Source organism: Urocitellus parryii, chromosome 1 (genome assembly GCF_045843805.1).
Source record: "Urocitellus parryii isolate mUroPar1 chromosome 1, mUroPar1.hap1, whole genome shotgun sequence".
Classification (NCBI taxonomy): domain Eukaryota; kingdom Metazoa; phylum Chordata; class Mammalia; order Rodentia; family Sciuridae; genus Urocitellus; species Urocitellus parryii.
Genome location: NC_135531.1, coordinates 216913338 through 216985426, shown reverse-complemented (window position 1 = coordinate 216985426; position 72089 = coordinate 216913338). Strand labels below are relative to the sequence as shown.

Genomic DNA, 72089 nt, shown 5'->3' with positions numbered 1-72089 from the left:
GTAATAATCAATGAATATAAACTAATCTTAGTAAAGATAGTGCTTTTAAATTGCATATTGCTCAGTATATAATTTTTCTTCTAGTACCAATCAATGTAGGAAGGGCGATGAATTACTTCAACATCAAGGATAATACTACATGAATGAACTAAATGGTGGTCATAGTAGGCTCAATTGGATTTAAGATGAATAAACAATTTCAATAAATTGAATTAATTAGTTTGGGCTTAAGTGTGCAAGCAGTTCATTTTCTGAAATCATGTACAATAACTTGTTCAAAAAGTGCTGGTGTATAATTGCCTGAAGTCAGAGGATAAAAAAGAGGAAAAGCTGAAAATCCATTATGCTCGTGTTAACAGTCTAACTAAACTAATTAACTGCTATTTGAATTTTCACACTTCAATTTCATGATATTGCCTCAAACCTATGAGCCTCAAAAGCAACAAACAAACAAACAAACAAAAAAAAAACATTTGAAATAGAACAATACTAAATATACTGCAAAATATACTGTTTGTGAAAGTCATCTACCCTTATTTTCTCTACCTTCATGTGTTTTTATGGCTTGATATCACTTTTTCATATATCACCTCTGTATAAAATTATGTACTAATCAGTTGTGTGCACAAAAATAACCTAACAAAATATTTTCTATACAGCTATCAACTGATCCTAATTGTAATGTACATACTACTTTTAATTTAGTGCCTAAACTGGAAAAACTTTAAAAATCTGAAAATTAAAATTTTAAAATACTTTAATTAAAAATTTTAAATCAAATACCCATACCCAGACTTCCATATTTGTTATAAAATATTATAAAGGTCTAAAAGGCTTTCATTAGTTTCTATCTATCTTTGACTACATTAAACTGTAAATTAGAGCTAGTATCAATTTATCCACACTTTCACTAATTGGGATCTTTTGTACTTGATTTTAAAGAAAAGACATATGAAAGAAATGTGTAATTATTTAAGAAGTTATAGGGGGTGGAGTTGTGGCTCAGTGGTAGAGCTGTTACCTAGCATATGTGAGGTGCTGGGTTTGATTCTCAGCACCACATAAAAAAATATATATATATATAAAAATAAAGATATTGTGTCCATCTATAGCTAAAAATATTGAAAAAAAGAAGTTATAGCTATATAAAAAGAAAAATGACCAATAACCAAGAAAAATTAAAAGCAAAATTGTCATATTAACTATATGTAACCTCAAATATTTGACTCTTTTGTCGTACAAAAATAAAAAAGTTGCTTAATATAGTTTAATCAGAATTTAATCTGGTATAATCAGAATTTTGCATTTTCCATATATATTATGATATCACTGTAATATATTGAAAGTACTCTCAAAAGCTTCATAATTTTTGTTACCATAATAATGTCAAGATACCAATGGTAACTTTGAGAATTTGAAAAGCATATTGTATCTTGAAATACAAATAACATGATCTTCCATATCATTATAACAAAATGCAGTTTATTATATAATATATCATAATACTTTCTTCTGGAAGGTATTGTGATATTGTTCAACAATTAGTTTTATGAAGAGGCATTTTATTGAGATTTACTTTATATATTTAGTTTAGATCAAATTTATAAGAACAGAGGATATTAGTAGAAATAATATCTTAAATTTCAAAAAGTATACTTGCATTAAAATTATTATATAGCATTTATATTGTGTGTAAAAATATCTTCATAAAACATATAACTTTTACATCATTGCTCTATGGTTTCTGAAGCACTTTTAAAAACACACAAAATCTACCCATACAGTTGTCATATTGCCATTAATAATTTTTTTTTTCTTTTTTGGTACTAGAGATCAGACCCAAGGGTGGCACATGCTGGGTATATACTTTACACCTAGCTACCACCTCCACGGACCAAATTCATAGTTTTATTTTGTACATGTACAAATATTTAACAACAAATTCCACTATTAAGTATGATTAAGCACCAATTTTTAAAAGTTGTTTCTTGATGAGTTTTCATCCATATTTCATGATCAATTTAAATTAATAATCAGTTTTAAAAAGAGATTTGTAAACCACACATCATGCTCTATTCAAAATCCATATCTGTTACTAGTTAGTGTCATGTTTATGAACTGAAATCTTTGAGAATGTTCAGACCTAATACTTGCATTGCTCCCCATATTTTACATGCTCTGGTGTATAGATTGTCTGGCTAATTTCTACAGTTGAGTTCTGACTGTGAAGTGGCATTGAAGTTCAGTAGGACAGATTTTCTGTATGCATTCATGACTGGTTGTACAATTGGTGAGAACACATAGTTTAATGAATTCACTACTTTGTGAAACTATTTGCTTTGTTGTATTTGAGGGTTATGGATGACACCCCTCATCACAGGTGACTTTCTTGCATGTATGTTATTTATTATGAGATGGTGTATGGAAGAATCAAAGCAAATCCAAATGTTCACAGATCCCCACCTTCCTTCATCCCTCCCAGCAAGCAGAGGATGGGACTCTAAATGTGTGGAAAAGAATCACTTTGTAGTTCAGCCACCCTGTTAGATCTATGAAAGAATGTTTAAATTCTGTTCTTATTAATACATAGATTTTGAATCCTAATTAATATTATTAGGAAAGCAAAATTCATCAAATTAAGAGTCATACTTTCCAAACCCAGAAATTCTCATATATTTTGGGAGAAATTATATGGTTAAATATAACTTTAAAGAAAAGACATATTTAAAAAATTATGTTCCTTGTCATTTATAAAACCATTTTTATAAAGCTGTTCTTGTTATCACCATCTAGTTCTTCTGATTCTTCAAGATATAATCTTAGGTAATACAATTTTTTTAGAATTTTGACATCTCTTTTTTTTTTCTTTTTTTAGATGTAAACAGGAAAGTAACCAACAATATGAAGGAGAATGCTTTAGAGTTTCGAAATAAGAGCCACTCCATGGAGTTCAAACTAATTAATCCCTTTCCTGTATTTGTTCTTCTAGTGTTAACAGGCTGAAAAAACAGGCACTGTCTTCTTTACCTCAGAATTGAAACCTATAGCATATGAACAACCTTGTAATAGCAGCAGGCCCAAGTAATACAGTATTAATTAGGCAGAACAATATTCACAAATAACATTTTGAAGGTCTAAAAGTAAGAGCACTCAATCAATATTAAAGGGATGTTAATCTTGAAATTCCACATACATGTTAAAAATGATGTTGAATCAAATAGGATAATATTCCCGTGGTTAGGAAGAGAAGAAGAAATTCTTTCATACATATTGGGGCAGGCCTCAAATGGCTGCAGTAGTCTCTGGTGGACTATGATATGTCTTTTTGTGTATTCAGGGCTGGGAACTGGCTATGTTATGGTTAGTCAAGGCCAGAAACAGTCTAATTTGGAGTATATACTCAAGGTCATAAACATTGACTTGTGAGCATGTGCCCCCTTATGTAACTTGTTGGCAGTGTGCCTTCTTTGTTTGGCCTGCCTATAAAGAAGGCCTATGGAAAAGACTCTGGAGCTAATGGGGGCAAAATGCAACTGGCTGGGGTTGCATCTTCTTCCACCTGCTGGAACCTCGAATCTGTTTCTTGGGTCAGAGTCCCTGCATGACAAGACATCTCCAAAAATACAAAAATAGGAGCATATTTTGCACTAAATTAAGAACACTTGTAAATTAGGAAAAGATAGAAAGTGAGACAGGTATTGTTACCAGAAAACAGAAAGCACAAATTAAAGTGGTAACACTCTACCTATGGTAATGTGCTACTACATATGAAATCAACTATATAGTTTCTCTACCACATGATCTCACAATTCCATTCATAATTGTCTCCTAGGATACGTACCCCAAAAAAGGGTATGTACTCCAAACAAACTCTTGCTTAGGTTCACATAGGGATACGGAAATAGTGCTTGCTTCAACTGTGTGTGCTGAAGTGTGGGGTGGAGGGGAGCCAGAAGCAACCTAAAACCCATCAAAAAGGGATTCTGATTTTAAAAGTACAACCAATTGCCCTACAGCTAAACTCTTAATTAAATAAGTAAATGTGTGGATGCACTTAATGAAACACTATGCAGCAGTCAATAGCAATAGACTTGAAGTACATAAAAAAAAGAAAAAAAAACATAAAACAGGGATTAATAAAGAAACACACACACACACACACACTTCAGAAAAGCAAAACATAAATACAACAGTATAAAGTCCTAATATATCTCACACAAATTTTTAAGAACTTTTACATACCTTACAAATTTACCATCTTATAAGTGTGCATGACTATTGGGAATCACAAACAGAAAAAAAGTCATTGGGACAAAGAAGAAATAAAACAAAATATAGTTAGACATTGCAGAAATGGAAGATGATAATGTTTTCATACTTAGAATTTTAACTTGGTCTTTTGTGCCTGAGGTTATAAAAGAAAAAGAAAATTAAGTAGGAGGAAGAGAGAAAGTAGAAGAAAGAAAAAGGGGGTCCAATAAATGTGTCAATCTTATTCTTCGTAGATTGTTAAGGATGTTATTTTAAGGTAAGCTTTTAAAGCAAAAATGAAGACAGCTTTCCCAGAACACCCACTGACACCTGTGCGTTAGAGGATGGGGTGATTCAAGCTACTTCTTGCTTTCAGCAAAGGTGGTTCTGCTGGTTCTCATTCGTCATATGCTCCTCACACACATTCTGGTAATAAGAGTCTCAGATTGTATTAATTCAGAAATTGTTTTTCTGATAAAGCTACTTGTGTGATGACATGCCCATGTGACTTCAAATACATTTGGTGAACTATTAGAATCTTAAAAGAGTACTTTGGGTATATTGAGCTTGATTAGAAAAAGTACAACTGATTGCCCTACAGCTAAACTCTTTATTAATCTGTACCATGCAATTTCTAGTTTGAAATTCATAGGCATTTAGAAAATTAATCCTTCACAGAGAGAGGATAATTCAGGTGGTGAACTTAGTAGAAGGAAGGCCTTTTGGGTATTTACTTTGGACACATTATCCCCAGCAGACCTGAATCAAGAGCACTCTGAACCATTTGCTGCAAAAATCCTTTCAGCTAGTCAAGTTCAGACATTGAACTTATGGTGAATGCATAAATCTTACATTTACATAGTCTTTTGCATTTCAGAGTCCTAAAGTGCTTTACATTGTACATCTGATTTAAGTGGCCAGAAGTATAAAATCTCAGGGGTGAGGTGCAAAGCAACCTTGATGCCCCTTGCCACACCAAAAACCCACTCATTCTTCCTCTGTGGTAGAAATCAGTGTTGACGAGATAATTTTTCACAGAGAAGCCCATTGTGTATCACAAGCATAAGATGACAGGAAAATTTTCTGCCAGCCAGATATAAGAAACTTGAAGTTGGTGATTTCAGCTCAATTATCAGGGATGTTTCCTGGCATAAATATTAAAGTGAAAAATTTATTTTTGATCATAAATACATAAAAAATCTTATTTCTGTAGAAAAACAATGGAATGATTAAATTCATATTAAATTATATTATATAATGATAATATAGTACTTACATATAATTCAAAGGAACAAAAACAAGATGCTGAAGGCATCCCAAAACCAGCATCCATCCAGCTGAAAACATTATTCAAAGGTGATTATCCCCCAGATTTTTCAAAGTGAGTAGAAACATGTACATCTTGGAACTCAGTGTTGAACAGTATAATGTATTTGTATACTACATGTGTTTATGTATATATGTACACATTTATACTTTCAGAATACACCACAATATAAAGATGCATGTTCTTCATACATACTCAAGTGTAAGTATATGTAGATTATACACACACCAAAGGAGGCCCCATATAAAACTGAAGCATAATACAAATGATACTTAAATTTAATAAGCACACACATATCTTTATCTTATCTTTGCAAATTATCTTCAGTTGTATAAAGAAAAAATAATGTTTCTATCAGGCAAATTTTAAAAAATAAGTTTTGCTTATTATATTACCCCTATCCACACTGATACTGTCATCATCTCTCCTTCCTCCATATTTTATTTAGTATTGTGGCTGAAGTTAATCATGAACAGACTGATTTTTGTGTGTGTTTGTTATTTTTGTTTTGTTTTGTTTTGGTTGATGATTACATTGTTCATGAAGATGCTGGCAAATCTAAACTGTCTGAAGCTAGGGAAAGTGACAGTGTATGGAATGTTTCCTTTCTCTCATTGCTTTTTTAAGAAAAAAATAATTGGAGCTCATAAACAACAATAATTCTTAGTAAGAGCCTATATTGGGAAATGTGTGTCAGTGCAACTAATAATCTGAGCAGAGTTAGGCAATTGATTGACATTAGCTAAATATATAACATCAAGACGCATCTGTGTATTGACTATTTACTGTTTAGTTTTTTGACTCCCAGTCTTCAGCTAAGTTTACATTTGTTCATATTTACCTGTAGGATGAATGGTGTTGATTCATTTCTGCTAATGAGGTGATAGCTAAGTATGACAAGCTTACCACCCTGCCAATCTTCATGTCTCACACTTGATTTCATGATACTTTCTTACTCTTTATTTTAAAATAAAATAATATGGTCTACTATTGATATGGTCTGTGAATTTCATAAATAGGTATCCCAGGAAAAGGTCAGTTTTCGAAATAAGTAGATTATCGGGATGTTGCACATCTGTGGCCAATTCTGAGCCGATTTTTATAACTTTTCAGCCATAGTCACTGTTCTATGCTGCCAGGTTTGTAAACATCTTTAAATAATGAAGTGGGTGAGAGGGGTGGGGAATAGTGATATTATAGCATCCTGATTGACAGGCACACAGCATTATTACCTTTTGTTCCTGATTATTTTTTAAAAATGCAGAACTTGTTAATTTTCTTAGCACATACAGAAGAACAAAAGAAATGATTTAAATGTCTATTACCACCTATTATCTGGGACTCCATTAAGGAGGCACTGGTCAGCTTGGCTTCATTTGTCCTCTAGACTCTGCAGAGATGTGAGGCCAGGCCAATTGGGGTTAAAGCAGGCAGGGAACTGATACAGCTGGGGATCATTAAGAGTGATCAAGGGTCAGCCAGGAGAAAAAGTCAGCTGAAACAAGGCGGAGAGCTCTTCCAGGCAGAACAGCAGAGTAATGTGCATTCAGGAAACAGCCTAACCCCATCCAGAGAACTTTGTTGATTTAATGAGAATTTGTTTAAAATTCCAGGGTAGGAGCAGCTTGGTCAGCTTTGATGCAAAAATTGGCAGAGGAAAACGATTGTTAATTTTCAAAAGTAATATTACTGGAGCATTTAAGAAATGTTAGAAAATGTATGTCATGGTTTCAAAAGAGTTGTGATATCCACATGACTCCTTGCGGATAAAATATTGTCACCTCTCCTTCAACTGTTACTACATAGACTGTGGATTTTAGAGTCTGCTTACTTATGCACTTTTAAATTTTTTGGCTTTCCTTCAGTCTCTGTCTCATTTTTCTACTGCCTCTCTGTACTTCCTGGATGACTTTCCAAATAAATTATTTGCACTGAAATCCTTGTCTTACACTCTATTTGTTGGAACTATATCAAGACACACAAATCCTAGTAATTATTTAAATCAACCCTTACTTCACAGAGATATTTTGAAGATCATATTTGATAATTGATGCAAAAAAGCCTCGTTAATAGTAACATGATACAAGAGGAAGTTACTCAATTTCCTTCACTAAAAATATAAATTTTAATGACCCCCAAACATACCTTTATATCTATTTTATTACATAGTAAAATTTATAAAATCAGAAGACAAGTTTAATAAATATCTATGGGGAAATGAAAGAATAAGTTGATTCTGGTACTTACTTGGCCACTTGAAATATTTTGAGAGTTGAAGGCATTTGTGGTCCTGTGGACCTGTATTTATGAAGAGTGCAGCTTGTTTTCTGTGGTTCCTTATGCAGGAGGGGCATGACACAGAACAGGGTAAAGGGAGGCAACTCAGTGGGAAATGTTTAGTAAAGTTAAATTCTCACCTGCACCGATCCTTGGCTACAAAATTGTAACCTCAAAGAAGACAAAAAAAAAAAAAAAAAATTCTAAGTTCCTAGCAGTCCAAATATTTTCCAAGGATCAGTTAAGACCAAGTAAGATGATGAAGGAAGAGATGAACTTAACTTGGCCTGCAAGTTTGTTGTTTTCCATGTAGCCCTAACAGTTTCATTTCTTCTAGAATTTGGCTGTTTAGCACAGCTATCTTCAGACCCTACACATGAGCATCACCTGACAGCTTAATAGAAGTGGAAGTTCTTGAGTCCCAGTCTAGACCTATTGAACCAGGAGCCCTGGACTTAGGGACTCAGTCAGGTGTGTTTGAATACACACTAAAGTCTTAGAAATACTCTGATCTCTGGATGAATTGAGAAAGCCCCCCAGTTTAGTGACAAGAGTACTAGAAGTCATTAATTCTCTGGAAATTCTTTTGGACTAAATCTTTTCTCTTTGTATCCATGGAGCATCTAACATTGTGTATCTGAGTTATGTTATCCAAGCATCCCAGGCCAAAAGAAAAACACATCCAGGATATATTTGAATAGATCATTGGGAAATCAGGTCATAAATAACTCAGTGAAGTCAAGACACAGCAGTAGTTTATGTCTGTCTCTCAAGGCAGAAAAAAAGTGAGTTAGCAGTGGGAAAGAATATGTCTTTCCCAAATATAAGAGAGTAAAGGGATGATGGCTTTCTAGTGCTGTCTCTAAAGGAAAGAAGGGCCTTTTGATGTACACCTTCCCCCTGCCCCAATCCATTGCAATGATTTCCATTGTATAGTCTTAAAAAGAATATCACTGGTTCTTGATCTTGGTAAAAATCCTGAGTGACCACTGTTTATGGCAACATCTAAGATTCTTACTAAAAACTGTCCCTCAGATAAGCAATCCTCTATTATATTTGGAAAGAACAGGTAAGCTAGATATATTTTTATTTACTATCATGTTTTACTACTTGATAGTTTGTTTAATTTAGCATTTCCATTGCCAATTTTATTATCATGTACTGACTGGGGTATTGAACTGGGACTATTGTAACATCTAAGATCTTCACATTGATGTTGAAAATTGAAGTCAATATAAACAAAAAAAGTGGAAATAATTAAAGGACTTGAAAACCTAAGGATTTGAAATCTCAGGTTTATAGAAAAAAAAATCACTAGCAGTTCATCTTGTCCTAAGACAAGAAAATACACAATGACTTTAAGTTGCAATAGGAAAGATATAGGTCAACTAAGATGACTTTCTCAGACTAGGTTAACAATGGAATTCATCATGATTATTGCAACAGGATTTCTTCAGTGGAGACCTGTGTAGTGGCTTGAGAGAAGGAAGTGTAAGCATTTTCATTCCTAGTTAAGGTAGGGGAATATTATTGCCACTCTTAACAAATGGCAAGGTTTTATGGGAAGTGACCAGTTCAATTTCACAAACTTCAACTTCAAATATATGAATGATAAAAGGTATTTAAAACCTATAATCTAGGAGGTCCTAGAGCCAGAGGGCTACAATTTAATCTAAACTGATTTTTCATCCTAAATTTGATTACTGTAATTCTACCTTTTCCAAACCATTAATGTTTGAATTCTTTCCCTTTGAAAATGTTTCCATTTTAAAAATAGATTATTAAATTTTGTAAAACTGTTGCTGAACAGCAAAGAAATTGTTTAGGTTCTAATTAGTTTCTTTATCAAAACATATTCTCTATGTGAGGGAAAATTGGTAGTATATATGTCTGAGATAAAAATATACAATGTCCATTGGCATTCAAATTCATGTAAGTTTTAAACCCAATAGAAAATAGAAAATATTGTTTTTATTCTTCAACTTACTTTTCATATAAGAAATGAATAGTTTAATAAATTAATCACAAATTTGTTTCAGAGGAAAAATATTTGAAATTTGTTATATTTTAAGTGGAAAAATAATATTTCATACATTTTAGTGATTCCAATACAGCTAAAACTTCACATGGATATCTGGATAGGTGGTAGAAGGAAAAGGTTTTCATATAAATACATGCACACTCATATTTTAAGTTTCTTAATATTTCCAAAACAAAATTCTTCAAGAAAATAATTTCAGGACATGAATGATGTAGATGAAATTTTTTAGGCTTGATAAATGATGGAATGACAGAGAAATCTTGGTTATAGATGTTATTAAATCCTTGACTTTAGTGGGAATCAGTCCTGTTTTATGTAACCAATTAGAAAAGTATAGTTTAAAACCCCAATGCTTAATCCTTTAAAAAAAAATTGGACTTCAAACTGATGAACTCATAAACTTGTTTTCTGTAGTTGTAAGAGTTAATGAGAGGAAGGATTACATGTCAGTTCTGATAGCGAGGATTTGAGCATGTCCACAATTATCTTTGCATTATTTTATTAATATTTGCACATCTGTTAAATAACATTCACAGCACAACTATATAAATCCGTTAAATAGATAAATGTTTTGATTATCTTTTATTGTTTATTTTTCATCTTCAGGGATTCATTACATTGACTATACCTTTCAAACCATAATCTACAGCTTAATTAAGCCTTGCAGTTATAAATTTTGAGCCAACATATTAAGAGAGAAGTTATTGCTTTTGGGGGTACAATATTACTAATGAATGTTTTGCTCTGCAACATCACTGCTGGTGTAAAATTCTAAGCCTGTCCAAAAGAAACTGTCTTTGATTTCACTATTCAGAGATCATAAGTCAACTTTTTATGTACTATATGCTTCTCAGGAATAAAATGCAAACCCATTGATGGCGGAGTAAATTTCACAGCTTGTAGAAAAGACACATATCATTGTAATGTGTGAAATTTTAATCAAAAATCTTATGAAGGAGGACGGTAAACTGACTGCTATAATTAATGTGTTCTGACACAGAGATTTAGCTGGCACATTTGTGGACTGTACTGTGCAATGTTAACTGTTCCATTGCTCAAGGACTGTCAAGAGTTTGAGGAGTTCTGACGTTCTGATTTCGACACTCAACACACTTTCCTCGCGCATCAGTTATGTCATGATTTGCAATGTAAAGTCATTTCTTCCATGTCTTTTCTATTAATATTTACTTAGGTGTCATGGATGTCTGCTGATAGTATATGTATCTTCCTTTTAAAAGGCATATCATTTAATATTAAATCTTATAGGCATTGCATTAAAAATTGGAACACTTTGTTTTGTTGTTTTCCTGCTATTTAAATTATATTCAATGTCTTAAAGGTAAAACTAATTGAGATAAGGAAGAAGCTGCGACTAGATCTTCTTATAGCATACATCAAAATAAAATATTTCCATATACTGCTACCTATATCTCAAAATTAAATAATACATACTGGGTCTCATAAACAAATTAATTCTCCACTTGGTAAACAAGTTCTCATTTTAGAAAGGACATTTGGTCTATATTTATAATTTGAAAATAACGACAAATTCATGAACTATTTGTGAAACTCGGCTAAAACATTTTCTAAAAGAGCTTTCGTGCCAAACACTGGTTAGATAGTGGCTCTATATTTCAAAGAGATTCTTCTGAAAATTATTGTAGATTTGGCTCCTGGCTCTGCTGTGTCAATCTACTTGCAGAGATCTAGTGCAAACTCTCTCAGAACACTGCCAGTGTGGTTGTGCAGTAGACAAAAGACATACCTGAAAGGGGAAGACAGATATGCCACTTAAATTAAATAGGAAATGAATTGGCCAGCAAGTTGGCATGTCTGCTGAGACAAATCATGGACAACATGTCTCTCAACAACAAAACTTATTTGTTTTCTCTTGCCAACAGATTCATCACTGCCCAGGCAAAACAGGCAAAATACATTAGTGTCATGGTAAACTGATAAAGAGAAGTGCCTCAATCTAGCATCCTCAATGGCGAAAGTCTTAGGGCAGTATTGATCTGTGTTATATAAATCTTGTTTTCTGTCTGCAGAAGTGAATCAGGAATGACCCGTAAGGTTAACAAACATTGTAATGTCTTTCAGCTGGGGCAGATGCCTGTGAGCTCCACACATTGTATTTGGTCAAGTTCCATCTTGTCATTTTACCGCCAAGAAGCTTAACTAATTGCTGGCAATCATAAGAGTGTTTGACGGAAGGAGAGAATTCCTACAATTTTTACCCCCTTTCCATCCTTTCCTTCTTTCTTTTTTTTCCCCTAGGGTCTTAACAAGCACTCAAAGCCAAGTAGCGGAAAACAATCAACAATGAATTAGTCAGCAGGAGTCTTCACTTAGTTGAAAGTTTATGTAATTGGCATGTCATGTTCCTACATTGCCAAGAACGGACCTGATTAAGCTGATGCACTTTGTTTCAGTAAAGTTTGACAAAGGAACCTTCGCATCCTTTTGAGTTGCATGTCAGGGTATGTGCTTAATATAATTTTCTTCTGTTCATAAGGAAGCCAGGGGCTAAATGTGAACTCTGTAAACTGATGAAATAAAATTTTCATCAAACTAAGGCTGGACAAAGTCAATATTGTGGGGAAATGGGGAGAGAATACTTGTATCAAACATAATCATCAAGGAAAAGAAAATTCATTAGCAAAGCACAATTAGCTACTGCAATCTGTTTTGCTTTATAAATACAACACTCACAAAGGAATGACAAATTCAGTCCTATTTTATTATGGGTGGTTCTATTTATCTAGTATGCTTTCTCCACATTCAGTGTCTTATGCTTTTATCATAAAAATAATATTGCTGTAACCTTAAGAAATTTTTACAATGGAAGTTCTTTCTAGATGTTAATCAGCCATCAAATCTGGTGGGCTAACTTTCACAATACTTTATTAGACTATGTGTGATGAAGTTTGCCCTTATTTGGAAAGTCAGCATTAATGGTGAAAAAAAAAATGCCTAAAATTAGAAGATACCAAAAAGCTTCTGATGTTTTATTTGTATTTGCCTCACATTCATGTCCCCTTGTCATAACTCAAAATCAAATGATAGATTGGAACTTGGCTTAAATTATTAAAGCTTAAAGAGAGCAGTTGCTGAAGGGATTGTCCACGCATCTGTTACGTCATAGTCGACAGCATAACAACAAGATTCAGGGAACTGATGGAGTTTCTTTCTTCTCCCCTTTGTCATAGAAAGGTCAAGCTAGTTTTCAACATTTTTATGTATGTCGTTCTCAATATAGCAACAGAATCTCTTATGGAAAACAATGTAAGTAAATGTCTTCAGGATGCTACCAGTCACCTGATCAAAAGCCAATGTTGAAAAACACTTCTAATGACTGTCTCTTATGCATCAGTGCACCTACTAATGAGCTGCCAGAAAAGGCTTTGTAAAGCTTTGCTAAGATAGAGCAGGAATGTGAGAAGCCTGAGATATAACTTCCCTGCTGTGATCCCTGCCTTTCTACTAACAGGGAGCCTAGACTTGGAGCTGCTAATGAGCATGCTGGAGAGAGTGTCCAAACCAATGCAGGCTGGAGACAATTCACCTGTCTGCTTTCAGATCCAGAGTATGATGTATGACAGTAAGACACTCGGTAGTAGCTTTTCTTTAAATAATTTAAGTATTTATTGATTTTTCCTCTCTATCACCATATTTTTATTTAGCCCTTGCATTTTATTTTCTTTTGGTGATTTCTAGCACTATCAGAGAAAAAAAGAAAGGAATGAAAATTACTCCTTCTTTCATCTTACTCTGCTACCCACATATATACAAGAAATTAATGTCATTATGTCATATCATAGCAATATGGAATGCCTAATTAATTTTTCTTTAGGGAAAAGAATATGTGGCTTTCAGAGCTGATATTTACAAAATGAAGTAGTTGAAATGAATAGCTTTTTAAAAGCCAACAAAGCTGCTTATTTGAATTAAAGAAACTCAAAATAAGGCATAAATTTTGACAATTATAACAATGTAAATGGCATAAGTTAAAGACCTTTCTCCCCCTAGCAATGCCTTGTTCAATGTCTTTATCCATACGCAAACCCAGTAGGGCCTTTAGAGAGAACGCTTACTTAACTTGGTTTGTGGAAATTCCGGCCTATAAATGAAATAGTTAACTGCAGGATACCTTTCAAGTTCAATGCTAAGCTGTTCACATTACACATTTTGATGCTATGCTTCTTTTGAGTTTTCCTAGAGGCAATTTTACTAGTTAAATTTTTTTTTAGTCCAACAAAATTACAGAATGCAAACTGTGTAATTTTACCAATTTGCAATGCCACAGTTATCCTAGAAAGAGAATCAACATCTCCATCCATTAATTACAATCCTGACTATCTTCTAGCCTCCCAGGAGGCAGCCTGTGCAGTTCACATGGGCTAGTGCTATCTGTTCCTTCCAGTTGCCAATGTTCCTATTTTCCACAGCTCACCCTTGCTTTTTCTCAAGTTGATACAACATGCCATGGGAAATCGCAGGCTCCGTGGCAACTGGGGAGATAAGAATGCTGTGTGCCTCAGCAGCCCCTTTCATCCAAGGATCTCCAAAGAGCTTTATAAAAATCTATTTTTTTAATCCTCTGGATACCCCCACAAGATAGGTATTAGCCTGACTTCACAGCTAGCAGAGCTAAAATCAGGGAGCATCTACCGGCATCTCAGCCCCTGAACACTTCTTGGTGTTGAATATGGTACAAAGAGAGAGCTTGAATTCTGAACTTAATTCTGACAATGTGCATGATTTCTGCCAGGAAATCTATGAGCCCCCCTCCCCCTTTGAAAAAAATCAAGATGCATATAAATATATTTCTTAAAAAGTAAAGACCAGACAGAAGTATGAACCATATAATCAGTATTAAGTTAAAAAAAAAAAAAAACATTGTAATAAGCCTGATTTGGGACTTTGTCACCAAAATAACCTCACATTCTCAAAGTTTTTACTCTAAAGTACCATACTTTCATTCTAAGTTTGATAAACTGTTTGCTACAATTAGAGGAAATGGGGATTAGTAAATTTTTTTGAGCAAATAATTCTATAGTTACACAAGTTATAAAAATTAATTTTCTGTTCTTAATAAATTGAGGTTTTAAGAGGAAAGAGAAAAATACAAATGATAGGGATACCATGAATAAAAACTGCTGGTAAAAAGTTGACAATTCCATGATTTATAGTGGTAAAATATTGAGGAAAAAATCTCTATTTATGAAACTGTTTGTGGCATTTTAAAATTATAAATTTACATATAATAGTAAGACAAATATCAGGGCTTAATGAGAGACCTGTGCCCATTACATATAATATTGCCTTTGTCCTATGTTATGCTAATATTTCATGTGTAAAATTTGTTTGAATATGAACTTTTATCTTTCAATTTCAGCTATTTATCAAAGTGCTCATTAAGTTTCCTTTAAACTTTCTCTTATTTTAGCACAATACTACTACTTTGTTGCTTGGTGGCTACATATTTCAGAACCAAAATAATTATCTAATGAGTAAATTATCAAATCAAAACTATAATAAAACCTGAGTTTCTTTTCTCTTCGTTTTCCTCAGCTCCTGAACTCATACAGAAATGCAAGTACAGCATAATGTTATCTTAACCTGCAGCAGATAAGCTGTATTCTTCTTTAAGCAAGGGAATTTCCTGACAGTGAGTCAGGCTGTTCCGAGGAGATGTTCACTCTTTGAGCCACTAGGGTCCCATTATATAAATGTTGCATTAACTAGTACCATACTCCTCGTTTAAATTCTTAGATTTTTCACTTCTATCAGTAAAATATTTAAGCAAGCATACTCAATATGTTTATATATATATATATATATATATATATATATATATATATATATATATACTATATTCAGAATAAACTCTAAAATAGACATGGAAGAGAATGTTAAGAAGGATGAGAGAAGATAAAGAACATATTAATATTTTCTTTTCTTATTAATTAGGCAAAACATGTATTGTTTTCACTAATGATGCCAATTATAATATTTCAGGGAACACAAATGACTATCATTTCTTATTTTTGGAATTCTTTGTAAAATTCTTGGTGGTCTAACAATTCCAAAAACTGGCATTAGATTCATTTTATATCAATACTTGTTTTTAATTGTTACCATAGCTAGAAATAACTCACAAAGTTATTATTAAAGAAGTGCATTTATGAAATTATTAAACTGATTTTGCAATTCATGCCAAAATATGTAAATATTTTCATATGAACATTGCTAGTGAATTTTTATGACCAATACCAATTATTTTTGTGTTTAGTTGCGCTGAGTAGAATTTTAATATTTTTGACAAATAAGTTCAACATTGCTAAATATTGTTCAATATATTTTAAAGCAATTTATAGAATTCTTTAAATTTTAAAGAACTTTTAGGGCTGGGGTTGTGGCTCAGCAATAGAACCTAGGCCCTGGGTTCAATCCTAAGCACCACCTAAAAATAAATAAATAAAATAAAGGTATTGTGTTCAACTACAACTAAAAAAATATTTTTTAAAAAAGAACTTTTAAAACTACTCTTTTTAGAGTACACAAAGATAAATCTTTGTAATAGATACATACATCCCTTTGTATATAGAAATCCAGAATAATAAAATCATTTCCAAATATCTATTTTTAAAATTCATTTTCATTGTTTTCTTAAGATAAAGTTTTTATCATTAATAAAAATAGGTTTTTTAAAAAACGTTATGAGTGGGTTTACTCTTTGAGAAAATCTTCCAACTAGTTATACCACCATTTGTTATAACAGAAAAGATCAAAAATAGAACTCTTATGATTACATAAGAACACACTATCTTCTAAAAACTTTTATTCCAAGGGAACTACTAAAGATTTTAATGATATTTTTCATGTTATTCAAAATTACTGTAAAGATTTTACTTTTTTAAAAAATCATGGGGCTGGAACTATGGCTCAGCGGTAGCGCACTTGCCTGATCCATGTGAGGAACAAGGTTTGATTCTCAGCACCATATATAAATAAATTTAAGAAAATAAAGGTCTATCAACAACTAAATTTTTTTTTAAAATCATGCTTCTATGAAAGTTATATTTAATCTTACAATATTGGCACTGAGATTTGTTATAATGTGCTAAGAGCTAACAACTGTGTAAGGCCATCTCTGTCAACAACACTGTGAAACCCTGTTCTTCTTCCCTGAAGATGGTGCTAAGAGTACACAGTAATGACCTGCCTACCTGTGGATCTCTATTAGAGCATGATTTCTTTACAGTAGATTATAATAGATCTCACTGAAGGGCTGGTATTTGCCCATGTCCTAGTAGAATGACTTGTACATTTTAGAGACTATCATTCCAGACAGCAATAGGATGGGGTGAGGATAAGTAGGTGTTGAGGTTAAGCACGTGAATAAGACACTGCTCATAGTCTAAGAATTTACAAAATCATAGAGACTTAACTATTGTATTAAAAATTAAATTTTATAAGTAAGTGTGGAATGACTAACCAAATATCTTAGTGTGTAAGGCCAGTCTAATACCAATTTCTTTACATTGTTTTTTTGTGACTACTGATATTTTATTCAGCTGTTTTACTGCTAGGGCCAAAACACCTAACAAGAACAATCAGAGAAGGAAAAGTTTATTTTGGGCTAATAGCTTCAAAGGTCTCAGTCCATAGAAGGGCAGCTCCATTCCCTACAGGTAAAGCAGAACATCATGGCAGAAGAGAGGTGGAAGAAAGCTGCTCCAAGATATGGCACTAAGAAGCAGAAAGTGAGCTCCCCTCACCACATGCAAAATATAAATACCAATACACCTCAAGGACCCACGTAAGGCAGCCACACCCTACCTGCATAAGTTACCACCCAGATAATCCCTATCAGGTGATTAATGCATTGATTAGGTTAGAACTATCATAATACAACCATTTCATCTCTACATTTTATTGCATTGTTTCACACATGAGCTTTTGGGGGACATCTCATATCCAAACTATAACATCTGATAATACAATTTGTCTGCAAGTAACTAATAATTTATTTTAAAAAATTAAAAAGCTGATTCATCCAAAACACTATGGCAACTAATATATAACTCTAAAAATATGTCAATCTTATATAATATATATTTGTTTCCATTTTATTGTTGACCATACTCTTGAGATTAAATATTCAACTTACATTTTTCCAACTTCTTTTCATTTGCTATTATATCCTAAATAATTGTGTTTTGTTCTTATCTTTCGCCATTCAGACTGCTATAAACATCCATTGCCTGGGTGACTTATAAGTAACAGAAAATTTATTTTTCACAGTTCTGGAGGCTGAAAAGTCTAAATCAAGGTGCCACATAATTCTGTGTATGGTGAGAGCCTCCTTTTTTTTGGATGCAAAGACAGCTATTCTCCAGGAGTGCCCACACATGATGGAAGAGGAGAGGGAGCTCTTCAGTCTAGCTCTTTAGTCTATTTCATAAGGGAACTATACCATTCATGGGTCTCCTCCATTGGGACCAAGTTACCTGACAACTCAATTATTCTAAATACTTTCCCATTGGAGATGATGAATATGAATTTTGAGGTAACACAAATATTCAGCCAATAGCAGATCTTTCATTTAAGTTAAATAGCATGAGTTCCCAAAGGCTAAATAACAAGGGAGCATATACTAAAATGAAATACAGTTAACTTAGCTACTTCCTTTTTCTTCTTGATTGTGATTTTATAGTGCAAATTATGAATAGAGCTATTATTCTAGGGAAACTAAACGTGTGAGTGTGTATGTGTGCACATGTGTACACGTTTAATCTTTCTTAAGTAAGAAACTTACACTTTAAAAACATTTTATGTGAAAATATCTAATAGTGAAATCAATTGTTTAATCCTTATTATACTCTATGAATAGTATATACAGGCTATCTCTCGGCATATGGAATGCTTATTATGGATTTTTTATGCTACATCATGCAGAAAACAAAAATTGAATTTGCAAAGGAACAGTGAACTATCAATGTATAATACTGCAGTTGATGCATAGAAAATTGCATAAGAGTGGCAGCTATCTTCCATATGGCTGTTATGGGCTTGAAATATGTCGTGTGTGTGTGTGTGTGTGTGTGTGTGTGTGTGTGTGTATGTGTGTATAAAATTGTACTGAAAATATATTTGAAAGTACTGAAAGACCTTAAATGAACAGGGAATTTTCTTTCAACTCCTCACTCCTAAATTCCATTGGATGACTTTCACTTTTTATCCTTCTGAATTTCTCCATGACACTGAAAAATGTGTTTTCAATTCTATTTCTTTATCTGTCAACCATAAATCACTACCATTGGTTTCTCATTAAGGATGATAAAGAATTCTGCTCTTTAATAACTTTTCCTAAATTTCTGCAAAGCTTGTGAACTATATTTTTATCTTTAAATATATCTTTAATTTTTAGTTCTTAAAAATTATATATCATAATCTCTTATTTCTAGATTCATAACTTTGGTGTTTTATATAATTCATCTATGTATGACAAGACATCAACACTTTCTCTACCTCTTCCAACTGTAGTTCATTGCATCATTAGTTCTATATTGCTAATTCTATTATCTATTTTATGCAGCATAATTTATACTATGTTATACTTGTTTTATGCAATATATAAATATAATTTGTAATTATATGCAGTATAACAATTACTGCATATATAATATGTAATAAATATATACTATATTCTATTTATACTTGTATTGCAAATTTAGCTGTATCTAATTTGTATATAGATTAATTCTGAAAATTGTTAGTGAATAGTATTTGAAATATTAATTGTAAAATAATCAGGTTTGTGGAGCACAGAATAGAGCATATACTAATTGACCATGTAGAAAAGCAAGTGCAATTTTTTTCAATCAATTCTACTTCTCTAAAAGAGGGATAATCTAAATGTCAAAGTTAAATACCTTCCTTACACTCAATCAATGACCTCAGATTTTGGGGCTATGACTTTTTTGGATAAGTAGAGTTCTCATTACATTTCGACTCATTAAAATTTGGGACATATAGTTTTTATTCAACCAGATTCATAATGAAATTTGGAGAAACTACTTTCTTCAGAAATCTTTCCCAAATAAGATGAATGCAATTTTAGGTATTAATAATTTCTTATTATATTTCATTTTATTTTCTATGAAAACAATTTTTTTAAAGAAAAAGTTACGTAGTAAATTTCTGAGGCTTTTCATATTTAGAAATATAATGTGTTGTATTTCATTTTGTACCCACAACAGGTGTGCTGAATCTTGCTCATTGCAGCTTACAATTGCTAACACTTTACCTTTTCATCCCAATTCTGTGACCTCACTTTGGAAACCTGAAATTGCCTGGGGTAGAAGTATTCTTCCATAGAAATTAAATATATATATATATATATATATATATATATATATATATATATATATATATATTACAAATTAGGTAAGCACTTTTGTTTTTGTCTTAACTGGAGAAGAGGTAGTTATACTTTTATTGGTATAACACTACACTCATCTGACTGGGTATAAAATTCTAGATTAAAAATTACTTTCACTATTAGTTAGATATCCTGGAAAATATAATTTTAGTGGTCATTTAATGTTCTTTTCCCCCTATTTTCTTCTCCTCTCTGTCTTTGGAATGACTTTGACTACTTTTTACTCTAATGGACTGTCAACTCCATGAAGGCATATGCACTACCTTGAAAAATCCATGAGAATATTATGTGGCATGTTGTAGCCCCTCCATATATATTTGATTAATAGGTGCTTCAAATTCTGTTAGAAAAATTAACTCTGATATGTTAAGCTCCTGTGTCTCTACTTTTTGTTCAAGTGTTCAATCTCTTTGATGTTTTATTCTAAGTTTAGGGAGGTTTTTCAGTAAATTCTGTTCTTTCTACTGTTTTATCTTGCTGTTATTTCATCAAATCAGTTTCAGATATAGTTTTTGTTCTCTGACTGCAGCATGTGTTCCTATCTCTTCAAAAGCACCTTTGGAATTCTTTCAGTATACTTATTCTTCTCTAAATATTTTCTGATTCCTCTATAAGATTTTACATTCTTTCATTTCTGTCCTATTAATATACTATTAATTTTCCCTATGTCTTGTGACTCTTGTGGTAAGATTTTATGAATATGTGAATAATTAATTAACATGGGTAGTTCATATGGATTTATTTTGTTATTACTGGCCCCACATCTTATTTAAGAAGACTGACAAAAGACCTATGTATATAGACAACATTTATTTAATAGGAAGGTTTCCATTAGGTCTAACAAAAAAATTCCACATATACATATCCATACAAATACATATGTATGTTTAGTCAGCTTTTTCACTGCTGTGACCAAACGACCTGACAAGAACAATTTTAGAGGAGGAAAAGTTTATTTGGGAGTTCATGGTTTCAAAGGTATCAGTCCATATTCTGCCAGCTCCGTTCCTCTGGGCTCAAGTGAGACAAAACATTATGGGAGAAGAGTATGGTAGAGGGAAGTGGCTTAAAATATCACACCAGGAAGCAGAGAGAGAGCTCTGTCAAAAAGGACAAAATATATATCCCAAAGGCACACTTGCAATTACCTGCCTCCTGTAGCCACACCCTATCTACTTACTTACCACCCAGTTAATCCTTATCAGTCACTGATTAGGTTAAGGCTTTCAAAACCCAATCATTTCACCTCTAAACCCTCTTGCATTGTCTCATGTATGAGTTTTTGGGCTTACCTCACATCTAAACCCTAACAGTGTGTATTTGTTTTAAAATATACATATAGTATATACTTTATGTATTTTAAAATATATTTATTTATTATACATTTTAAAATATGTATATTTAAAATTAATATTTACATTTACTGTATATATTTTAAATTACTTATTCACATATTTGATTCTAAATGTATTTACACTTGTGAACTTCTACAAAATCATATTTTTGTCCTCTTCTTTTATTTATTTATTTTTTAGTTGTAGGTGCACACAATACCTTTATTTTATTTTATTTTTTTTATGTGGTGCTGGGGATTGAACCCAGTCTTCTTCTTATAACTTGCTAGGCAAATGCTCTACCACTGAGCTACAACCCCAACCCCTGTCCTCTTCTTCTTTGGCCAGAGTGAATCTCACACTTGGAGAAACCTGTCCAAGTTTGTCCAACAGGAGAAACACATTGGTATTATATTCAATATAATATCAACATTCTATGTATTTTATTTAGAGATATGACATTAGGCTCCCACATAGAAAAATGAAGGAATCAATTAATTTAATCTAATTAATTAATTTTTTCGGGGGGGGGGGTCCCAGGGATTGAACTCAGGAGCACTCCACCAATGACCACATCCCCAGCCCTATTTTGTATTTTATTTATAGACAGGATCTAATTGAGTTGCTTAACACCTCGCTTTTGCTGAGCCTGGCTTTGAACTCACGATCTTCTTGTCTCAGCCTCTAAAGAATCAATGAATTTTAAACACAGTACATTAAATTTAATAATCAAAGCTATTTCCTTAGTCTATTATGGACATTTAAATAACCATAATTGCTGACTCAGTTATGGCAAAAGAGAACTTAAGTAAAATCTCTAGGTTATTCTTGATTTTCTATTTTATTTAGACACAAATAAAAGGAGTTACTGGCTGTTAATATGTTTTATTGGACCTCTTTTTAGAGTTCCTGGAACTTTCCCTCTATTAGTAAATATTCTTAGCTTGAATGTAACTATGACAAATGATCATTGACATATCTGTGCATTTCCAGTAATTGAGTAGTCAGTCTATAATTCCACAATCTATAGACTTGTTGTGCTATAACAATCTAATTATATTAATGCCATTCATTTACATTGCCATCTTATTGTGATGTCTCATTGGCTTCTGGAAAAAGATGTAAGTCAATTACTTAATCCACACAGTATGTACACAGTGGTCTCCTCCATTGTTGCCACTATCAGGTTTGTATAATTTTAAGTCTGTTTCTAAGAGATCTGAATCTTTAGATTCAAAGAAATTGATTCTTTGATACTAGGTTGATCAACCTTGGTTAGCTATCATTTTTAACTTTAACAAATTTTTTCACATATGAAATGAATTGAGTTAAATATTTATTTTGTGTAGATTCTAGCTTTAAATTGTTATGACTATAGGGATAAAATATGGAAACACAGTTAATAAAATATATGTTAACACAATAGAAATAAAGATATGTAATTTGGATATATTTATATATGCATTTATGTGTATGTACACATATGTACACTATATACACTATAAGAAAACACTGGGTTAGTGGTAAAGTTTTATATTTAAAAACATTCTAACTAATACATATGTAAAACTTTCTTGAACCATTCTTCAATTTTGGCAAAAATTTAATCATTTTTCAATATATTACTATTTAACATATTATATGCCAAAAAATGATTAATAAAAGTTGAAATCAGCTAGTAATTTCATTAAGTTAAGTGAAATAGGAAGTCAGTGGCACAAGAGGTGAAAAGTAAATGCCTCTTTCATGTTCTCATTTAACTCATAAATAATGCAATTAGAGCTTTGTCTTAAATGTTTATTGAGACCATGCTCTCTCATTGAGAACTTTCAGACTTTGCTCTCCTAGTGCTTAAATGTTCAATTTCATTAAAATCGTTTTGGCATGAGTAATAAAATATAAATATTTTACAGAATCCAAGCTCTAAGAAGGGACTTTGAAACAGTTGGTGTATTTCTTAAAGTAGTTCCCTCCAAATTAATTTAAATTGGCTCTGGAATGAGCACTGAAAATTTGCTTAAGGACCATAAGAAAAAGGTAATTATAAATGGCAGAGCATCCGACTTAGGGGAGCTGTCTGGTGGGGTGCTTGGTGTTCATCCAAGTTTTCTCTAACAACTTTATTAATTATCTGGAAGAAGAAATAAACAGCATGTTAATTAAATTTGCAGCTGATAATAATTGGAAAATGTTGCCAACTCCAATGCAAAGAAAAAAAATAAAGAAAAGGAAAAGAAAGAAAATAATTAATGAAAAGTAAGAGAACTATGTTGTCAGAAATACAAGGAAGCAAGAATGAAATGATAAATATGATAGATAAAAATAACAGAATAAAAGGAAGAATACCAATAATAAATCTGGGGGAAGAATACTTTAAAAATAAGGTTATGTAGAATGTAAGATTTAACAAATAAATATTGTATTTTCAAATGTGGTAGAAAATGTTCATACCATCTGCAAATATATGGGTCACCAATGAGTTATATACATGGATGAAGCGCTAACACAAAAGATTCATAAAGCCTGGTTGGTTGAGTTTGGGAGATATTGTTGCAATGAGGAGGGAGGCTTAGAGTATTGTTTACCAAATTGAATCGTGCGTAGGTTTCCTTTAACCTGGTCTTCATTTGCACAATCTATTATATCTTCTACTCCATCGTTGCCTATTCTTCAAGACAAATAATGGGGACTTTTTAAAGCTTCAAAATTAGCTAATTTTTGAATGACAACTGTATTTTGTGGCATTTTTCAGGCATACTGTCAGAGTTCTTTGCTCACAAAGAGTAGTTTCTATAACATGCTCAAGCCTAAATAGCCAGATAATAGAAAAGAACAAAGAGAAAATAGCAGGAAAAGAAAAACCTACAAGGACAAGTTTAAATCAAGTTCCTTTTTTTTTTCTAACTCCCCATAATTTGTTGTTCTCCTAGTCAAACTATCCATATTACAGGGAGATTTCACAGATAAACTCCTGTAGTTGTCTAAAATAATGCTTTATACTACCTACCACACTACATTTTAATATTTGTCTATCTTCACAATATAGAGGCGCCTATAGTGATAGAAGGAGCATCTTGAACATCTTTGTGAATTTTAGCATCTAGAGTCATGCCTGATGTCTAATAAATGCTCATGTAAACTAAACTAATTGAATAGGTTCTATGGTGCTTCATCTCTTGTTTATTAGTTCTATGACATTAAGCAAATAGTTACTTCTCTTACTCTCAGATTTCTTATTCCCAAAATAGAGAAAATATTGTCTTATTCTATATGTATGTGTGTTTATATATATAAATAAAATAGTACCTGTCTCATAAAATTCTAACTTTCCCTTCCTTCTTTTCTTTCTTCCTTCTTTTTTTACTGCCTTCCCTCCTTCCTTCCTTCCAAGAATCTTAAGAAAAAATAATCTACATAGAGATTTTGCCCCCTAAAATAAATGGAGTTAATAAAAGTGATTTAAATTTTAAAATTTTAATTTTTAAAACCATAGATGCTGTTGAGAAAATTGGGCTTAGTTATATTAAATAGCTATTGTGGCCCTATATTTTCCTCATACAAAGTTTTGCCTTGAAACTTGATTCTTTCTTTTTAGATTTTGTCCAAATTCTATGTTCAACTTTATATGCATTATAAGTAGCTGTTAAATGACTTACCTTGACTTCTCATAATGATAATATGTGAAAAGATCTTATGATTTATGTATTTGGGAATTTTAAGACAATTATTACTTAGAACACTATGTGACCACTCCATAAAAATACACATCACCATAAAATAACTGCATATGGAGTATTTAATCTTGAACTTCTAAAGATGAAAAGTGAAAGTAGTTACAATAATCATTATTTTCAATTTTATGTAGTTAAGTGGTTTTACACAAAAAAATTAGCCTTCCAAATGACATAGTTATAATGTGTTAATGGTAGCATAACGTGTTATTACATTATGCAACATAATTTCATGGATATTATGTATGGCATTTTAGAAACTCATGTACTTACAGTTATTAGAAGATACTCAATTTTTTCAGATCATATTCTTCTTAACCCTATTACCTAATGTAATCTTAGAGTAGTTTCTCTGTATTTTGATCAGAGGTCTTTGTGTGGACTGTATAACCTATTTTCTAACAGTATATCTTATAGTTCCTCGATTTCTTCCTTATCATTTTTTGTCTTATCTTTATTTCCAAATGAATATTTAGAGTGTTGTCTTAAAGGAAATCCAAAGTCAAGAATTAATTATGATCCAAAGCACCTATTTTAAAAGAAAAAAATGTTTAAAATCTGGTTATTAATGTAATAAATTTGGATGGATTTGGATATTCCTTTAATCATCATTAGCACCAAAAATAGTGCTTTACTCCCCACTATTTATTCACTTCTCTAATTACAAATCATTGTTTCTCAGATGCTCACCAGGTATAGCCTTCACCTGCTGTGTACCTGCTTTTTGTGAAACTATACACACTATGTTTAAGAATAAAGTCCTTTCCTTCAAACAGACCTGGATTCACTTTATAGATTTAACACTACATTTTTGTATTAATCAAGATAAATTAATATCCCCTAAACTCACTTTCTTTACACATAAATAAAATTTACTAATTATTATTCCAAACTAATTTTTAAGGGTCCATTGAAATAAGAGAGGTAAAATGTCTGGCATATGGTAATTCAGTACATGGTAGCAGATGCTATTATTCTAATTAATAATTCTATATTAGGAGGTTTTAGCTGTACAAAACTAAACAATGAGAATATAGCTTTAGGAACTAGGACGTAAAATGATCACACAAATTAAAAATTCTTTGCTCCGAAGAAGTGCCATCTACCACTCATTAAATCAATAAAAAACTTAGAACACAGATTAGTGTGTGCTATAGGTTAATGTCCACCAAACATTGACATGTTAGAGATTTAGATCTCAGGGTGGTGAATTTTTACGACTATAGTAAATGTTTATGTGTGATACTGTGATAGAGTTTTGTGTTCTATTCACAAGACCCCAGAACCTGTCATCCAGCATGCTACAGTCAATTCTGCAAGAGATAAATGGACATATGGAAAGTGGTTAGACAAGAACCAACATGTTTTGAAATAGCAAGTTAAAAGAAGAAAGGCAATGGTTTGCCATGCCCTCTTTTTCCTGTTTCTGAAATCCTAGAAGTTGAAATGAAGCCTTCACCAGATGAGTTCCATGAATGCCACAATGAGCTGAACTCTTCAAGATAAGCAATTCCCAGAGCAACCAACTGAGAGTTTAGGCTCCCCCCCGCTTTAAATAACATAGTAAAGCAGATTAACCTGATTTACACTTTGATTCTAGAATAAGGATGGCTAAGTGAAAAAGAATTTGGATGTTTGTTCTGTGGTATCTATATCAGGTAGACACAAGTCTACTCTGCCGGAGACATGTTTACCTTAAAATATGGAGATAATTTATCAAGTTTTTGTGATAGGCATAACTGTAATTGCCATGCAAATCAAATACCCTTGTTTTTATTCTAGTTTAATCAGACATCATACCCACCTTGACAGCTTCTGTTGTAGCAATGAAACTTTCAATTATTGCAAAGTTAAAAACAAATATGTAAATGAACAATTCCTTTTGTATCACTCTTTTAGGTCAATCTCTTAGAATATTATAGTTAATAAACAGAATTAATTAACGTGCAAATTTGAGAAAAGATCAAAATGTATGTATGTGTTCTCTACCACTTTGGGAGGATCTGCTTCAGTTGACAACTTCTATTTGAGTATTCACTTTCTTTCTTTCTTTTTTTTTTTTTTTTTGGTTGTTCAAAACATTACATAACTCATGACATATCATTCTTTCATACATTTGATTCAAGTGGGTTATGAACTCCCATTTTTACCCCAAATACAAGTTGTAGAATCACATCGGTTACACATCGACATTTTTCCATAATGCCATATTAGTGACTGTTGTATTCTGCTACCTTCAATAAAATTTGTTAAAATAAATATTTTAAATGATCTATTTTTGTAACAATTAGAGTTTTCTATGATTTGAAGATTTTTTTTTACCATTTTTCAGACAATTTGTAATTCTTCCTGAAAGACACACATCATGTATAAATTTATTCTCTTTAGAGTTTCCCATTTGTGGTAATAAATTATTGAATATGGCATTAAAGAGATTAGTTGGAACATTTACAGCAGTATGTATTTTCCCTCAAAAAATACCTAAAGAGTTGAAGTCACCCAAAATAGCAAGTGATTTGTTCTAACCATCTGTTCTATTTTTTTTTAACAAATGTACATCTTTACCCTGTCTTCAGTTTCGAGTTTTATTATGTGTTTATGAACAAAGACACTACCAAAGAGCTCATGCTTCCAATGAATAACTGCATCAAGTGGGCAAGGTGGTAAGGAGCACTGGCAGACTAAGGCAGAGGAACCAAAAATGACTAGCAAGAATCCAGGTAGATCCAGTTTATTTTAAAAAGGCTAGTTTGCATTCACACTGAACTTAACATGACATTATAAACAGGTGATTTTAATTCCTGACTCATTTTCTTCCAGAAAAGAGGAACAGACATTTCCTGAGATACAAAGATATAAAGAATAAACTAATGAAAAAGAGTATATATACGGTTTAGCTTTGTTGCCCAGACTGACTCAAACTCCTGGGTTAATGTGATCCTCTGATCTCAGCCTCCTGAGTAGCTGGAACTACATTGTGTGCCACCTTATTGAGCAAAAATTTGTTAGTAGAATCCATTATTTGAAACTTTCTTCCCCCATCTTTTCCTCCACTCAGAGGTTTATCTTCTATTCCCATTCAGAGGGCAGTTATAACAAGTTTCTATAGCTACTCCAGAAGCAAGGGAGGAAGATTACATTTCGAGGAGGCACCTTGGGCAACCTAACAAGATCCTATCTAAAAATTTTATAAATAAATAAATAGGGATAGGAGTATAGATCAGTAGTAGAGCGCTTGGCTAGCATGCTCAAGGCCCTGGGTTTAATCTATACTACTTCCTCCCAAAGCTCCATCAGATGCCTTGGTAATTAGTTATTGTGAGCTGTTCTCAACTCCTGCTTCCTTGTCCACTCTTCACTAGATAGATTAAAAGTCTTTCAATTTTCTTTCTGCTATGATCCTTCTGAAATAGGTTTTTATCTTTGTTAAAAGAAAATCAGTTAATGGGGGTGGAGGGGATACATGCAACATTCTCACACATGTCACTCTGTTTCCCAGTGTTGGATGTGATTGTGGGGATTAGGACTGAAGCAGCCCTGTATGCTAATAATTCAGATATGTTAAAAATGCTGTGATATTGAAGATGAAAGATTCTGTTGTGTTTTTGGGGGAGGGTTGAGCTCAAAGGCACTCTGCCACTGAGCCACATCCCCAGTCCTGTTTTATATTTTATTTAGAGACAGCATATCACTGAGTTGCTAAGTGCCTCACTGTTGCTGAGGCTGCCTTTGATTTCGTGATCCTCCTGTCTCAGTCTCTTGAGTTGCTGAGTTACAGGCACTCTGACAGGTTCTAGGCTTTTGATGACAACAATTAATTCATTACATAGCTGTGGGATAGGTGGATATCCACCCTCTATTTCAGGCTAGGTACTGGTTAAGGGATGCAATGTATCTCAAACCTTTGCTACTCAAAGTGTATTCATCATCAACATCATGTTGAAGTTGGATGAAATGCAGCATATCGGGACCTACCCCAGACATACTGTCACGACTAGCAAGATATTCAGGTTATTTGCACACTAAAGTTCAAGAGCATTGGTTTATGACTTTGTAAGATGGGCATGGTGTTACTTGCATTTGCAAGTTATTACAACTAATGGAACTATGATGCTTCACTTCCTAATACTTGTGGCACTACCTGTTTAGTATATGGAACACTGACCCAAGAAGAATTCCTGATCCTCTGTTTCTCAGTCTTGCATAGTGCAGAACTCATAATTTTAGCTTCTCTTTCACTCTCTTTTGTTCTTACCCACTTACCCAGAGAAAAGCTCTCGCTCCATTTTCTTCTTTCCTCATTCTTCAATTGATTTCCTTTATCAAAGACCATATGTGTAAACATAGCTACAACTTCATCTCTTGAATATATATGTATGCATATATACATATATAATAAATATCCAATGGATAAATATATATAATATATTTTTATCTATTATCTATGTATCTATTTTTTCTTTTTGGAGGGGTACTGGGAATTGAACTCAGGGGTGCATTTATACTGAGCTACACCCCAGTTCTCTTCCTTTTTCATGTTGAGACAAGGTCTCAGTAAGTCGCTGAGGCTGGTCTCAAATTTTTAATTCTCCTGCCTCTGCCTGTCCATTCACTGGTATTAAAAGCATGTGCCACCATACCTAGCATATATCTTTTTTGTGTGTGTTTGAGCTAGATAATAATTTCCAGATGTATGCTGGCATTGGGGATTTAAGATTGAATAACATTGTTTTTCTTTATGATTAAGATAATATTCATCATTATCTTTTCTAAATAGCTAATTTCTTTTTTGAGAAATTTTATAAATATATAAAAGGTAAAGAAATCCATGGGACTAGTAGACTGTCATTATTAAAATGTAAACATAATGTTTATGATATATTTGTGTATCTATATAATCCCCCATATGCATGTGTGTGTATCCATTCCTAAAATCTTAAATATATTACTTGTAAAATTATCAACATGAAAGGTACATATTAACAACATTGATTTCTTATTCAGTGATATTTTTTAAAGTATGATATCTTTAAAGAAGAATTTATTTCTGCCTATCATTGAAAGCTTACTGCCTCAAATTCTTAACGGTAGTGATTTTGTGGACTAGCCTCTAAGCTTTACAACATTCTTGTGAAAGAATTCATTTTAACTGATTTATAAATAAATTCTGGGAGTTCAGTCTATTTCTTTGGCAATGATATCTACTGTATTTCCAGGAAGTTTGGCACTTGCCCATATAGTACAATTTAATTCAAGTTTAACAGAGTTTATTTCTTCTTTTCATAATAAGAAATCATTGCTTCTCTTCAAAAATTTCTTTTATTTAGGATCCTAAACAAAATTTAGAACACTTTGAATGCATTCTCTAATGTAGGTCTCACAATATCCATATTGTAGGAAACAGCATCAGAGATGAATATATAAAGATACAGCTGCACTAAGAGGTGATGAATTTCAACCACTCAGGAAGCTGAGGAAGGAGGATTGCCCAGGAGTTCAACACCAGCATGAAAACTCCCAGACTCCCATCTCAAAAAACAAAAAACAACAACAAAAAAGAATGAAACTAAACAAACAAGTGTATAATTTTTAAAGAAATTTCTCATTTCCAATGTGAATATGGATTAATATATATATATACATATATATAAATGTATTAATGAGTAAAAATTCACCAATAATTTTTTCTTGATTTTTATTAAAATCTCCTCTGTATGGGTCTCCTTGGCTCCTTATTGAGATAGAGCTGGGATGTGGGGGCAGCTTCTCCAAAGAGTCTGCAGAATTAGGTCTACCACTGCTGGTGTCCTTTCCACTGACTGTTCTGAACACCGGATGTTTCTTCCTGTTGTGATAGTTGGGGAGGCTCTGTGCCTTGCTTCTTTCCATCAGCCTGCTGGGGCTATTCCTAAACTTTTGACAGTATCTGCTGCTTAATGCTAACAGGCTATTGGGGAACTAGCTATGGCCAATGTTGAATGTTCTACAAATCTGTGACCAAACACTGGGGTCTAAAGAAAGTGAGTGTGTATAAAAAAATAAATAAATAAATAAAATAAAAATAAAAATAAAATAATAAAAAATAAACAAACAAACAAACAAAAAGAAAGTGGGTGTGGTGTTAAAGGTGTTCCAAACATTTAATAAGATGAACTTAAAAGCTTTGCAAGCAAGACAAAGGACAAACAAGGTTTAAAAACCCAGTCGTCATCAGAATAAAAAAAAACTTCCTTCATGGGTATGACCTGGCTGTGGTATTCAAATTTAGCAGTCAGTTCTCTATTTTAAAATATTTTTGTGTGGGGCTGGGGCTGTAGCTCAGAGGTAGAGCTCTTGCCTCACAGGTGTGAGGTCCTGGGTTCAATCCTCAGTATCACATAAAAATAAATAATAAAGATATTGTGTCCATCTACAACTAAAAATATTTTTAAAAACTTGTTTGCATGGTAGTGGGTTTCATTTTGACATGTTTATAAATGCATATAATACAGTTTTGTCCATTTTAATCACCAATACAATTCCCTTGCCTCTCCTCCTCCCTCCCCAGCCCCTTCCTCCACTCTACTGGTCTTACTTCTATTTATTTATTTTAATTGGAACATTACATTATAGTTAGAGATAAACTTGTAATTCATTGTGCTATAGTCATATGCACACAAAGATAATTTGGTCAACTTCACTTTCCAGTTCTTCCCCTTTTCTTCCCCTTCTCCATCACACTTGGTTCCCTACTTCTAATCTCCTGCTCTTCCTTCTATTTTCATAAGATACCCTTTTTTTCTTTTTTAAAAACTTTAAAAATTTTGTTTTAATTAGTTATACATGACAGAAGAATGCACTTTGATACAGAACATATAATGGAGAATGCAAATTGGTGCAACCATTATGGAAGTGTTGTGGAGATTCCTCAGAAAATGAAATACCATTTTTAATTGTTTTTTTTTTTCAATAGCTTCTATATATGTGAGAAAACATTTGAGCCTTGACTTTCTGAGTGTAGTTTATTTGCTTAACATGATATTCTCCAGATCCATCTATTTTGGATTGTGTTTGGAAAGTCACGGGGATTTCCCAATGAGTCCATTTTATTAGCAGCCCAAATCTAGTTATCTGCTTTTCCTCTGCATGCATAAGTTCTTCAAGGTCTATATAGGGAAAGAAAATGTCTTTTACTTCCTAAAGTTCATTAAAAAGTTTTTAAGTTTTTACTATTCTTAAAAAATATTTTAAAAGGCCATCCCAAAGAGCTGTGTGAACATAGACATTTTAAAGGTAAACAAAGAGAAAAATCACCATTTGTTTTAAAGCTGTAGTATTTACAGAATCTATGCACTAATGAGCCCTTGGAACCTCTAGACATTTTTTTTTCCCGTTCTGCTTCAATATGACTTTAAATTTTTGAAGCTGGAGTCTATAATAAACAAATACATCCAGGCTTTCCCCACCCCATATCAGAACTTTGCTGTGTAACTTGTTTCTTTCTCTGTATGCAGCAGCCAGAGTTACTAAGAGTGAATAGGCACGGGAAGGAAAAAAAAAAAAAAGAAACCCAAAACAAAAACAAACAACAACAACAACAACAACAAATCCTCAGTGTGGTATCTAATAGACTCTGAGTCAACTTCAAAGTATACTAGATCAGATCTGCTTTAGCAAATGATAGTTAGCTTGCAAGGGAAATGTATTAACTTGATGCAATTTCTTTTCTGAGAAATTATTTTGTTTTGTGTTGTTTGGATACAGAAGTAGTGGCGTCTAGAATTTTGTGTCAAAGAGAGAAGGAAAATGAGGGGACAGAAAATCTGCTCCTCCTAACCTATTCCACAGCCAGTTGCTGGACAAGCAACTCCATTTCCATGAAATTTAAATGAGGTGTTTAAATTGGCTTCTTGTATAAATTACGCTATGTGAATGTTCCTCCAATTTGACATACATGCTGATTTTAGACTGGTCCTGCTGCTACATGGTGGGTAGATTATGTAAAATGGGTAAAGATCGAGAATAAAGAATTTTAGGTTGCCCCAATGAGCAGGTTAAACTATTCTCTTCTCCCAAAGCTTACATTATTTGTAAAATTAGATGCAAAATATCTTCCATTAATGAAAAATTAAGTTTGAGTTCTTCATTACAGAGATGTAAGAAATTTACAAGTTAAAGTATTTCTTTAATAGGAAAGAGTCTGAGTTCCAAGAGGTTAAACTGCTTCATCTGTCCTTCATAAAAAGAAAAGACTTGTCAGCATCCAAGGGCACAATGGAATTTGGAGATTAGATTTAATTTCACGACTCTACTGAGTCCCACAAGTCAAGAAGAGAACACTGTCGACAATACAGGTTGTGAAGACTGAACAGGGCAGGGAAGAGCAGGGTTACCCATTCTGTCATACCTTTTTTGCAGCCACTTGCTTACCCAAATGCAAGGAGGTAGATTCCTCTTGGGCCCTATCTTTAGCAGAAACTCTGCTTCTGAAATGTGAGTGTACCTGGGAATATCTGCCCTGCCTCAGTTCAAGTTTAAAGGAAGGACAGGAGTTTTTCAGAACAATCACTTTCATCATAAACAAAAACACTGATTGTAGAAATATTTTTAATTGCTCTGTTTGTTATTTTTAAAAATCCAAACTATTTATTTTATGAAATACAGCAGAGAGAACAAGTGTGATAATTATATTGACTCTCTGAAGAACCCAGTGAATTCTGATGATTTTTTTTGATTCTCTAGAGTATTAGAATATACATTCCACACAATATACAGTTTGTATTGTTGAACACTTTAAATTTGTTCTCAGGAAAGTATTTGGAAATTCATATAATAACCTTAATGACCTATGTTATATCTTCCAATTGGTTGATATACTCTGATAAAAGACCAAATAATTCAGGAATTTTAATGATATAAGCCTTAAGCTTATTAAGAGTCAGACTCTTTGGTACTGTCTGATTGAATCTGAAACTTTAGATTTTTTTTTTTAATAGCAGAATAGGTCAGATAGATTACAGGAATCACAAATGGTATCTGTTAGGGCGGAACTGCTTCTCCCTAAAATTCATAAGTTGAATTCCTGACCCCTAGTACCTCAGAATGTGGCTGTAATTGGAGATAGAATCTTGAAAAGGAAAGCTAGTTAAAATGAGGCCATTAGTGTGGGCCTTAGTCCAATCTGACTAGTGTCCATATAAAAAAAAAGAAATTTGGACTATGAAAACAAGAAAAATATGACTATCTCCAAGCCAAAGAAAGAGTCTTCAGGTGAAACAAACGCTGCTGACACCTGAATCTTGACCTTCTAGAATGGAGAACATTGAGAAAATATTTTTTTGTTGTTGTTATTTAAGCCACACATTCTATGGTACTTTTAATAGCAGCTCTAGTAAATTAATAAGGTAACACAGGTGTAGGAAGCTGCTAATGCCTTTCCTATATTGGCATGCCTAGTTCTCCCCAAATAGTAAACTCTAAAACAACCTGGGGCTGACTAAATCCTCTACTAACTCATTCATTAATTCAATGTGTCAGTAAATAAGAACACTGAATGTTTTCCATTCACTTTTCAATTACTGAATTGGTGAGATATAAGGAGCCTTGTCAAGAAACTCAGAGAAGTAGAAGATAAAGATATGCAAAAAAATTGCAATCAATTTAAGAGATGTCAAAGGGAATGCACTCATTCCTTTATTCATTCATTCATTTTCCAAATCCAATAATACTTTTGGGGATTCTCCTCTATGGCAATACCAGACTGGAAGAACACCAAATTCTGATATATTTCAATGAAGTGATACCTTATAATATATCTGTCCTCCAATAAGAGATTTTATTATGAGTGTTTTATTGGCTGACTTCTACATTTCCCACCAGTATGCACTGCACCCCACATAACATTCCAACTGGTTCCCTTGCCTTGTTTTGTGGCTGTCTCATTCATTTGGTCACTCTGGTCAGAACCTGAAATTACTGAATCATCTTTTCATTCCCACCTCATATCTGCTGGGTTGTCAAGTCTGGTGACTCTGTTTAAGGCCCTCATCATTTATTTCTCAGATTAGTATAGTCTATAGCTACTATGGACTACAATTTACTGTGTGGATTATGATTGTCTATCATGGAGAACTTCCACCCCCTATTGTCTCTAATTTTAATCCAACATCCATATTGACTTGAGAGTTACATTTCTAAAACAAATACAGGTATGTCACTTCCTTACACAATATTTTATAACTGCTAACAAGATGTAACAATACTTTCATAATCCAATATATTAGCTCCCATCTGCTTTTGCAGCTATGTTTCTTATTGATAAACTGGAATGCATCTTATGTCCTTGTCATAGGAAAATTAATATTTTGATATTTTAAATAGACAATATAAATCTTAGTAAATATAGCAACAAAGGAAAATTTCTCCCTTCTCCTCAGTAATTGTCAAACTAAAGAGAAAGGTGACCACCCTAGATCTTAATATTTTGCCTGTCCTTTCAATATCTGTTATTCAGTATTTAATAAACCAAATAATCCACGTCTTCTATTATTATTGTCATGAGTCTCCTTGCAATGTGCATATAAAGCTTATAATATGTAAGGGAGATGGGTAGGGCTACACTATCCAAAAAATTGGTGATTATCAATAATTAATAGGAATGACCTATGCTTTCTAGTGTCTTGATATGTATATCAGAACATGAGGATATAGGAAGACAGCAGAATAAATAAATTCAACTCACTTTCCTCAATTACATTTGATTTTCTTGGATAAACATTAGTATGTAGATTCATATAATGGACCCATGCACAAAAGTTTCATGAAATATCAAATCTCCATGTGCTTTACTGGAAGGAAAAAGAGTTTCCAGTGAAGAATATTTTAAAGGAAAATTAAAACAATCAAATCCTACCTTAATGAAGAAAATAAGCATACTGTATTTCTCATGAATGGGAGAATATTGCATTGTGTTATAACCTTTAGATTATAAAGGTTAATAAGCCTTTAGATTATTGTCATATAACAATCCCAGAATCAGAAGAAATAATGAAGTAAATAAAGAAGTTTTTGAATAAAGATAATAAGATGAACACTTTTTCCCATTACATTAATAAGTTTGCTAAAATTTTATTTCACAGACTATTTCTTTTTTATAACGAATATTTTAGAAAATATATTGTTCTTTTTTAAAAAAATTATTCCAAGAAAAATTCTCTGTTATTTGACAGCAAAACGTGACCATGCTGGGGAATGTGGTTCAGTGGTAGAGTGCATGCCTACAATTTGCGAGACCCTCAATTCTATCCAAAATGCTGAAAAAGAAAATCTGAAGTCTATATACAGTAAAATTTAGATTTTTTTGTTTCCTGTCAATATATCAAATCACTGATATTTACAGTCTGCCCTCTGGTATATGTCATTGTTAGAAATAAATAAATATTCAGATTTTTTTTTTTTTTCAAAAGATTGACCATTTCAGGTCATCCAACCATAAGTGTTGTCATCAGAAGTTCTAGCCTTCTGGAGCCAACTGTTGAACTCACTAGAGTTCTGGGAGAAAATAGTCCAATGGTAAGAATGTCTGAAGACAAAGGGCCCTGAATACTATGCTAAAAAGCAGTAATCATCAAAGAGAAAAAAAGAACCCAGCTTGATTTTAATGAAATCTTTTTAAAGGATAGGAGAAGGAAGTAATGTGGAGATTGTGGGTGACAGGGAGAGCATGGTGCAGGAGGCCTACAGCCTGTTCAGAGGAAGAGTCCTTCCCCAGGATAATGAGGTACTCTCTTGGAAATGAGTTCACTGACTCCTCTTATTCTGGAGAGGTATGTCTCCTCTGAATAAACCCCCACCTCCATCCCCAACTGGAGCTGTCAAAATCCTCCTGCCTGCGTCAATTGGGCTTGGAGGCTGCAACAATTTCTTCATTGTAATTTCCAGGACTTCTAAAGAAAGCTTTCTCTGCTCAAAGGGTTTTGTGGCTAAATGGAAGTATCCAGTCTTCTGGTTTGCTAATTTAACAGTTTTTATGAGGATGAGAGTTCAAGAAAAATAATCTGTTTTTCAAAAGTATATGTTAAGATATTTCTAACTAAGTCGTGAGAAAGAGCCTTATTTACCAATTACTAAGTATTAAAAATTAACCAATTATTAGGGGCTTTACAGACAAGGTCATTTATAAAAGAATCATTCAATCTGTCTAGAGAAAACAACTGCTGAGAACATAGCTAAAAACAATTCTTTGGCAAAATTCTCAGGAAATTAATGTTTCTGTTATCTATATTTATAGTTAGAGATGGGGTGATGAGAATGTTTCATCCTTGAACTGAGAAACTGCCTCTGAGCTTTTTGCAGAGAAAAAGAAGAAAGTTTGATTGCAGTGGCAGCTTGTACAATTTGGATGTACAGAGTATTGATTTCTCTCCTGTATTTATTCTATTCTTGTGTTAGGAAACGTTAAGTATCTGGAGAGGGACGGCCAAGTGGACATTTTAAAAACAGTTTGACATGATTGAAAGCCTTCATATTTGTCAAGGTGTTTCCCTGCTATATGGAATTGTTTTGTTTTCACACTTTTGTTCTCAATGGATGTCATATCCTTGAAATGTGGCAGATTCATGTCTCTGAAGTATCCGTTTTTCAGTTTAACACCAGAAAAGGGTTAGCTGTGGACAAGGGAGCCATAGAAGGCTGTCAGAACCATATGCTTCTGCTCCCCATTTTACTAATCAAGCAGCTGGTAGGTGCAAGGAATCACCCATATTGCCCTGTTGAGCTCATGGATCAAACACAGTTCTTAGCACAGTGTGCTAACCAGCCATGGCCATTCTTTAGTCCTGTCTCAAAAGGTACCACAGTTCCCAAGTTGGTTTCTCTGGCAACTGTTGAGACAGTTGAATTACAATTCATAATTGACCAGTCACTAGGCCTGGGGATTTTTCTTTACCCACCCCACTTCCATGTGGCCTGTGGAGTGTGGAAAGTAGTTGTTCCTCCCAGTTTCCTGAGTTCTTTGAGACAGACTAGTGAACCACAACTCTGTTCTGATCACTGGAAGGATTTTTTTTTTTTTTAACAATTCATTCAGAACTTCTTTGACTTTTTAAAAAGATCATTATCCCTAGGAACAATGCTGCTTATTTTGGATTGTTTTTAGTTCTTCATACCTGTTGATCCCAAATTATGCTAAAGCCACAGGCTAACTTTATAAAGAGGCAGCTGGAAAACAATTTGAAAATGTCACCTTTTCACATTCTTTACAAACTTCACTCATCTATAATGTGGCCAATGTAATGAGAGTAATAACTCGTTACTCTCCTAAAACATGTCTCAGTTTCCTTTGGTGGAACTTGTTTCAGACTAACTGTTTTAAGACAAGATTATCCAGGGTCCTTTAAATCTTAAATAAGTTTGTGGAAAACTCTTTCTTATCCCTTAAAAGGATATTTTGTATCTTTCCTTTGTAGGTTTACATGTAAGAGTTGTTGGCATCTAGAAACATCTTAGTTAATTTAAACATTAAAGTCTGTGTCAAATTTATCATGAATATATAATAATCCCAAATAAGCTTGATACTGAGAAGCATTAGGTATTCTGTAAAATATCCAAGCACATTACTGGTTAATGTAAAAACAAATCAAATTTAATAGAGATAATGCAATTGGAATTATAATTACCTACAGTTACATTAACATTTATTTTGTATTATCCAATAACATTGATTTGATTTGTGTTGGTGAAGATGGAAGACCAATGTGAGGTTTTATCTTTTAAACTGACATCAGAGTCCATGCAATGTACAATCGTTCGAGACAGAGGCTGTGGAATTGCTGGATTCAAGTGAAACAGACTCTGTAAGCACCAACACCACAGAGCCATCTCACTAATGTCACTGGAAGACAAGGACTCCTTTTGCTTACCATTGTCAGTCACATTATTGATCACCAGCATCCTCAGAGGAAATGTTACCACCAATGGTACAAATTGAGCTGGAGAAGCAACTCAATTAACAGGATTCCAATGCCAGGGCCACTTTTTCAAGACATGTTCTTGCTCAGTCAGTGGCTTACCTATTGCATTGATTCTGGGCACTTGAGTTCCTTAAGAATATATATGACCACTGCTTTTTCTTTTGCTTTTATGGCTTACCATAGCACAAATTGCTGTAGATGTGAATGTTCTTATTGGCATACATGGAAGAATGACCTTACTTTATAGTGCTATTATAAAAGCATGGTTTAAACTAGACTTTCAATTTTTGTGTGACAGAAGAAGGGGCTAATCTTATGGGTCTTGACCTCTCTCGAGCATTCAAACTATTGATGACAGAGCACAAGGCTCTTTACTTTCCCTGCTTGTCATTTTCTTGGCCTTAGATGGTTCCCAGCCCATTTCAGTGCATATGCCTTATTGACATCCTGTGTTAGAGAGTAATGTATCTTCTCAGTCTCAACATCTCTGGTCTACTCTTACATAACGATTAAGGAAAGAAATGAGATTCCTAACTGATGCCCAGACTCAGCTTTCTACATTTCCAATTCACAGCTACAAAAGTACTACTAGAGGCATCAGACTTCCTGTCTTATTAATAAGAATACCTCATCAATGTATTACTTCTAGCAACTGGTTGATCATCCAATTTCACGGCTCAATTTGTTCCTTAATATGAATCTTCCTTAGAGATACCTTTGCTTTCTATTACAGCAGATGTCTCAAATAAATTTTTCATTTTTTGAGCTGAAATTTTGATGAATCTCCCATCCAGGGTCCTAATTTTTCCTATAGCCATTTATCAAGACTCTGTGCATTCACAAATTCTTCTTAAAATATACACATGAAAAGTATAAAATTAAGGGCGTATTCAATGCTACACAAAAGAAGGCATAAGCCATATTAAAAGGGGACATTCTATCTACCATTTTTGTGGTTTTCCTTGGTGATTCCTCCTTCCAAGGAATCCATCACTACTTCACTCGCTCTGAGGGGTTTCTTTCACTGGTGATGTCACCACTCTTACTATGTACAATTGGTCCCAGAGTGTGTGATGGATACAAAGGCACCCACCGAGTCTGGCCAGCAGAGTGTACATTGTCCTGGAGAGAGCACTTTACCCACTGGACTGCCTAAAAATGGATGAGCCTGGCAGACCCAATCTTCTCTTTTGTGAGATTTGAATGGGAAATTCAAAGAAAGGCTTGAAGACAATAGGAAGGGGTAAAGTTGCTGAGAGATACACAGAAAGGAAGCAGTAAGCAGAAACTATGGGTTTGCAGGATGCAGGGTTAAGAAAATGCCTCAATAGAGAGGAGAATAATGAGGGTCAGCCTACAAGTGACAGCAGACACCATGGATGCAGAAAGAGAAAGAATGACCGAGTTGGCATCACGCTAAACACTACAGCAGGAAAGGAAGGGTGACATGTGCTGAGCAGACACCCTGGTTCTCTAAAGCTCTTTTCACCCTAAGTGATCACCCAGTTATCTATGACCCTTGGCAGTGTGGGTATGGTTATATTCTGAAGGTCTTATCTCCAGGAGTCAAGTTAGGCATCTGTTTTACTATTCATCATGTTCCCATTTATCCTTTCAAGAACCCACAACCGGAGTGTATAGCTGATGGGAGACACTAGTTTAGATCACTTGCACTCATACTATAGGGAAAATTTATAAATTTAGCAAAAAAAGTCTTATATTAAAAACAATAATAAAAGGGTTGTTTTTTGAGGGACACTATGTTGAGGTGATTCTTTAAAATTCGAGTTTGAGAAAGATTTAGAATGTACATTGCTTATGAAAAGCTCTATGAAGTCTCGCAATTAAAAAAAAAAATTATTCCATTGAACCCAGGAAGAGAAAAAACATTTCATTTCATCAAAGTACAGATAACATCTCACCATATTATTTTTCCATGATACACAGTTTAAATTTTTCAATTTATGAAAATATATTAATCACTTTGCATCTTATAAAAAGATAACTGTCCTTAAATTGTGAATTATTTTAAACTTTGGAATTCTTATAAATTCAAATGTCTTGCAAGGAGTTTTAGAAATAATACTAAAGTTATATTGATTATTAAACATTATAAATAAAGGTTTAAAATTTTTATACCATCTCTTCCCTCCCACCTTCTGGTTCGGTACTATAAGAAAATTTCCTTGGAAGATTACCAATGCAGTTTAGGTGTTTTGTACATAAATTTTCTAACCCAAGGAAACTAAAAGAACATTAAGTATTGTATGTGAATATAATTGTCTTAACTCCTTTGAAACAATACAATAACAGTCAAAGTAACTAATAGGAATTAGATAAACTCATGTTTCAGACCCTGTGTTTGACTAGAATGGGATTTAAATAATACTTGGCACAGGGCATTAAAATGCTGTGTATTCTAAGATATATAGTTTGACATACAAAAGAAAATATACAAATTTTACATTTCAGGGAGGAGACTGGTTATTGGTATTTTAATAGATGTTCAACTAACAAAAAGGAGAGAATATATATATATATATATATATATATATATATATATATATTTTTTTTTTTGGTACTGGGGATTGAACTCATGGGGCACTCGACCACTGAGCCACATCCCCATCCTATTTTGTATTTTATTTAGAGACGGGGTCTCACTGAGTTGCTTAGTGTCTTGCTTTTGCTGAGGCTGGTTTGAACTCATGATCTTCCTGCCTCAGCCTTCGAAGCAGCTGGGATTACAAGCATCCCTCACCATGCCCAGCAGGAGAAAATATTTTAATTATAGAAGGGACAATTGGTTTCAACTAAAGAAAACAATTTAAGAACATGAAAGTAGACAATCAGATCTAAGATTTTGTGGTATCTTTTTAGTAATTCTTTAATAAAAGAATGACCAGTATATTTGGTATAGTGGCTTTTTGGGGGGATGGGAGGCACACATTAATTTTGCTGATTGTTGAAGGAATACAGTTTGCTAATTGTTGGGAAATTTGGAAAAGCATAAGAAAGAAATTACCACCCACTCATAATTCAGTTCAACTAACCATTTTATATTTAGCAGATATTCTACTCATTTTAATGCATATATGTTTTACAGAATTGTGATTATTTATATATAATTTTCCTATGGTACTGTGTTTGTCTATTTTGTGCTGCTATAACAAAATACTTAAAATTGGATAATTTATAGCAAACAGAAATTCATTGACTCATTATTCTGGAGTTAGGTAATTCAGGTCCAGGTAGTGGAATCTGGAAAGCATCTTCTTGCTGTGTTATTCCAGGGCAGAAAGCAAGAGAACAGTATGGGGAGGGATGAGCATGCAAGAGGAGGTCTAACTGATCCTTTTATAAGGAAGTCACTTCTATGATATATGCATTAATTCATGAGAGCAGAGCTTTTGCTTTTGTCACCAAATTATCTCTACAAGGTCCCTCTGCCCCAGCACTGCCCTTATTGGTGAGGAAGTTTTTAAAACATGAAATTTGAGGGGCACCTACAAACCATAAAAACTCTAAATATTTCATTTATTTTATATTATTTATCAAATTAGATTATTAAAAATTCCAATCCTCCTCTTAAGAGTTATGTAAGATTTCATTCTAACTTTTCTCCTACACTGCTTAATTTAGGTTGATTTTAATATAAATCACCTTTAAATGTCACTTCTATTACTAATAGTGATGTATGTATATATATTTTTCTTTTTTTAAATTTCAGTATATGATAGATTTTACAAAGGGGATTAGTGGGTCAAATGTTTCAACATTTTAAAAATGCAGCTCATGTTTCAATTTTTTTCTTATAAATTTGTAAGTATTTATATTCTCTAATATGACATATTAGAACACCTAAAATTATTTGTGAATTCTTGTTCAAATCCTTTCTTCACACACCTATTTGTTTATGTTGTTTTCATATGATTTTTACTACACATTAAGTCTTTATTTAGTGTATCAACCTACATTGTTGTTAAATATTTCTCCAACTTGTTTGCTTTTTACGTTATTTTTATGAATAGATTATTCATGTCTATGTTGTAAAACCTGTTCTACTTGATTTCTTCACTTCCTTAGAAACTTAGTATGCTCATCTCAGGGCATGCAGAATCAGAGATGAACCCCGTTTTTGAGCAGTTGAAGTTGCTATGGGACAGCATACTCAGAATACCTACAGAGAGACTAGTAAACAGGCTTTACTGTTGCTTTATTCCTTAGTAAATTTTCAGAGATGGGGTGGGGGAAGGTATTCTGACCTTCTAATGTTGATCTTTGAAATAGCTGGGTCGAGGTAACATTTTATCATAATTCTCCATTTTTCAGTACAGTAAAACTAAAGTTTTCTCCAGTCCCCAACACAACCAAACAATGTAATCCACACTAGTTCTTAACAAAGAGGCTTTGCGTGTGAGCTTTGCTAACAACATTCCCTCCTTCCTCTATGCAGTCCTAGAAAAGGAACAGCCAGATTTGAGACAGGCTTTTTAATGAAAAGTGATTTTTAGACTATTTACTTCATCTGGTTTTTATAACTTCTCCTAATAGAAGCTCTTTCACAGATTTTACTTCTAGAAAACTTTATTCTATCTCATCGACCTTATGTTTGCTCTAGTATTACTACCAAATTGTTTTAATTATGCAATTTTGTGGTCAGGTTCAAAATCTTATATAGCAAATACATTACCATTAGTTTTTTTTCACCATTTTCCCAATGATTAATGTGTATTTAATCTTTCTAATCCAATTTGTCACATTCTAAAACTGTCCCTTTGGGATTTTTATTGGATTTTCATTAAATAAGTGAATTAATTTGAGAAGAAAATTAAAATATTATCTTTTAATAGAAATTAACTCACCAAATTCAAAATTTCTAAGTTTTCTGAAATATAATATATAGTGGATTGAAATATGTCTTGTAGTGGAAAAGCAGTGGGTTAGGCATGAGGAAATCTGGCTCATAGGCCTGGCTCTCGATTTTCTACTTTGGGGTACTTGGGAAAATTAATTCACTGCTCTAAGGCTCAGTTTCCTTATTTGAATAATGAAGAGGTTGTACTAGATAAGGCATTAGAATGGGCAATGAGTTCCATTCCAAATTGTGAATTCAATGAACATCTGTTATTAAAAATAATTTTTGTATGCCCACAGGCTACTTAACAATAGTGTCTTAGATTAACAACCACTCTTTCTCCCATTTTAGCATTCCTTTTCTAGGTAAAAATATATTCCACAGAAATGAGTGGAATGTATTATGTATTTTTAAAATTATGATTCCATATAAATAGATTACACAATTACATGTGGAATGGTACTATGCCCCACACATATAAAAGCAGAATCCTAGATTTGATTAATTCAGTTTTTAGGAAAATGAGCCCACTCTTCCTATGATATCTTATATAGAACTCCAATATACAGAAATTAACCCAATAGGAAGGAAGTCATAAGTAACCAAATAATGAAAATAAAGTTATACAAAATATATAACTAGTAATATACCATAAAGTGGATTATTTGAAAATATGGATTTAATGTAAATAATTGGTTAAAATAAAATCCAATATTTGAAATATTCACAACTGTATAGATATCAACCTAAAAATAATTTAAAATAATCATTTAAAAACACTTAATATCACTTGGGCAAGATGTGTAAACTTCTTGTGAGAACCTTCCTCCCGTATTCTCAGTGTCTTAATACAATAAAAGTAGGTTTTCATGTCACTATTCAATGTGGATTGGCAGAGCGGCGGCATGGATCTGCTTCATGCTATCATGGAGAGAATCCGGTTTTTTTTTTTTTTTTTTTAAGGAAGAGATGGATAATTTATTTTACATCATCCAAGCTACAGGCAAGGCAGGTACAAGGAAAAAGATTACAGAGCTGGCCCCAAATCTTTCTTTTCTCATTTCTTACAAAATTGAGGGCCAACCTATTCAAGATTTTGGGGAACGGTCATAAGAAAGATTTAGGTGAATGGATAACTTGGCAGATGTATAATTCTTTTGCTCAGGATCCAGGAACTTCCGTTGGTTGGTTTCTGATATAGTCTGATCATTCAGAGTGTCTTTCACTGAGCTGCCACTAATACTGAAGGACCCGGTGTGAGAGGGATGGTTCAGAATCACACTCCAGAAAGTTCTGTAGTTCAAATAGCAAAGGATTCCACAACTGACACATAGGATAAATACCAGCCAACCAATGAAATAGCTCCAACCAAGGGAACAGACAGATTCTTCTTCACCTCGAAGATCCAGAGGTTAATAGGGTACAACAGGAGGACAGAAAAAATGAGGGTGACTTTTTCAGAGCTGGGGGGCACCTTCACAGAAGCTCATGATGGTTCCAATCAAGCCAAAGGTGGGCACTTTCTGAAGACCGGGCAGGTACAGCAAGTGCAACCAGATGGTGAGCAGGAAGCCTAGCTGAAGATTACCTTGGCTACCCCAAAGACTGGGTGATTCGTCCATATCTTAAAAGTGTCTTTCTCATTTTCTACTTGGGAACAGCTCCTAGCTGGGCAGGTATACAGCAGCCCCAGGGACATGACGTGGACTGAGGTATGGATGATGTTGTTTATATCCTTGGGATAGCACTTATAAAAAAAAAAATGAGACTCAGGGTTTTGCCTCCAACATTTCCTAAGGCTTCATTTTTATCTGCAGTGAATGGTCTGAATGGGAAACAAAATGAGGTAGAAAGCATAGACTGCCCACTTTCCTTTGGCCTCACTTAAATACAGTGTTTCTACATAACTGCAATGGAACCTGGAAAATATTATCTAGTAACATGCCCAGGAGGAAAATACATGTGGTGGTGAGCAATCGCAAACTCTGCCACAATTAGCAATACTAGCCAAAAAATAGAGTTTTCCCCGCCCCCTTTCCTCAACACATAGAACACACATAATCATTCCAACATTGCATCCAGTGCCAAACCTGGGGTATCCATAGATGGAGAGTACTACACATTAATTTGGTTTTGGTTTTTCATTATTGGAACCTATGACATTAAGGAATACATTTCTAGTTTCTCCCATACCCAATAGACAGACAGGCTGAGTGTCTGGCAGTTGAGAATTCAGTCTTTGGTTAGGCTCTGATGCTGCTCTCTGGAAGGGACTCATTTGCTCATTGTGTCCCTTATCTCTGACCTCTGAGAGTCAATTCTTTTTGAGTTATTCTCTATGCTCACACATAAACAGGAAACTGGGCAGCATGTTCTCCTTAGAGGTTGTGCAGTTTTTGCAGGCTGCTTCTAATAGAGTAAGTTTAGGGACCAAAATTTGTCTCACAGCTTGAATAACCAAAGATTGTTATTGAGCCTGGGTTTATGGTTTCCTTTAAAGTTTTGATAAAAACATACAAGGCATAGGATCTATCTGCTTCTAATCAAATCCATGTGCTACTAGATCATATTCCTTCCTAGTCAAGTCTTAAATCTATTTCATTTCTTGCTTCTTTCCCCCTCTTGCCTCTTTGCTTCAGATTAATGGTACTAATTTATGACTACATAGGACAAAATCCTGATCTTTGCCACATTACCAAATCATTTTCTTCAACTGAGTATTCTTTTTCATTACTTAGTTTTTTCAATCATCCCTCTTGATGTCTGGTGGCAGTTTCCAGATTTTTGATCCCCCTTAGATTAGTTTCAATTCTGTTCATCAATCTAAAAATTATTTCCATAACTTCATTTAACATCTTTCCAAATTTCTAGTCTAAAAAACACTAACAGTCCATCTAGTATTCTTAGAGCCACCTGTTCAAAAATTCAATGTTTTCCTTCTAGTGTGTCATGTCAGCATATTTTGCCAGGGAATACCAAGACCCTTTAGTCTATCAGCCTCCAATATTTATTTGTTCTTTATTAATCAGAATCTAGTCACTAAACCGACTAACAAATTTTTTTTTTATATTTTACATTAATGTTCCACTATTGGCATAGTTTTTTTTTTTTTTTATCTTTTGGTCATCCTACATTAAAGGCTATCAGAAACTCCAAATTTTCATACCTTAATTCAATAAAAATTTCTTTCTCAAAGATCAAAATCTTGTGTGGTTGGTAGTAGAGCTCTACCTCACAGGAATGAGCTCTTTATGTCACTGAATCATCTTTCAGGGCTTTGCCCTTTTCTGAATTAAGAGGCTGGTTGGAGAAAAAAAAAAAAAAAGTTTTGAGTGCTTTGGCCCAATCCTGATGCATATAAGATCTCCTCACAACTCATTAACCAGATATTCATCACATTGCTGATCCACCTGCAATAGAGGCTGAGAGAATATTCTGGACATGCTCCCAAGAGGACGAGAAGTGCTGTATTTCTGCCACACTGCTACAGATCACTTGACAAAAAAAAAAAAAAAAAAAAGACAAGAATTTAGCATTTACCAAAAATTATCTGTTACATCATGTGTTTTATATGTTAATTCACCTCTACAACAATATAAAAACTGACAGGAGTACAGCAATGATATGGTCCCAGGTTTCCTATAATTTCCTTCTACATCTAATCTTCAAACCTAGAATCTGGAAACACTCAGTCTCCTCTTTGCTTCCTTTGTAACATGACTGGTACTCCATTCTCAAAGTTAACTGTTGTCAGAGGGAAGTGATTCTATTACTTGGAACTACTTATGTATTTGGTCACAGGGAGAGATCATTATATATTGCCATGGTGACTACATGGCAATTATTAGTTATTCTATTGTTTTAAACAATGTTGAATGCCTACATATAGATGTTGAGTCATAATTATTTAGATTTAAGATGTGTATAAATTGTACCATGGTTCATGCCTGTGTTTTCAGCTACTTGGGAGTTTGAAGCAGAATAATTATTTTAGCCTAAAAATTGGGCAACGGTTGTTGTGGCTCTGGAGGCTGAGGCAGGAGGATAATGAGTTCAAAGCCAGCCTCAGCAACAGCAAGGCACTGAGCAACTCATTGAGACCCTGTCTCTAAATAAAATACAAAACAGGGGCTGGGGATATGACTCAGGGTTTGAGTGCCCCTGAGTTAAAAAAAAAAAAAAAGAAAAAGAAAAAAGAGTTTGGGCAACCTACTAACAGTCTGTATCAAAGAAATAAAAATACAGACAAAAATAGTTTTCAAAGAGAGTTTATTATTTTTATGACAGTGATAAAAATATTCAGAAAAATTAGGAATTAATTACAAAAGAGATGAACACATAGATTTTATGGATTATGGTTGTTAGTAGTCTAGTATCTCTTCATACAGAAGAGGATTGTTTAAAGAAAACTCCAGGGCTACTTAGTCATTTCTTGAAAATGACTGATCCGAGTCATGTGGTGTATATTAGAGATTACAATTCTTCACCTATCCCCAAATACACTCTCCTTTTCACGTAACTGCATATCCTCCAATAAGAAGTGAGTATTTTTCTACCCCTTTACTTTCAACTCAGTTATGTGAGTTTGGCCAATGGCTTTTAGTAGATATGATGTAAGCAAAGCCTTGAATTATGCTTTTGTTTTTATGCTTGTCTTTGCACATCTGCCTTCTCCATAAAAAGAGCATGCTCTGAGTAATGCACCACTCCAAGAAGGAGCAAAACTTGGGGCAGTTGGACTCAATTCATATATAAGAGCCAAGGCTATCCAAGCCCAGCTGAGCATAACATGGAATTATATGACTCCCAGCCAAATGGTAAATCCCCATGCACAACATCATATTATGGCTGTTTTGCGCCACTGAATTTTATGATGTATTCCTAAGTAGGAATAAGTGATATGATTGAAACACGCCCTTAACATGTTTTAAAAAACAAAATAGAGTACAACGAAAGTTACTTGCCAGAGACAAGAGCCAGAATATATAACTAGATGATTTTGTTTCCAGGCAGGTGACACAACATCATCTTCAGTTCAAACTCATCTATATTGGGAAGTATCCTATGCATGGCTTAAGTTCGTACTATCAAAGTTCATATATCCTCAATGTAAGTAGAATTAAGATGCTATTAGAGAATTAAGCTTTGTTTATGCTTTTTGTTATAGTTTTCTAGAGTGTACTTTAAGCATTGGCCACAAGCCACATTGGGACATTAAGTAATCACAATACTAACACATTTCAATATTCAGCTGGCAACAAGGCCTATAATTATAGTTAAGCTTTCATTCTCTGTGTCTGCAATTACCTAACCAGTGATAAGGAGATTTTCATGATTGCCATTAAGGGTTTAATTATGACTGAGTCAGATACAAGAACAGTTGTTAGCTACATATCCATCCATCCCTATGGGTAAATTGGCCTATCTGAGGAGAAGGCTGGAAAAATAGGTCGAAGTAGTAAAGGAAAGACAATAAGATGCATTATAGATGACTCAGGACACACTGCTGCAACTCTTGCTTTCTTTCAGCAGCTTCATATCCATGAGCTTCTTGAGATGTCGGTGGCCCCCAGGTGAGCAACCCCAGGGGAATAGCAGTCTATTGCCCTGATGCAATCCTCTTGCTCATGAGGTCCAGCCACTTACCCTTTAACAAAGACTGGAATAGAAGAAAGTTAGTTCTTAGCTCCTAAGTCATAATAGACAAAGTAAACATTTTTAATAGCTTGAAAAAAAAGACCTAGAAGAATTAATATTAATAATTTATTGGCTTTATTTATTGAATATTGCTATCTCTTGAATAGCTTGTTTATGAATATAATCCATGATTGACTATTTAGTGGCTTTGTTATAAATCATGTCAAACAAACCTTGCGTCTAAGCATGTTGTTTTGCCAGACATGTCTGTTGATAGATAATAACCCAAATGTCCCATTGTTTTTTTATTTTTTTTTAAATGTGGTATACAGAGAACACTATAAATAAAGGACCAACTAGGAAGTAGTAGAGAGAGTTTTATTGTGAAGTGCTTTGTAAAAGTTGCTAATAAGAATGTGAGATCAAAATGGAACTAAGCAAAGGTAATATTATTTCTCTGAGCATTAAATTTTTCCTACTTAAATAGGAAAACAGTGATTATAAAACAGGCAGAAACAGTTTTTCTTATATCAGAAAAAGAAACATTATTCATATGCTAAAGTTATTTTAGAAAGGATGTGTTGAGGGACTGTGGCTCAGTAGTAGAGTGCTCCTCTCCCATGTGTGAGGCCCTGGGTTCAATCCTCAGCACCACATAAATAAAATAAAGGAGTTGTGTCCACCTGCAACTAAAAATATACTTAAAATCTAAAAAAAAAAAAAAACAGAAAGAAAGGATATGTTGAACTACTTTTACAGCTCTAAGATATTTTACTCAACTCAAAACTTTTATAACATTTTAAAGTTTGAAAAACAAGTTTGATGAATTTTAGAACATAATAGAGCACCAAGAACTCTCAATAGGAATTTCTCATCACAAAATATTTTTAGAAAATGTTTAACATTGATTTATCATAGAAAGATGAAATTATTGCTTTATATTTTAAAATGTTTTTAAAATTAATATAATTTTAAGCATGACTTAAAAAATATTTCAAGCTGATTATTAAACTGAAAAGAATTAGAATTATGCTTTAATTCAATTTTGAAACATTTAGATTAACACTTGCTAAATGTCAAAGTAATACAAAACATGCCAATGAGATCTGCTTTTTCAATAAAATTACATTAGAATTTAAAGTGAAAAACTTGAAATTTAAAATTAAATATAGAAACAGGAAAAATATAAAATGCCCCAAGTAGCAAACTCAGCAAAAAGCCATGGTAGAAAAACAGCCTGTGACTAAACAAAGTAAAAAATTAGTAATGAAAACATTAAAATAGGACAAGACCAAAAATGTACTAAGTGATTAATAAAGTGTGTATGAGAGCAAGGAGTTCTACCCCCTAATTATCTCCAATGTTAGATAACTTTTCTTTTTTTTTTTATATTGTTCTTTTTTAGTTATTCATGATAGTAAAGTCTATTTTGACATATTTATACAAACATGGAGAATATCTTATTCTAATTAGGATACCAGTCTATGGATGTATATTGTGTTGAGATTCACTGTAGTATATTTATATATGTGTATAGACACATTTTATATTAGAATTTAAAAATTGAAATATTCAAAATTATAAGAAAAATAGAAGAGACAACTGTATTATTTGTTTATTATGGTGTTTGTTTGTTTTAAGCAAATTTGACTTAGACTTTTGCAGCACTATGAACCAGGCTGCCTGCTAGGTATTTCAGAGAATCAACTTAGGTGACCTTCAAATAAAATCAACAAGTAGACTTTGATATTACTACTAAGACATAGGGAAAGAGTCGTTTTACCCAAGATCACTTGGTAATTGATGGTAAAGGTAAGATTCAAACACAGGCAGGCTGAGTTCAGAGTAATTGCATGGAACCACCATAATCCATTGCCACTTTAGTAGCTCAACAAGTTAGACAGACACCTTCTTGTCTCAACATATTGCCCCATCTATTTTTAGGCCTATTGCAAATGAAGAAAAAAAAAATATATATATATATAAACTCCAGTTTCAGCAACATAACTTGCAGGCTATTCATTTTAGAATGTATTTTGCAGACCCAATTGATAAACTTGATTTTACACTTCTGAAAAGATCATATTTGTCCAATCATGAATTCATAATTTTTCCCCAAAATTTTCTTTAAATAGAGACTTATCCCTTATAATTGAGTTGTTCTCAAGTTTGAGAAGGCCATTGAGCCAGAAATCACAATCACCAAAGTTAGTTTGGGATAATTACAGAGGTTGTCTATGGTAGTGCAAGCCTGTAATCCCAGTGGCCAGGAGACTGAGACAGGAGGATCATTGAGTTTAAATCCAGCCTCAGCAAAAACTGAGGTGCTAAGCAACTCAGACTCTGTCTCTAAAGAAAATATAAAATGGGGCTGGGGATGTGGCTCAGTGGTCAAGTGTCCCTGAGTTCAATCCCTGGGAGCCCCCCAAGAAAAATTTTACCTATCATCCCTGGACTAAAGCCTACTGGTTGTTGCTGATGCTATTGTACATAAGCCTATCATAGATCAATTTAAAAAGCAGGTGTCTGATTACACTGTAAAATTCAAATATAAAAATTAATCACTATAAAAAAGATAACAGCAAAAGCAAAAAAAGTCTGAAATCTTCTTAATGTTAGCAAATGCATACTCAGAACTTGAAACAAAAGTTCCAATAACAACATCATATATTGATTATAAACTCTGTATAGAATGAGCTATCTAATAATGAAAGTAAAGCTTCCTAGGAAATTTTTTTAAATGACAAAGATGTGACTCAACTAATAACAAAGAAATTAATGCCAAAGATATATAATGGACATTTAAGGAAAATAATTTCACAGAATGTGAGAACTTAAACATCATTTCCAATAGCGTGTGCTATTAATTTGTATCTATAATTAAATTTTTAAAAGAAACACTGTACAGAAATATCTGACTTTTTCAACCATAACACTTAAAGTCTATATCCAATGTGATTTGTGTGGATATGTGCTAATTATTCAGTTTATTATATAGAAACATTCAGTGTGTATTTTTTTTATTATTTAACACCCAGTTGAGCTATTCCCTTTTACTTATTGTCCTCATTGTTTGAACAGCAGAAATGAAACTTCAAAGCTTATTCCACTAGACCTTGATCTAATTTTGCGTTCTACTGAGTGCCGTTTATGATTAAGAACCTGAACACATGTTAAATGACAATATTGTCCCTTGTAATCTACCTTTAAATATACTCACATATTAAGCTTGCATAATGTATGTGTACTGTTATTTGTGTCAGTTTAGAAGTATTTCACAATTCTTAAAATTTCATTGCCCATATCTCATGAAGGGTAGCTGTATGTGTGTGTGTGTGTGTGTAAACATTAACAGTCGTGAGTAGTTACAAAAATTGGGTCCATGCAATTTATGAAGTTCTCTGACCTTGTGTCATGCACTTACTTATGTTTCACCCCATATACTTGAAATGATGCAGAAACACAAAATAGTGAAGTTATAATATTCCAGAAAAGTGAAACAAGACTACCGACTATAGCATGCCTTGTAAATCGTCTGTCATTAATCCTTTTTGAATATTTCATGTAAGTATGGGGTTTATAAATGTACCACAAAGTTGTAAGCTTGTGCTGCAGGAAACTGAGTTTAGTCTTATTAAGGAAAGAGAACTTTATGAAAGAAATTTTTAAAAATTGAATTACGACAGTGAGCAGTGGCTCTGGGATGGGGGTGGGAGTTAGTGACATCACAAGTATTAGAAAAAGGCCCTTGGAACTGACAGAAATTTTCATAATATTTTTATGATAGACAATGGGTCCTGGGTGCACAGATGAGAACAAATAGCTTTCTATGTGTAAGTGCATGCACATGTGCATGTGTATGTGTATGTGTGTGTGTGTGTGTGTGTGTGCATGTGTTTGTGTATATTCATACCAGTGTCCTGGAATTAAGATGGGCTTATAGTTAAATATTATGATAAGAATTTAGATTTTAAACTAGTACATAATAGCATGACCCCTAAAGATGCTTAGTTGAAAGAAAATACTTGAAATAGTGGCAACATGAAGTGGCCTTTGAGTAAAATGCAACTTGTAACTTTCAAATCAGAACAGGGAGATGGCTATGTCAGTGCAGTGGGAGTCTATTCATGAGATGATGAGAGTAAAAGCATGTGCATGGAATCTCTTTTTGAGAAAGATGGGGAAAACATAGATAGATATAAATTGTAAACAAAGCAGATACCTAGAGATTTGTGACTACTAATTATATAAAATATTTATCATAAGTTCCGAATTTGAATTTTTACTTTAATTAAGAAAATTACATTCCCCATCTTTTTTTCCAGATTAGTAAGGAGAAATAGATATAAAATTAAGAGGACTGTATTACTTAAGTCAGTCTCAGAGAAATCAGAAAGGAAATGCTCAAGAAACTGGTCCATAGTGCCACCTTGTGTTGATGATCCAGTTCTTCTTTTGTGTTTTGTTTTCAAAGACTTATCTTCATGATGTTGAACTAACTACAGAGAAGTAAATACAGATTATATTGCCCTAACTTTGAATTAGTCAGTTGAATCACTGAATACAAAGCAAATAAATATTTTAAAATAGCTCTTGTCAACCAGTAAGATTTCCTCCTTATTCTGTTGTAAATTAGTGCATTTTCTTTCTACTGGTCAATCCACTGCCATGAGAAGAGGCATCCTAAGGGTAGAATCTCAGGGTGAATAAATATGTTGTTTTAAATCAATTACAAATCAAAGAAGGTATATGAAGAAAGTATGGAGATCTGATATAACACTGCAATTAATTTACATTGGATTATTTCTGTTTTTAAACCTACCTTTTAAATGGATGGAAATTACTCATTTTAACAACAAAAATGTGAATTTACTGTTTGGAGAATAGTTAAAATAGGAAATTATCAAACCTAACATTAGCAACTTTTTTTTATAATCAGGTCTTCAATATTTGAGCTAATAGTAGATTACTATTTCTAATCACAGTTGATTTAGATTTCCTTCCATTAATCCCTGGAGAGGTAGTAGATAAAAAATGCTTAAGAAAGACAATTTAGACAATTCTTAATTTTAAAGCTACTATCCAAAATTGACTAGAGAACTATATGGCTTTGGGTGCATTTGGATGCTGAATTTTTTTCTGTATAAAATTCTAGTAGCTGATTTTTTTCAACCTTATCCACCCTTGTTTCAGTGACTGATTCATTTAAGCAACAATGTGCTTGAATATTTTTCTTTTTTTTTTTTGGTATTTTGCTTCTGTTGAATGAATTTCATGTTCTTTTTTAAAATTATTTTTAGTTGTAGATGAACATGATACCTTTATTTTATTTTTATGTGGTGCTGAGGATAGAACCCAGTGCCTTCCACATGTGAGGCGAGCACTTTAGCACTGAGCTACAACCCCAGCCCAAACTTCATGATCTTAAATGTAGCCTGACATTAAATTAGAAAATAAATAAAATACATTATTTATTTAGAGTGTGGTTTTCTAAGATACTATGTCTATCTGTGAAATAAAGGTAGAATTTCTCAGATTTTAACTTATTCAAGTTAATTTTTTAACTTTTTAATTTAAAAATTAGACATGACAACGTATGTCTGGAATCTATATTTATTGTAATGAAACCAAGGTTTAGTGTGTTTTATTTTATAAATATCCACATATAGTTACAAATACATATTTTTAAGTACATCTAAGTTTTAACACACAAGTTTTAAGTATACATGGATAATATTTATAATACGAATTCTACTGAAAACTTTGTACTGCATGAGATTATGGGATATGCAGATGATAGTATTTTACAGTCTATATTCTTAGAGCTATGGATAATGAGAGTCAAGTGACACATAGTAATTATCTATGAGCAAATTATGTACCTAATAAGGATAATTTTAGTTTCCATATAAATTTTACTATAGGAAGGCTTCTTCCCTTCTAGCACTAAAGTCAAAAAAATTCATTTCTAGGGAGTTAGAGTATATTAATTGAAATTCCATACTCCTATGACCAGTTCAATAATATGCTTAATTATTGTCAAGGAATCTCAGTTATTCATAAAAGATACTTTTCTAAAATGACAAACAAGGAGTTTTTCACTAACATGCAGAATGCCACGTCTTTCCTTTTATCATAAACATTTCTGTCATTACTTTGCAGAACACATATTTTTGTCTATTTGAAGTGCATTATTTTAGAGGGAAAGCTGCTCACCAGATTATAGAACATGAGCTGGCCAGTGGAGAACTTAACTGCAGAAGCCCACTACACCTAATTATAAAAGATGAAGGTTTGAAAATTTGCATAATTGCAACTATTGGTAGGGGTCGGTAACATATTTGCATTATCTACTTATGTTCCATACCAACACTTTTAAGCACCACTTAAAAAAAAAAAAGTCTGCTAAGTCAGATGCTTGTAGGTGTCAGAACATCATAACCTACAACATAGGCAATGCCTTTTTCTACCCACATCCCTGAGTTCCAATAGCTTTCTAAAATCAATTTTTATATTTGGGTACTATTTCATTTTCCAAATTTTGAAAATAAACAATCATTTCATCCCTAGCTAGGGAAATGCCTAGTGCCTGTAAATCAAGTTCCAAGTACTCATTTGTGCTTTTTACAAATAATTGTTCCATTTACTATAATTCAGAGTAATTAATAATTACAAAGATGGCATTCACACCATGAAAGTGCAAACAGAGGTAGTGAATAAGGGTGGTTGGCACCCATCACAAGAGCCTTTTTACTTTGGAGGCAGAAAGAATTCCAATATCTTAGGGAAATGAACTTTTTTTTGTAGTGGCTACTGTTTTAATGTCTAAATAGCATCTGAAATAATTAAATCAGAAAATGGAAAGGCAGCTAAATTAATCAGAGTTGAGAATTTGCTAATAAAAGTAATGATGTTAATAGCTACCATTAATTTGGTAGATTCTATGTTCAGGGTTCAGGCACTTTAGATATATCATCTCTAATTCTCATTAAAACCTGGAAAGATAGATATTTTAGTACTGTTTCATAAAAAGAAGAACCTGAAGCTCAGAGAAGTTTGATAAGTTACCCAAGAGGTTATAGAAATTAAACCTGGACTTAAACCTACTTTTTTATGACTCTATGGTCTAGTTTTTCCACTATTCCATACTGCCCTTATCCCCCAAAATTACAGCTATATTTTATAAATAATACCTTCATGGCAGAGCCTTAATAATCTAGTTAATATGATAGATCATTGTTTCAACAATTTCTTGCTAGTAAAGATTAGTTGTCCTCAAAATAGTACAAAGTGCATTTCATTTATTTCCTGTTACTCAACTAATACTGACTCTGCTCTGTATCACTTGCTACCAGACTCAAAGAGGGAATATGAATTAGGAAGTGACCAGTGTCCCAGAGTACAATAATAAAACACTGAACATTATTGCACCAATTGTAAAGAACAGGTGGCTCTGTAGAACTTGCTTCATAAAAATAAGTAAACAAAGAAAAGTCAAATATGAATTTAGGGTGAAATGCTGTAGTGCACAAAGGGAAATCCAGAATTCTGAGGACTGGTAAGTTGCTAAAATGCATTTACTATAAGAAACCAAAATACTCTTACCTCTGCATTACCACCTTTCCTGCTCTCCTCTGTCCCTAGTAGATTTATCCATGACATTAGTTAGGCAACATTGTATGTATTTGGATTGTGCTTCTTAGGTATTAGAAGCATTCTAAGAGGGAACATTTAATTCTAGTTTATATGTAAAATGTGTCATGCTAGCCCTTTCGTTATCCATGGGATATAAAGCATCAGAGAAACAATTTTAGAAAGGAAGATGAGAAAATAATGATGATAAGAAAGAGAGAAAAAAGAAAAAAGTTATTTCATTCCCACAAGAAGTCAGGCTTAGCAGAATAAGATTTTGTAGAGTAAAATGATCAATTTGTTACTATATAAATGTAGATGAAAGATAATTTATTCATCCATAATACTATATTTAAAAAGAAAAGAATAACAGCATTTGCTTACAAATCAAGTATGACAAGAAGATACATTTCCGCTAATTAAAATTGCTTGTGGCATGTTGGCAAGGCTCAATAATCAAAATTGTCACAGGAAGTGAGGTTGTTTTAGCTGGCTCTTTGTGAACGCACATATTTACTTCCTACTGACAGTAAGCACTGAGTTTTCCCCTTGAACTGCCCAGGTTCCCTTCAGTCTCTGCTCTCCTGAGGTAACTTCCAAGCCCAGCATTTTCTGTAACTTGATTCCTCAGCACTTTCCAGGGAAGAAAGGTATCAGTGAGTCTCTGAGTTTCATTATTAACTCCTTGATCATAGTATAAATCACTTCATCATCTTCAGCTTTTTCAATCACAGATATAAAGATAAATTAAACAACGAGGTTTTTTTTTACGTATAAAGTTTCAACCACTAAATATAATAAAATCTTTGCTCAGATTTCTCAGTGAACATCAAAAATAATTGTGTGCATGTGTGTTTGTGCAGGCATATGTGTGTAGTGTTTCCTGTTGTATCCTCCTCTTGATAGTGTGAACGATGGTGGAAGGCTCTGCTTGTTTCTTTCTCACTGCAGATTTTGATTTGCTGGTTTTTGAACTCTTGACAAATTTGGTGACATTGTGGCTGATCCACTTTATCCCTGCTTTGTTTGGGCATAGTCTTGCTCTCTGAGGCACCACTATCCCATTTCCATTGACTTCAGGAGAAGGTTCATTAGGCCTGATCTCTCTCAGTCTTTTTTCTCCCTCCCCTTTCTTCTCTCTTCTCCACGCTGGACTGTGGGGCTCTTTATTCCTCAGGTCCCCTGTAGGTTAAGCCTAAGTGCTTATCCTCTTTTCTCTTTGACTCACAGTCAGCGTTGGCATCTGTATTCGGTAACCCTCCATATGAATAAATAAAAGCAGGTACCAGCCTCCCAAATCTCCAGGTCTGGCCAGACAAACAGCTTGAGATGCAGCTCCTGTCACAGCTTCATGTCACCTTGGAGCAAAACTCCCCAATGCCATTGAGCTGCTTTTGACTACAACTTTTAATTCCCCAGTGTTTAAGTTTGCCAGACTCCTACAAAGGCTCTTGTAACCTACAAACAATTAACATCTAAGGAAAGACATGTTATGGACCTAAATGGCACAGTAAGGCAGAAGGAACGGATGTGTCTGTGCACAGGATAATTAAGGGTTTCTGTGGAGATCTTTAGGCTCTTCAGAGGGTCTGGTCTGTCAGTAGACGACTAGGTTCTGAGCCAGTTTGAGCAGTTGGATAGGCAATTTGCATTTGCCAAGATTTTCTCACTCCTCACTCTGTATATCCATGCTTCTTGTTCTATACAGAAATTCTGCATTTTTTAAGTAGTGTGCACCTTTGAAATTCTTCCAAAATGATGACATTCTGAAAACAAACCTTCTGGTGGGGAGGGCTTGTGCTCTGGCACATTCAAAGTTTTCTTTTGCTTTTGTTTTCACACATGAGGTTTAAACTAAGTTGGGCTTTTCATATTATCAGTTCACAAAACATGATCATCCATGGTGTATGTGGGTCCCCAATGTTGCCCAATTGGTTGATTGTTGATTTATGTTTTAAAACTCCTTTTCGTGTCTGCATCTAATCTCCACTTACCACTCCCTGAATAGGCGGCCATTTATACGTGTAGCTTTTTACATGTTGTATTCCTGTGAAATGAAAATTACTTTATGTGTGAATAGTCTAACATAAATTCTATTGTTATATAGCTATTGCTTGCTTTTACCAGCTACTTTTCAGTACCCATCTTTGCATTTAGATATATTACTTGTTCACTGTTTTTAACTACTATATAATGCTTGTAGTGTGAACCTACTTCATTTTGCTTACCTTTCAGAGAACTGAGGTTTCACTCCTGGGATTGGGGAGGATAGACAAATATCCTAAGGCTTGTTTTCTCCTTTTGTGTTTGCTCTTGGATTTTTGTTGTTGTTGTTGTTGTTGTTGTTCTGTGCCTATGCTAGGTTTAGGTCAGATAATGACTTTATTTAAAGTTGAAAACCAAAAGGGAAATGATGTGATCAGAACTATGAATAATTTTGACAAAGAAAATTATAGTTTAGGTATTTTTCATACAATACATTTAATATTCTCTAGCTTAAGGATCTGTTCAGACTCCCTGGGTGCTATGATTGGCATGTCTACTTACCAACTCTGTAAATTTAGCTAAGTTACTTAAACATTTGAGCATCAGTTTCCTCATCTGTAATATGGATCTTAAAAATAATACAGTGCAGGTCAATCAAAAAGGGTAGATTATGCTGCTCTAATGCCCTTCACCCTGAAATCTGAAGGGCTGAAAATCACAGAAGCTATTTCTTGCTTATGTTACATATCCATCCGGGGTCAGCTATGACGCTGCTCCATGCCGCTTTCATCTTCAGTACGGAATCCAAGACGATGGGGTGACCAACAAATGGAAGACTTCTGGTTGCTGAGACAGAGGTGAAATAAAGCTTGAATTCTTTACACAATGGATTCAGTTCTCGGCCCATAGGTATCCTTCCTGGCCAAAGTTAGTCATATAACCCACTCCACACAAAGAACAAAACAAACAAACAAAACTAAAAACACCCCAAACAATCAAACCTGACTAAATGCCTAGAAGTGCAATGTTCAGGGACCATCAATTTTTAAGGGCTACTGTATGCCTTGAATGGTTGCTGTCAAGATTAAGGGGTTATTTCTCATCACCTGGTCGGAAGAGTTCCCAGAGCACAGTAGACATGGAATAAATATAAGCTTTTGTTTTTATGCCTTTTACTAAGGTGTAAAGGGGCTCTCATCCTTTCCCAACACTCTCCTTGAACAATACGTTCTATTACTTCCAGATCAACCTCTCCACCCATATGCCTCCAGGAAAAAATATCAATACTTTCTTCTTGTCTGAGATGGGCAGTATCTTGCAGTACTTTGATCTCATTCCATTTCTGTTGACCTACCTAGCATGGGTTCTGCCTACGCTGCTGGTGATAACTGCATTTTATCCCTTGGTTCTTCATACTCTACTGGTCTTGGTCACAGATAGCTCACAAATGTCTTTACTAAAGCTTCATTTAGATGTTTTAACATAAATAAAATTATTGTCAAAAGTAGCATATTTTTAAGAGCTAAAGGGAGCAAGAAGTGAAAGCTGGGCCTGTTTTAAGGAAATTGAAATGGATAGTCATGATTCTTTTCATTTCAGCAATAAATTAATGGACTATTTTAATAGCTCCCTCTGGCCCCCTTATTCCACAGAGTGCCAGTTCACCAGGGTCATCCTGACCTGGAGACTCCTCACTTTTTGGATCCTTTGAGCATCATTTTTCCTAGGCACTTTCCCAACATCCTACTTCCTCCAGATAGAATTAGTAAATTTTTCCTTCATGTCCCCAAGGCAGCACAGCTATACTCTTAAGTTGTGTAGAAATTATTTATTTACATGTCTATCTCCTTTGTAAAGCTATGACGTCCTTGAATATAACAATCTCACTTTATTGTCTTTGTATCCCCCAAATCTATAGCATCCTGACACACAATAGGCAATCAATGTTCATGCCAAGGATGAATACCATCCAAGAAATGTAATACCTTAATTAAGGGTATCAAATCTTTAGTGTTTTGGGAAGTGGGTATTTCAAGCATTGTGTCAAGACAGCTGGAGATAGATTTTGAGAAAAAGGGTATTTCAGTATTGTCATAAGATTTCCTGTCAATTTTGTAACCTGGTTTTAATCAATTGGCAGTATTTGGAGTCATTACTTTAGTAAGAATTACAGTGATAGGATAGTTTTATATGTTCTAAATCTGTAGATATTTTAATAACAATATTAATGATCATATACATCTTTAGTGGATTTAAGACCCTTTAAATAATCAACATTTTTTAAATTACTTTTTTTTTAAAAAAACTCACCTCACTGCTAACAGAATTTAGTGCTAAAAAGACCTTCCAAAAAAGAATGATGGTAAAACATTCTTAAAAAGCCAAAATCTGCATGTCAGTTCTATATCCTCAATAGTATTCATTAGGAATTACTTTCTCTGCATTACAGACACCACCGCCCGCCCCCCCAGCCCTTTGTTTTTACCACTCTGGGCTTTTCTTTAATATAAGAGCCTCCTGAATGGCTTTTCAGTCTCTAATCTCTGGTAACTTCAGCCCATGTACCTGTGGTCAGGTGGCCTATGATTGTAACATAGCAGCTAGGTAATATGTCTTCCTTCTAAAATATATAACTAAAATTATTACTTCATTACTACTATGAAAATATTAAAATTATTATTAAAAAATGAAAAGACAGTATGTTCATTCAAAACATTCATCAATTAGAACTAACTTTCCTCCCTGAGTCAGGTCCTACTATTGCCTGCAATCCCTGCCCTTCACAAAACAATTGCCAGGATATTCTATGGGTTCTCTCTCATAATTTTGTGTCTTGCTCATATAATCTTCCTTCCCTCCATCATCCTCCTAAAAAAGTCTCTAATTTTTCAATTTCCAACTTGAATGTCCCACTTTCCTTCCATTCCATTTATATAGTTTTTTTTCCAGTTTTGCTTAAGTTTATCTTTTATATTTCCAGCAGATTTAAATTTCTTTTGACAAACATTTTAATGTCCTATTCACATTTTTTTTCTTTCTAGCATCCATTTAAACTTTTGCAAATTATAGTTACTGATTTAAAAGTTTTCATTTAAATAAATTCAACAGAATTAACTCATTATATTATAGCTCCAACTCTAGGTATTGTTTTAAAACTGAGGGATTTGGGAAGCAACTTGGGCTTTCACGGGTACTTAACTTTTTCAAATGATTTTACTCCAGGTCCATAATTGAAGAGTGAGGATAATCTTATATCTCAATTTCATTTCATTTCTACATAGCAACTTTTGTGGAAAACAACGATGGAATATGCATTACATAATAGGAACAGAATTTCCAAACTGGGCACATGGATCATGATCACAAAACTGCTAATATGAGTTGGAGCTAAAATCTCCAAGAATCTTACTATAAGGTTATGCATAATGCTTATGATAGTGACATCTGGTGGCTCACAGGGAATGTTCCATTGATCCACCACTTTTAACCTCTATCTGTATTTCTATTTTTAACAAAGATAGTTGCTTTGTTCTTATAAATTAGTCCTAAAATTGTTTGATATGCGGCATGTACTTCCTGAGAAAATTAATATTATCTTATAGATTTTTTTCTGTAACATGCACAAGTTTAAATTCACATTTTCACTTACTAAAAGTAGGAAAAATGTAAAGATGAATTATTCTTATGCCTAAAATAAGTATGGGCAAGAGACTGCACTTTTAGCACCTATAATCCATACCACTTTAATCCCAAACACCAACCACCCTTAATGACACTGATCCCTTAGAACATACATGTCATAATCTGTCATTTATCCATGGTGTGACTCATTGTGCTGGAAGAAAATCAAAAGATCAGAAGTTAGCGTTCCAGACCATCCCACCAACACTGAATTGTGTGACCCTGAGCCAGTCATGAAATTTTCTTGGTCCTCAATTTTCTCATCTGAAAGATTTCGGCCAGATATCCCTCATCTTGAGACTTATTAAAGACAGGGACTTAATAGACAGTGATGGTTAATTACAATGACATTGCTCTCCTCTGGTATTTGGCTTTTGGTGCATAGAGGATAGGTATTTTTAAAAATGATAATAAGGCTCCTTTAAATTCATATTCAGTATTCATATAACATCCATTACCAGAGCACCCAATGGGATAACTCAAGATTCCCAGGACCACTGGCAAAGAGCCAAAGCTATTACAGTCATAACTGTGAATAAATTAGAAACAGCTTAGGCTCAGTTCCTCACACTCAAGAATTGACTGAATGTACCTGCTGCTCTCTCCCTATTTAGTGCTTTCCAGAGCCTGTTAGAGACCAGATTCATTAGGTTATCTAGACATTTGTCAAATATTTATGTCTTATGCTCCCTGCTAAACCTACTAAAAGGAGATAACTGGAATCCACATTTTTAACAAAATTCCCGGATGATAATGATGGCTATCTTGACATGCTACTTACTATATCTACCTAGACACTATGAAGATTCATAGATGAATATCAGTACCATATAGCAGATAAAAGACACATTTTTTTTAAAAGAAGAAATTGAAAACTCAAGTGTCTACAGGGCCCACAAAGTAACTTAAAGGTTAAAAAAAAAAAAATACTGGCCAAGTAGGAATTAAGGGGACCTCTAGAGAGCATGCCCCATGCAAAGTAGACAGCCTTTAATTAGCTGTAGTGGTTGGTGCCAGGAGGGGAAGCTTCCCAGGGTTGCCCTGTTCTTTGTAAAAAGAAGATGAAAATAGGATTCTTACATGAAATCTTCAATTTGTAGGAGTTGGAACTAATTCAATGCAAACTAAATGAAACACATTCGTAGGCTTCAAGTTTTTGTTCTCTGTGTTAGATCCAATTCTTATTTATGCCTTCTAAATCGCATTTCTCTCTTTTTCAGATTCATGGCATTTTCAGTCTAATGCATTTGACCAGCTGGGTTAATTTGCAGACCACCCTTTATAGAACGATCAGTCTATCCTTTATACTGTCATATTCTTTCAATTCTGTATGAAATTTGCTGAAACTTTGTCTTTCTACATAGCGCTCTGGAGCTTTGTTCTACAAACCTTTACAAACATACTCTTTCCAAGTGCCCTTCACAACATTTTTCAAGCCTCCATTCATTCAACACATATTTTTATAGTTGGTAAACAAAATTACCAACAATAATTTCTGTTAATGAAAAAATTATCATATACAATTAGATTTTACATATAAATTTAAATGTTGAAAATCATTACTTATTCATTTTTAAGTGCCCATCACTTGCTTAACATTATCTCAATTAAAAGCAAATTTTATGTACATCTCTTCACTCTAAAGACAGGGTCAGAATTTAAAATGATAAGAATGACCTTTTTCCCAATAAGAAAGTAGAAAAGAGATTGTATTGTTAAGTATGTTCTCCCAAGCCTGCATCCTAAGGCAGCATAATAGGAAACCTCTAGGCAGTTGGTAATGTGAAGGAATTTAATTAGAAATTCAGAAACTTTTCATAAAGTAAACACTATGTCTTATGCTAGGAGCTTTGATAACTGACCAAAGTAGCTAGCCAGCAAAACAGAAACTTTTTTTTTATGTGTTTTACTAGTGGCTCAGCTGAGGTAAGTGGGGGAATAATGTATCCAGGTGATGTGGAAATATCTCAAGTTTCCTTGAAGACAAAAAGGAGGAAAATAAAAGCATTACTCTCACTGGAGATCCAAGATAGCAGTATGAAGTTTGAGGCACATCAAAGTACTATCCATCATCTCTAGGTATTTGAATTTGTCATCTAAAGGAACTTGGGGATTTATCGTAACCTGGAACACATCCAAAAGCCACTATTTCTGAATATATGACATATCACTAGGACTCATATCATTGTAAATGATATGACTCGATTAATTTGAATGAAGATAAAAGATATCTAAATTTTATGTCCTATAATAAGCATCACTTATATGACACATTAGTAGGATTTATTGAGGTTGATGATTTATTGAACCATAGCTATGATCATGGTCTTATATGAGATATTGGAGAAAGAATAAAAATAAACACAAGAGATCAACTACACTCTGGGATAGATTAAACTTGACTTAAATAATACAAATAAAGAACAGACATAAAAACACTTCAGTACAAGGTAAGACTAAAAAAGTTGGGTGTTTGAATGAGACTCTTGGCCCACTGAGTTATAAGGAAGTAAAGTGTCAGTAGCAATAGATAAGAAAATTAAGTAAGCTATTTTAATGTATCAGCAGAGCTTACTGGCTTTGAGTCTTCCAATTCATTCAATCATTTTACTTATTAACTCAACAAACATTTGTTGATTGCTACTCTAAATTTGGTTTAAAAAGTAACACATTCACATGGCTCTAAAATAATATATATATATATATATATATATATATATATATATATATATATATTAAAAGTCTCACTGCTGTCCCAATTGATCTGTGCTCATCAGTGATCATTTTTACTAACTTATTTTATTTACTAACTTATTTTACCAAGTTATTTTTTATTGTGATGCAGTGGAATGCATCACAATTCTTATTACACATATAGAACACAATTTTTCATATCTCTGTGTGTAAAATCTCCATTAAGCATATGTAGGCAAATTTAAGAAAACAGTAATATTATTGAAGTTTTAATGACATTAGTATATAAAAGGCAGCATCTTATTTCACTGGTCTTCATCTCACTTTAAGTATTAAGAAGAGTTCCCTGTAAATAGAATTGTATTCCACATGAATTTACCATTATATAATGCATCCTGTATACATGGATATGTGGTAATATCAAGTTCTTACTAATATCAACAGTACTAATATAGTTGTAAAAATAATCTATTCTAATATTTTAATAATAATTACATAAATTTGTATTGGTTCAAGGGAAAAGAGGATGGGGAAGGGGATTGTGGGGCATAAGCAGGAGAGAACAATAAAGGTGATGGGAGACAGAGGACCACAGGAGTGGGAGACCCTGCTCTGAAGGCTGCCTGCTAGAGACAGAGCATCTCCTTCCTCCCACAGGAACCATGGCTCTGAAAATAAAAGTTTATTATCATCAAACTGCAAAAATTAAAAATCTAACTATCTAACTATCTTGATTGTCCATAAAATAGAAAAATATTTTTAAGAAAAGAGTGAACAATATATATTTCAGAAGAGGTACTGATTGTTTGATCCTGAACATACGTACACACATACAAATATATGTCATATATAAGTAAAAACGTTATATCATACATGATTATGTATGGGTATATAAAATAGATTTTTTTACACTTTGGTATATATTATTTCTTTTGGTAACATCCCCTAATATAAATCACAGCATGAATTATCCTCCATTTCGTTTGAAGCCAATTTTAAGGAACCCCAATGCAACTAATCTTTAGGGAGAGATGACATTCTTTGGCTATCCATTACTTGCCACTATAAATTTTTTCCTCATAATAACCAATTTTTTTTTCCTATCTTAATCTCTTGTTGGTATTAAGTTGTGGATCATTACACAGTCAAATCGTTAACTGAATCATGTCATGTCCCATGGAGTTTTATCATGTTTAAATTTTCAAAACTTAACTTCATGTAGGAAAATGAAAGGTATTTAAAAAAAAAAAAAGAAGAAGAAGAAGAAGAAAACCAAAGCTCAGGTTCTTCCCAAGCTCTGACAGCTTGAAAGGAACTCCAACAGAGAAACAGAAGTAAAATGAAAACTCCTGGAGCCTTAGCCCGCCCTTGCAAGACTCTAATTGGCAGCCTACATAGGGAATTTGTCTGTCATTCAAGTACTTATATACTCTTATTTCCTGATTAACTTTGAAAACATAGATGTTGTTTGATACTGCATTTTGTCTCAAAATTAAAATAACATTAGTTTGATATTTTACATCAGTTTGCATGTATTTTAAAACACACTTTCTATATATTTTATTTTTATCTTTCACTAGAACAATTGTTTTAATATCCACCTCAGACCCTAGTAGGTTTGCAAATGAGATCACACTCATGAGCTTTTAATTCATGGCTCATTTAGTAAATTTATTTTTTTCAAAAATGTCTCTTTGTAAATGTAAAATATTTCAAAGCCCTTCTATGCAATATGAGTGCATAATAAGAATAAGCCTGACACACACTTATGAAAGTCTATATGATTGTTTTACTAAAAAAAAAATGCTCCTGCTTTAGAAGATTTTAAAGAACTTTAAAATTATTGTGTTTTAAAATTTCATAATCTTGAGAAGGATCAATATTATTTTAAAGAATGTGTGACTTCTGAAAGCTCAGAGTCAGTGTTGGAGCTCAAAATAGAACCAATGAATCTTGGCTCTCAATTTGTGTCTCTAGCTAACCACATTAACTGGACAATTTTCTTTCATCTGTGTATTATTAATAACATAATATCCTGTGACACAACAGACTAATCACCTCTTTGGAGAATTACCCTGGAGTTATGTGGTACATGATTTTAAAGACACATTATGTGCTGATATATACAACTTATGGACTGTCCTGTGGTTAAATGATTGCTGGCTATTTAGGTGAGGTTTTCACTTCTAATAGTCTTAGATTTATAAATATATATGGGCCACTTAGAACAATGATACATCTTAAATTTATACAATAGCATTATTTAAGAAGTTCCAGTTATCTCATACTCAGAAAGCGAATGAAATGGGAGATGGTTTTCATATACTATCTTTATTTTAGATTTAGTTTAACTGAGGTATGGACTGAATAAGACTGCTTCTGTATCCAAAGAAAATCAGTATTAAATAGGACTGTGAATGCAGAATATTTAACTTCCAAATAAGGCCAATGGATTTTACAATTTATATAACATTTGATAGATGTTAATGACTGTTAGGTATTCAAGTCCCTAATTTCCTGCATTTCACTACACTGCAAACTCTTCCCTACATTAGTGGCAATGATAATGTGCTCCAGAGTTTTCCTTTTGTTTCACTAGTTTTAATTTCATCTATACCTTAATGAAGGCTTTTCTCTATGGTCTCTCCTTGAACTTTTTTCTTTCATTCTGTCATCAATTCCCATGGCTTCAGTTGGTGCTTGCATGAAGTTCATTCCAACATCCATAGCACTAGCTTGATCTTCCTCCTCAGATGTAAACATTTCCTCCTCGATTTTCATTATCAGCTTCAAATCAGCATGTTCATAGCTTTCCTTAGCTCTTTATTTTTGAAGGTATCAGCCCCACATATATATCTTCAGGACGTACTCCATGATGCCATGCACATAAATGGACCATTCTTTTCCAGATCGCCTTATATTTTATGGTTTATTCCAGCCAGGTCACAGGCTCATTGTGTAAAAGGTCTTACTTGCCTTTGTTATCCTGGTATATAGTACACTGAGGCTCCTGGCACATGCTCAATAAATTTTTGGTGAATGAATAAATCACTGATAAAGGCCTGATTTGTTCTGAGAGCACATGAGATAAAGAAAGAAAAATAACTTCACCTTGATTTTAAAAATATTTTCAGAGTATGAAATGTTAAAATCCACTGTATTAATATACCATTGTACTCTCTATCTTTATTATGTAGTTTTAGGATAATGATTTTAATTAAATTATATTTGCTTAATGAGCATCTTTGACAATAGGTGTTAGTCTCTTTTTTAAAAAATATTATCTTTTAGTTGTTGATGGCCTTTATTTATTGATTGATTTATATGTGGTGCTCTCATATATATATATATATATATATATATATATATATATATATATATATATGTATACGTGTGTGTGTGTGTGTGTGTATATATATATATATATATATATATATATATATCCTCTCATATGCTAAGCAAGCAAGTGTTCTACCACTGAGCCACAACCCCAGCCCCAGGTATTAGTCTCTTAATGCCATTTTTATAAAGTGATGCCATTCTATTAAAGTTTATGTGACTAAAGTGTTAGGTATTTATAATTATGAAGGAAATACAATTGAGACAAAAGCATTTCCAATCAAATAAGATTTGATTATCCACTAATACTAAATGGGAGGTTCATGACCTGAGCCTAATGGGCCCTTTACAAGTTGTAGTGGACAATTAAGCGACTCAGCAGTGAAACTGACATTGAGGAGCAGATTTTGCCTGCCAGCCGTTCTCAGGGTTTGGATTTCACTGGATCATGTTCTGAAAGGTCAGCACTGGCCAGATGACCAGTCCAGAAACTGCAGATGGCAATGCGGTCACCTGACCACTCTGGGGCTCCCCAACCTGCTGCACAGACTCAAGTTCACTGAAAGGTCACAACAGGCTTTGTGTCACTACTCTGGAATATCATAATTCTTGAGAACTCTCTTTCCTATATTATGTGAGATAAAATACACTTTGGTCTTCCAGTCAGAGGATAAAATTCACTACTGTCACAACTGCAAGCTAGCAGTGTAGCCACAGGGAATCGCACAATGTGGGACATCTTTTTTTCAGAGGAATTCTATAAATGAAATGGTATTTAAATACGCACCAGAAATTTTGGAGATATATATTACCAGCCTTTAAGTACCCAAAATGCCAATTATAAGCTGTATTTCCTTGAGCTAGTCATGGTATCTCCTTGAACTTCAATTTTATTTCCAGCTATAAAATGGAAAACATAGTATTGTGTCTCTCTTGCACTTCCACTTCCAACTTTAGAGAGTTGAGAACAGAACCTGCAAGTCACTGACAAGCTGGTGATATACAAACACAGTGTCCACTCTCTTTCTCTTTGGATATGTGTTTTTTATTATGCAGTTCTCAGGGAATAGGTGAGGAAATTTTTTTTTCTCAATTTTAAAGCATGTGTATTAGGCTCAGTGAGTAGATGAACTTTTATTTATTATATCTTAACCCTTTTGAAAATAGGCAAAGAGGAGAAAAGGATGACCTAAACACATCTCTGGTTAATGATTCTCTAGCAGGAGTCACTTTAACTTTGACTATTTTAACTCTCTCAAAGTTAGAATTAAGGAATGTTTGTTTGAACTTGGCTTGGAACTATTATAATATTTATGTTCAACTGGCATTTTAAAATTATGATAGTAGTGTAAATGGGAGACATTTGAAATGGAATTAGAGAGAAAGAGATGGAAGCTCAGTATTAAAATACAACTGTAAACAGGATACACTCACATAATATCTTTCTGGCTTTTGTTACTCGTCCACAAGGCAGGCTAGCTGTATTGTAACTGTCCCTGCCTTAGCAGGATGTTTGGTTTGCCTGTTGCCCCATCTCTTACACAATACTCACTTGGAGTATGCCCAGACTAGGAAGTGCTCATCCATACACAAGAGGGAGAAAAAGCCAGGCTCACAGGTGGTTCTAAAATATAAAACTATGGGATTATTTTCCCAGAGAAGTGTCTCAAGAAAAATCAGAAATGGATTGCTCACCTGCAAACCAACTCCTACTAGACAAGCCCTTTGCAATGATTCTGCATTTGTGCCCAAGTATGGTTAACAAACAGTTACTACTGGAAGTCAAGAGTTCAGCTTGATTTAAATTGCAATGATCTAAAGATGGAGTGAAAATATTTTAAGTGTGAAAAAGAATTATTATTTAATAAAGTGGTAAATCATGTATTTGACATAAATTTTATATTTTAAATGTTCATTTTACATTAAAAATTCTAACGATATTTTTGTTGAATGGATGGATTATATCAATTTATTTATTTATTTATTATTGGTGCACTAAAATTTGGTGTGTCATCCCTGTGCAGCACAAACACAACTTGATTAACCTCATTCTCTAGTACCTCTTCTCCTGTCACCCCTTGATCTTCTGGCTCTACACTACTGGTCTTCATTCTATTATTGTATTTTAATTAGTGCATTATAATTACATATAAAAGTGAAACAATTGAGGTGCGTTTGTAAATCCACATTGCACACTGTGGTCCATTGTGTTTCCCAGTATGACGCCATGCCCTCCCCTCCTCCATCTCTCCTCAGTCCCTTCCTTTAGTCTATTGGTTTCCTTTCAATTTTTTTGTGAGATTCCTCTTTCATTCCTGAAAAATAATTTTAAGGTATAATTTTCAGAAATATTTTACTAAACAAATCAAGTGTAAACTAGTGCTTCCCTGTAGTATCCAATTTTATTTTTCTGTGCTGCCTCAGCTTAGAGAACACAGGTATCTGTCTTCAGCTAATACAGTTTTCTCTTCAGGTTCTGAGGGAAAGCAGATGTATAGTCCTTCCAGCTTCTGGTTGGCTGAGTGGAGCTCCAGGTCCCAGGAAATGGATAGAATGTGGATTTTCACAGTTGATGCAGAGCAAAGGGAAAGGCAAAGTGCCACATTTCCCTGTTGCTGGTGACCAAGTAAACCTTTCTGGTTCCCTGGAGTAGAAGCAAACTTATCAGTCAGTCAACACAACAGTAAATACATCAGTTGTTTCCTAGAAACTATAGGGTTAGAATTTCTGCTTTGTTTTTTGGAAAACTTGAGGAACAGGCAGTATTTATAGCATCTGGGGGAAAAATACAGTCTTAGAGATAGAAATGGAGAGTTGTTGCCATTTCTGTAAGGGCCCTCTATCAGTGAGTGGGTCCTTAGCATTCTGAATGGTTCTGTTCTTTGTGTAGCACCTGCTCTGC

General features: G+C 33.5%; 1 pseudogene; it reads right to left on the bottom strand.

Moving 5' to 3' along the window:
• Positions 1 to 45306: 45306 nt before the first annotated feature.
• On the bottom strand, positions 45307 to 68629 carry LOC113185867 (outer dense fiber protein 4 pseudogene; annotated as a pseudogene).
• Positions 68630 to 72089: the final 3460 nt, after the last annotated feature.